This window comes from the organism of the source record quoted next, unplaced genomic scaffold (assembly GCF_019419815.1).
Source record: "Pyrus x bretschneideri cultivar Hongxiangsu unplaced genomic scaffold, Pyrus_bretschneideri_v1 Contig77, whole genome shotgun sequence".
Classification (NCBI taxonomy): Eukaryota; Viridiplantae; Streptophyta; class Magnoliopsida; order Rosales; family Rosaceae; genus Pyrus; species Pyrus x bretschneideri.
In genome coordinates, this window is record NW_025999817.1 from 54612 (window position 1) to 126054 (window position 71443).

Here is a 71443-nt window from a genome sequence, read left to right on the forward strand (position 1 = left end):
TGTTGGTTAAAGATGCATGTGGATGAATTATATAATGGGAAAGTATGTGATTGACAACTAGGATGGATGGTGGCTGCAATGATGAAGTGTGATGGTTGAAAATGGCAAGGGAAATGAATGTGTTTGGACGGCAAGGATGGTGTTTTGTGCATGTGGCTGCAATGGTGTGTAATGATGGAGGAATAAGTGCATGTGGTTGAATTGGTGGTGAATGTGCATGACAAAGAATGGATTTGGCTGCAATGATGTGTAATTGGGCTAGGGTTTAAGTGCATGAAATGGACCCAAATTGCTCCCCCTTGCATGGCAAGGAATGGTGTTTGTGTTGAGCCCATGGCAATGTGATTGTAATTGGGTTAGGGCCATTGTTTTGTGTCCTCAAGTGCATACAAGGCCTTCCATTTTATCCATCACTTGGGCTCCAAGAATAAGCTATCCATCCTTAGCCCCATAGTGCTCCAAAAAGGGCCCAAAACACTCCACAATGCATCCTTTCGTCAAACACGTCTTATAATCCTGAAAACACACAAAAGAAGCATAAAGAACTAAAATAACTAAAGAAACATAACGTAAATGCACGAGAACAAGCCATTTAAGTTGCATGAATATGCTCCTATCAAATACCCCCATACTTATCTTTTGCTAGTCCTCGAGCAAAACAAAAAGAAAAACAAAGCAAAACGAAACGAACAAAACAAGTAAACACAACCTAAACCTTCCAACAACTGTCTTAGGGATTTCCAATGCACATGACACGTTAAAAATCATCATTCCCACAGATTTTAGTCATCTTCATACTTAAGTACATTCTTAATCATAGTCACCATATACTAGTTCACAATTAAGCGTTTAAAACCATGTTTTGAATGTAGTAACATGCCTTAGAGAATTTGCTCAATTCCTTACAAGATATGCACTCGATTTTCACTCCGATTTTCTAACTACACACCCTAATCTAGTCATATGTGAGAAGATTGATGTAAACATGAAAACGAACACTCACATATATGTATCACAAAGAACGCAATTTCTGGAGTTAATAAGCATGTTTAGATATGATCTCATGAATGGAATGCTACTACTTAGACACGAGAACCAGTGACACCATATGCTCATACCAAATTCAAACTCCACATTTGAAATGCACAACACTCAAGATAGAAGTCAAGGGTTGCAACGGGGCTTGGGGTTTTGGCTAACAAGGGAAGGTAAGGAATAACAAACGTTCTTCAAGCAATAATAAGTAAAGTAATGAAATTAAGATCTAGAATTCCCTTAGAATGCAGAAATCAACTTTTAAACAAATAGGGGGGATTCAAACAACTCTTAGGGCCTAATTCATTGTTTTGGGCCCTTACTTCAACAACCAATACTTTTCAACTATTTTCAACTCTTTTTCCATTTTTTTTTTTTTTTTTTTTATTTTTTTTTTTTTGACGTGCCTATGGCACAAAAACTCACATGAATACACTTTCCCCCACACTTATTTTCTGCACACATTAATCAAAGGGAATTCATTCATGCTTACTATGCTTCAAGAACAAGGGTACGAATGTTCCTAATCTAGGCTAGGTGAAGATAATGTGGGTTAACAAAGAAAGTAGGCTACACAAGGCTCAACGGGGTTAAATCCTATAAAACAAATGAAAAGGGAAATATGGCAATTTGGCTTTGGTGTTCACTACACAACTTCATCTTGAATACGTGTTATGCAAATCAATGACATGCTTTGAATGAAATGGGCATGAGTTCTAGCATTTGGAACTAAGTGATGAAACGCCTTCTAAGTAGCAACCAAGCAAAGAATAATGAGATCATGCAACGACTTTAGAAAACAAAGAATGCACAGATTTTAACTCTCCAAATAAACGTTTAAGCTCAATTCTCACAGGGATGTAGTGTTAGTTTGAGCTCATTCCTTCAAGCATGTTGCATAACTAATTTTTTTTTTCTTTTATGATTGCATGTGAAGTCATACATTATAACGATAACCAAGCATATACCAAGAGTAAATCAAACGTCCATCCATGTTTGTAACTTTCTTTAACCGTCATGCAATTAAAAACCAAATCCTCATCATTGTGTTGGAAGGTAACCTACGACACAAACACACAAAAACAACTCTTTTTGGGTTTTTCAAAACAATTTTTTTCAAATTTTTATGTGATTTTTGAATTTTTAAGTCAAAACACACTAAACACACTTTAAAAACAGCAAGAAACAACATTTGAAGTTATGGTGAATAAAACCCTACGAATTTGCATTAAACACTTTAGTAACTAATACCCCCACACTTAAATCAAACATTGTCCTCAATGTTAAAAACCATATTAAACACAAACATATAAACAACAATTAATCATACTAAACATGGTAGAATGTATCTAACAAAGAGAAGAGTTTAGAAATGCAAATCTGGTTGTGGAGTGTTCGTTCCATCTTCTCCTTGGTCATTGCAGTGAGGCTTGGATCTTTGTGATTCCACAGGCTTACTCTTGAACTGCGCTGCTCCCATCGTTGATTTTCCTTTGTGCTACTCTTGAACTGGGCAGCAGGCTTCCTTTGGTCTCCCCCGAAGGTCTGAGCTTCCTCCTCTTATCTGTTTCTTTGTTCAATCTCTCCAATTCGTATTGAAGAGGGTTAGAGGATAGCTCGGCAAAGCTAGGTAAGCAACCAGGGAATAGAGTCCATATAGACTCCAAGTGCCGGCTGATTGCTTCTTTCACTTTGCCATGCAAATAATATCAAGGACAAAGGAAAAGACAGGGAAAGAGCATGATATGAGATACCTTTGCTTTTGCCCTTGATGATATGAGATACCTTTGCTTTTGAAGAAGCGGTGAATGAATCAGCACATGTATTTGTTGTGCTGCTTCCTCCTGGATCATCTGTTCTCCAGGCATCTGGTATCATCTTTGGGGAAGAAGAGAGAATGGAGTATCTCGAAAGGCTTTGCTGGGAGTGCACCCTCAGAGGTGAGAAAGAGTTGGGCATTTTCTTCAGTTCTGTCTTGCCAAAAAAAATGAAGGTCGACATATATAGGGAATTCAATAGCAAGTGGTGATACTGTGCTTTTACCGTTGTCGACAGACATTGTGATCCCGCAAATCCGGCTTTTTGGAATAGTGGCGACTCTTCGATATTTGAAGACGCCTCTTCGATAAAGCTGCACGCGTTTTCTGAAAAGCAGATAAAGCGTCGCCGAACTTTGCGCTTGTCGGCTAAAGACGTGTAGTTGCGATGATGGCCTCCACGTGTTGAACGCGATTTCTGAAAAGCAAAGGCTTTTTGAATTGGTGGACGCGTTGCCTTGGCTTTTTATAGAGCTATCGATCACCGCCAACTCACACACTCTGAAGATTTTCCATTCTTGAAACTTGTCTCCGGCCCTTTGAAAATCTACTCCGTCCACCCCTTCTCTTTTAACTTCGTGAACAATGGCTAGCTCATCCAACCCATCGAACCTTTGCTTAGATTTGAGTCTAAGCAGTGATCCGGTCACGTCTCATCAGGGTAAGGTATGGTGCCCGTGTTTCTTATCTTCCCATGGCCCTCTTACAGATGAGGACTCTGTGATGACGGATCCCACAACAGCTACGATAGTGGCTCGGAACCTCCTCACTCCCAAAGACAGTCAGCTGCTTTCAGGACGGTCCGATGAGTTGGCCGTTCAAGAATCCCTGGCTCTGAGTGTTCAGTGTACTGGCTCTGTGTCCAATATGGGCCAACGCCTTCTTGCTCGCTCTCGACAGGTTGAATCCTTGATGGCGGAGGTGGAGAGTCTTAAGCAGGAGATCAAACAGCTTAAGTACGAGAACCGAAGTTTGCACGTGCTTGCCAACAATTATTCAACAGGCATGAAGAGGAAGCTTGATGAGCTTGATGACCGTCAACGGCTTGCAGCTTTCTTCCAGAGGCATCTCTTTCCTGGGTCATCCAGCGTTCCACCAAGGTTTGGGACCTTGAATGATCTATCTTTGGTGCCTCCCGCTCCTATGCCTTCTTCTCCGATGCCTCTTGCTCCGAGACCTCCTGTTCCAATGCCTCTTGCTCCGAGACCTCCTGTTCCGAGAGTGTTGCCACGTAGTGGGGCCTCAAGTACACAACCTTTGTGAAGACTCCATCTTTCTGCCATGTTTTTATACAATTGTAATTTCTCAAAAATTAATGAACAAGCTTTTTTTTTTTTTTTTTTTTTTTTTTTTTTTTTTTTTTCGGAAATCAATAAACAAGCTTTATTCACTATATTGGGTTGCCTCCCAAGTAGCGCTTTCTTTTACGTCTTGCAGCCGGACGAAGAATCCATTTACTCCAAATTGGAGCCCACGGTACCCAAGGGGGTGTCATCCACGGTGTGCTCCACAAAGTTCTCATAATAGGCCTTCAGACGATGCCCGTTCACCTTGAACTCTTGACCTGTTTTGAAGCTACGAACTTGGACTGCACCATGAGGAAAAACGTTAGTAACAACAAACGGGCCAATCCATTTAGAACGCAACTTACCAGGAAACAAACGTAGGCGAGAGTTGAAAAGCAACACTTTCTGCCCAACTGTGAAGGTCTTGGTTCGGATCATTTTATCATGGAATGCTTTGGTCTTGGTTTTGTACATCCGGGCATTCTCATAGGCTTCATTCCGAATCTCCTCAAGTTCATTCAATTGGAGCTTCCTATGAACTCCCGCTGCATCTATGTCCATGTTGAAAGTCTTCACGGCCCAATGTGCCTTGTGCTCTAACTCTACGGGCAAATGACATGGCTTACCATAGACGAGCCGAAAAGGTGACATCCCAATGGGTGTTTTGTACGCCGTACGATATGCCCACAGTGCATCATCTAAACGTAAGCTCCAATCCCTCCTTGTTGGTCCAACGGTCTTCTCCAAAATTTGTTTGATTTCTCGGTTAGACACCTCGGCTTGGCCATTTGTTTGAGGATGGTAAGGTGTGGAGACCTTATGGTTGACATGGTACTTTCTTAGCAACGCCTCAATGGTCCGATTGCAAAAGTGAGACCCTCCATCACTTATGATTACTCTCGGCATTCCAAACCTAGCAAAAATGTTAGTTTTCACGAAATCTGCAACCACCTTAGAATCGTTAGTACGGGTGGCTTTTGCTTCCACCCATTTAGAAACATAATCAACGGCTAGCAAGATATAAGTGAAACCATAAGATGGAGGGAAAGGGCCCATGAAATCAATGCCCCAAACATCAAAAATTTCAACATTAAAGACAGGGGTTTGTGGCATTTGGTCCTTGGTACCTATGTTACCCATTCGTTGGCAACGATCACAAGACATACAAAAGGTTCTAGCATCCCTAAATATAGTCGGCCAATAAAAACCACATTCTAGAACCTTGAGGGCAGTGCGTTGTGTGCCAAAATGACCACCACATGCATATGTGTGACAAAAGCTTAGAATTGAGTGAAATTCAGAATCATGCACACATCTACGTACAACTTGATCTGAACAATACTTCCACAAATAAGGGTCATCCCAAACATAGAAACGTGCATCATTTTTAAGCTTATCACGTTGGTGCTTGTTTAGTTCATTTGGAAATTGTTTAACCACCAAGTAATTCACTAAATCTGCATACCATGGTTCACTTACCTCAATGGATAGCAGCTGCTCATCGGGGAATGTCTCTGCAATGGGTAGGGACTCCTCATTATGCACCATTCGGCTTAGGTGGTCAGCCACCACGTTTTCACTTCCCTTCTTGTCACGAATCTCGATGTCGAACTCTTGAAGTAACAACATCCACCGAATTAGCAGGGGCTTGGCCTCCTTTTTGGTGAGCAAGTACTTTAGAGCTGCATGATCAGTGAAAACAATTACTTTAGTACCAATTAGATATGATCGAAATTTATCTAAAGCAAAGACAACGGCAAGAAGTTCTTTCTCCGTAGTGGAGTAGTTCAACTGGGCATCGTTCAACGTCCGTGAGGCATAGTAGATGACATGCGGCCTCTTGTCCTTTCTTTGTCCCAAAACAGCCCCTAAAGCATAATCGGACGCATCACACATAAGCTCGAACGGGAGGCTCCATTCCGGGGGAACAATAATGGGTGCCGTGGTCAACAACTCCTTGAGTTGGTTGAATGATGCCGTGCACTCCTTAGTGAATTCAAATGCCACGTCTTTTTGTAGGAGGCGGCAAAGAGGTTGTGCAACTTTTGAGAAATCTTTGATAAATCGCCTATAGAATCCTGCATGGCCAAGAAAAGAACGGACCTCTCTAACCGAAATAGGAGAGGGTAAGTGACGTACAAGATCTATTTTAGACTTATCAACTTCAATCCCTTTTTCTGAGATGATATGACCCAAAACTATACCTTGTTTAACCATAAAATGACATTTTTCCCAATTCAAAACAAGGTTAGTTTCCATGCATCTTTTCAAGATTAAAGTGAGATGATGCAAACAAGCATCAAATGAGTCTCCAAACACACTAAAATCGTCCATAAATACTTCAATTATCTTTTCAACATAATCAGAGAAGATACTAATCATGCATCGTTGGAAAGTGGCAGGTGCATTGCATAAACCAAATGGCATGCGACGATAAGCAAATGTTCCAAAGGGACATGTGAATGTGGTCTTCTCTTGATCATCCGGGGTTATTACAATTTGGTTATATCCAGAGTATCCATCAAGAAAACAGTAAAAAGCATGACCGGCTAACCTTTCGAGCATCTGGTCGATGAATGGCAAAGGAAAGTGATCTTTCCTAGTCATGGCATTTAGCTTCCGGTAATCGATACATACTCGCCATCCAGTCTGAATGCGTGTAGGCACGAGCTCATTCTCATCATTCTTGATAACAGTTACTCCGGACTTCTTTGGAACAACCTGCACAGGTGACACCCAACGACTATCAGAAATAGGATATATAACACCACAATCAAGTAATTTTATAACCTCCTTTTTCACTACTTCCATCATAGGTGGATTAAGGCGACGTTGAGCTTCACGAGATGGCTTGGCTTCCTCCTCCAAAAGGATGCGATGCATGCACGTGGTGGGACTAATGCCTTTGATATCCGCCAAAGTCCATCCAATAGCAGATTTGTGCTCTTTTAACACCCTTATCAACTTGTCTTCTTCTTGAGCCGTGATTAAGTTTGAAATGATGACGGGTAGCGTTTGATTTTGGCCTAAGAACACATACTTCAAGTGACTAGGTAATGGCTTTAACTCAAGTGTAGGTGGCTGCTCAGTTGATGGAAGTAACTTATTAGTCAAAACTGAATCTAAAAGTGAGATTGGAGACTTACCAGAGTGGAAGGGCAATGACTCGAGGGCAGCGACCATTTCAAGTACTTCATCACAAGGGGGTACGGCAATATGGTCAGATTGCATGCCATGGGTTAAGGCTACCTCAAGTGCATCTTCGTTCATTTGATCCAAATGCACCTGTGCCAAAGAATCAATAATATCAATAGCAAAACAAGAATGGTCCTCAATTGGATGTTTAATGGTTTCAGAAAGATTAAAATGAATAATGTCCCCATCAAACTCCATGGTCAATGTTCCCGTGTACACATCAATCTTTGTTCTTGCTGTTTTCATGAAGGGACGGCCTAGCAAGATTGGCAATGATGGAGCATGGCTTGAATCCTCCATGTCTAAAACATAGAAATCTGCGGGAAAAATAAGGTGATTGACCTGCACTAAAACATCCTCAAGGACTCCCTTGGGATAAGCGTTAGAACGATCGGCCAATTGAATTATAACTCCATCTTGTTTTAACTCACCAAGGTTCATTGATGCATAAATGGAATAAGGCATGACATTTATGGATGCACCTAAATCAAGCATGGCATGTTCAAAACGATTATGTCCAATCAAACAAGGAATCGTGAAACTACCGGGGTCTTTGCACTTGGTAGGTAGTTTACGTTGCAAAACAGCAGACACATTCTCGCTTACCTTAACTACCTCTTTGTTTGCCCTTCTTCTCTTTGTATTGCATAGGTCCTTGAGGAATTTAGCATACTTTGGAACCTGTTTGATTGCATCGAGAAGCGGTATGTTTACTTGCACCTTCCGGAACGTTTCAAGAATGTCCTTCTCGCTTTCTTCCTTTTTTTCTTGCATGAACCTGCGAGGAAAAGGTACATTGGGCAGATTAGGACGTGAAGTACATGAATTTGAACTTAAATTACCTGATTTGGCCGAGTTAGGGTGATTGGGGGCCTGCGGCATTGGGTTTTTCTCTCTTTCCGTGGGTGAGCTAGACACTTCCTTAGGTTGTGTCGTCTCTTCATCTACTTCCTGGGTAGATTTGGGATTGTTTGGCTCGGTCCCAACTTCTTTTCCACTCCTTAGGGTGATGGCCTTGGCGGATTCGAATCCTCCCTTTGGATTGACTGTGGTTGAGCTAGGAAGCTTTCCTTTATCTCTAATTTGTCCAAGGAACTCAGAAATCTGCCCCATTTGTTTCTTCATATCCATCATCTCCTTCTCGTTATTTTCGATCCGGTTGTTTTGATTTTGCAACCCCTGCGAAATAGAGGTTAGTAATTGCATAGCTTGATTACTTTCCAAGGACGTACCTGAATGAGATGATGTCGAAGGTTGTTGGGATTGTTGGGGTGCATACGGCTTGGAATAAAAACCAGGGGGGTTTGGCCTAAATCCTCCTTGTTGGGCAGCTTGTTGTGGTTCCCTCCATTTGAAGTTTGGATGGTCCCTCCATCCGGCATTGTAAGTGTTCGAGTATGGGTTGTTGTGATTTTGTCCTTGGAAACCAATTGCATTGGCAGATTCCCACCCACCATTCTCGATTAGTTGAGGGCACTTGTCGGATGGATGCCCTTGAATTGAGCACACGCCACAAACTTGGTGTTCTTGTGCTTTTGGACCAATCACAACCTGAGAAACAAGAGAAGTAAGATTAGCAAGTTGTGATTGAATTTCAGAAATAGCACTCACCTCATTTACACTTTGTTGCCGTGGGGCTTCCCTTTGGCCCACTCCTTCATATTGTTGAGCGTTGAGCGCTCGGTTGGCTATGAGAATCTTTGCATCCCTTGGTGTTTTGTCCACCAATGCTCCTCCCGCTGATGCATCAAGCATTTGACGTTCGATAGGAAGGAGGCCCTCATAGAAATATTGAAGGAGAAGTTCCTCCTTCATTTGATGTTGAGGACATGAAGCTACAAGGCCCTTGAAGCGCTCATGATAAGCCGGGAATGTCTCACCATAATTCTGTTGAATACCACTAATTTTCTTCCGTAGGAGAATCACTCTTGAAGTAGGGAAGAATTTCTCCAAGAAAGCACGCTTCATACTCTCCCACGAAGTCACCGTTCCTGGGGCTAATTCGTAGAGCCAATCTTTGGCCTTGTCCATAAGTGAAAATGGAAAAGCCTTCATCTTCAATATACTCCCATCCACAGTGACGGGGGTCATGCTCGAACAAACCACCTCGAACTCCTTCAAGTGTTTGTTGGGGTCTTCCATAGACAAGCCATGGAACTTCGGAATATGGTGTAACAAACTGGATTTGAGTTCAAACACCTCAGTCGTCCCCTCTGCAGCCGTGGGGTATTGGATACAAAGAGGCAATGCATTATCCAAACCCGAGGCCGAAAGCTCCTTGATGGTTCTATTATCTGCTGCCATGGCTTGTTCTTCTTCAAAAATTTGATCAGTGGGCTTTCCTTCTACACCTACTTCGTCCTCTTCAAGCCCAGGTTGTGGTGGAGGTTGTGGTGGCTCTTGTTGACTCCTCGTTCTCCTCAAAGTGCGTTCAAAATCACCGTCAAAGTCGGAGATGTTCTCTATAATCGGCCGAGAGCTACGAGTCATACACAGTACCTAAAAAACAAGAAAACAAACAAACTAAGAATCTGAAATAAGAATGCACGAAAAACAAAAAAAATAAAAAAAAAATAAAAATAAAAATAAAGACAAGGGACTAGCAAAGTTGCTAATCCCCGGCAACGGCGCCAAAATTTGATACGAGATTTATACGCGTACAAATTAAACCCTCTTTTTGACAATTGTAGTATGGATGTAAGTAGGGATCGTTCTGGACCGGGGATTAGGAGGGCTTGCTAAAACCTTCTAAATTGACTTGAGAACGTAAAAACAATATAAAACACTAAACTAGACTCAAAGAATGTAAAACTAAAATTTAAAACATTAAGACAAACCAAAAGACTCAAAACTAATTTTGGACGAATTTAAGATTATGGCTTGATTCAAACTACTTTAAAAACACAAACTAAACAGATTCTAAGCACTAAAGAACAAGAAAGTAAAGGGGGGGGGAAAGTTTTGATTTGACGAAAATTGAAATAACAAAACAAGTTAATAAACTGAGCGGAATGTAAATATGAAATTGTGATGGAATGAATGGAATGAAGGCTAGCTAAGGGGTTCTTCTCCACACATGTTATACTTGCATACAAGATTGATTCTCAGTTGGTCTTTCGATAAATTATGAAACTCAACACTCCGGATTAATTTGGTCCGCTTAAATTAACCGTCAAGTTTTCCTTAAGTTAATGAATTGGATGGGTTTGCGCAACGCAATTCACAACATTCTCCAAAAGTCCTTTACGTGAACGGCACAATAAAGATACAATCAAAGATCATTAAGCATTATGAAAACTATAAGTGTTGACGAGGCATTCGTTACTATGATGAGCATGAAACTCGTGCCAAGAATATGTTTAACACGATTGTTTATAAGCAACCTCCACTACTTGTGAATATAAGTTCATAACGATTAGGTGAAATTCACTTATATTCTAGCGTCATATTTATGCATGAAAATTAAGCGCGCATTCTTAATAAACATTCATAAATAAGCTATCAATCAAACGGTTAAACGAATTGAATCCACAACTTATGAAATTCCAACGAAAGTTAATCAATTCATATTGCAAATATAAACATAGTTTCGAATCACCCCCTACCTAAAGGGGGTTTAGTTCCTCATAACTTTGAAATCAAAGAAACACCTAAACATTCCAACAACTCAAAGCTTGAATTGTATGAACGTTTAAGCACTCTTCTCTTCCATACATACAAAACAAAGAGAATTAAAATGAAACTTTGAAATCAAAGAAACACCTAAACATTCCAACAACTCAAGCTTGAATTGTATGAACGTTTAAGCACTCTTCTCTTCCTCGTTGTAGCACAAGGTTTAAGGATAGGTTGTGTGATGGTATGAAGTGTTTTGGAGGGATGGGAAGTGGTTGGATAGTGGCTGCAATGGAGGAGAAAAACTGCACAGAAAATGGGAGGTTATGCACGGCAATGGATGTGTGTTTGTGTTGTGTGTTGTATTGTGAATGGAATGGAAAATGAATGAATGAATGCAAGGGTATTTATAGGAGTAATGGAGGGAACATGACAGCTAGGAGGTGGGTGGAAATGTGGCTGAATGTTTGGTGAATGATTATGAATGAATGCATGTGACTTGGCTAGGTTAGAAAGCTGGAAATCTGAAAATGCAAATGGGAATCTGAAATGCAAAGGTGGCCACGGTTTTGAGTGTATTTTGTGTTGGAAATGCATGTGAATGTTGTTTGTGTGAAGTGTATGTGAAATAAAGGGTGAATGGTGGCTGAAATAATGATGGAAAACAGCTAGGAAAAGTATGGAATGCATGTGAATTGTAAAGGGAAAAGCTGGAATTGGCTAGGAAGTCACGGCATGGGATGTTTTGGTGCATTGTGGCTGATTTGTTTGTTGGTTAAAGATGCATGTGGATGAATTATATAATGGGAAAGTATGTGATTGACAACTAGGATGGATGGTGGCTGCAATGATGAAGTGTGATGGTTGAAAATGGCAAGGGAAATGAATGTGTTTGGACGGCAAGGAATGGTGTTTGTGTTGAGCCCATGGCAATGTGATTGTAATTGGGTTAGGGCCATTGTTTTGTGTCCTCAAGTGCATACAAGGCCTTCCATTTTATCCATCACTTGGGCTCCAAGAATAAGCTATCCATCCTTAGCCCCATAGTGCTCCAAAAAGGGCCCAAAACACTCCACAATGCATCCTTTCGTCAAACACGTCTTATAATCCTGAAAACACACAAAAGAAGCATAAAGAACTAAAATAACTAAAGAAACATAACGTAAATGCACGAGAACAAGCCATTTAAGTTGCATGAATATGCTCCTATCACGTCCCTTTTTTAAACGTGTTCGACAAACTTATAACGAAATTACGTTAACTTTTAATTGTACGGCGTCGGTTACATTTTTTTCTTCAAGTTGTTATGACCAAATAATGATGATATGTTTTAATACATTGGTCCAAAACGAAGATGAACAACATCTACATACAAAAACATAAAGTTACTTGTAATGTGAAATATCGGTACCAAATCATGGTATCTTTAATCACGGATGCTAATTTTCAAACACAACGAATTTCCTTCTTAATTGAAAACCCAAATCTGCTTAAAATAAAACAAAATGACATCACAGGCCATGAGAAGATAGAAATGACTTCAAAAGTTTGAGCTACACCACTCCACCTATTCCTCTTCCGTTGGGGAAGCCCTGAATTGGAGTTATTTGGTAGTTCTTTTCTTTCTTTTTCTTGGGTTTCTTTTATTCTTTTTAAACACAAAATGCTTATCTACTGGCTGTTTTGATTATTTCATACTTGCTAAAACATTTTCTTTTTTCACCTACAAACCGAATTATAATTTTTGGAAAAATGAATCAGGCCTCACCAAAAGAGGAAAGTGTAAACATAATGTAGAGAAAAAAAAAAGGAAAGAAGAGCGGAAGAGAAGTTATACTCGAGAAAAAGCGTAACCTTGTCTGCTGGGATGAAACTACTATACTTTACAGTTTCGCTAATCTGAACAGTAGCAACTTAACGAATTCCCTAGTATACAAACAACATACAAATCAAAAGGCTAAAAACTAAATGTCAACAAATATACAATGTTAAAAAATCGAACCTCTGAATGCTTAGAATCCATGTCAGAATCAATTATATTGACAATAAGAAAATCGAAAATTTAATATGTGAGAGAACCGAAAATTCAAACAATCAAGAGAATTAATTTGTCAAGATGATTGTTTTGACAAAGCTTTGCGGAGTCGAAGATAGAGCAAACCTACATCAAATTAGACAAATAATACAATAAAAATTAGTTCAAGTACACACTCTTATAAACAAAGTAGCAAAAGCTTGATGATAGGCAAGCGTTCATGGTTGCGATGGTTATAGTTGCTAGAGCTGGTGATAGTATTGAATCATATTTCTCCATAGTTGCTTGAGATGGTCCTCCTACATCTGCTAGCTCACTTTGAGGAAAGCTTCAAACCAAAAGTTCATGAACCATGTTTCAATGCTCACACTCATGCTCTTCATCAAGTTCGTGAAGAATCATGATGCACAACAAATACACATGTTGATTCATCCACATTAAAGTCGAAGACCACTAGCCACATGCCACTACTCGTGGTCCCGATTTTTTCAAGATCAAGCATCAACGACCCTTAAAGAAACCACAAGTCTGATTCAAGATCATGTATACACCATCCTTGAATCAAATTTGTCTCTAGAGAAAAGAAGTAAATCCAAACGTTTGGAGGAAACCATGAAGCAAACACCAAACACTTGTGTTCTTCATCAAGCTCGTGGAGACTTAACAAGTGCAATAAACACGTGCCGATTCATCTACCACCAAAGCCGAAGATCACCCACCATGTGAAACCATTTGTGATCCTGACAACCCTTGAAGAAACTTCCAGCTTAATTCAAGATTTAGTGTTCATCACCCTCGAATCGAGTTCTATGCATAGGAACCTCAAAGCACAGTGGTTAGAGTACATTCATTGTGCGAAGGGACTTCAAAACGCACCCTCTAAACGTGACAAGCACATGTATACATCGTGCCTTGAAGTGGAGGCATTTGTAGATACAGAATTTGGTGAGTAAATGTTCATCAACATATTAAATTTCAACATGTCATGGTTTACGTCATATGCACCGTGTATCTCACAATTTATACATAGGACATGTGACTCATTAAAGCCGGACGAGTCATCAAGAGTGACACATATCAATATTTGGTGGATTAACTATAGAAGTAACTTTATTAATTCTTTGATTATTTTTAATTCAAATCAAACAAATTAATTGATCAAATTTAAAATGTGATTAATTGTTTGATTTATTTGATGAAGTCGAATCACGCAACAAGCCCAAAATCAAGTCTTGATTCTTTCGTCAATTAAACAAGTCCACAATTAAGGCCAGATCCAGCCATAGGCAAGACTTGGTGAGCCTATAAACATGATGCTTCAAGACAAAGAAATGAGTGAGAAATTCATCCTCACACCTAGACGCTCAAACTCTCAAGCCCTAAACACTCTCAAACACTCAAAAGACTCATAAAGCTCTCTGCATTCTTCGTCACACCTATGAAGAATCATCAAGCACCACTACACGTGCCGATTCTTCCATCCTCACAAGCCGAACCTTGTGGCATCTATTCATCCGAGATCAAGTCATCATGACCCTTGAATCGACGATCATAGACATACATCCTACAAACATGGAGATTGAATCAGAGGATTGAAACTTCATAAACAGAGAATGTAAACCCCAATATTTCTTTAATACAAAATCATTTATTTTGTACACGTGTTCTTGTGTTATTAGTCGCAGGAATTTTGCATTTACAATGATATATGATATAGTTTGATATTATTCATTAAAATATAAATTTCACATATCAATAGTTATGGTTGGAGCTCTGTTGACCCCAAAGATGGCCTTATCCAATAAAAACTTGCCACATGACAAGTCTTAAATATAATATTTTATCATTATTTTTCTATATTTAAAACTCTCATAAGATTTATCTAATGATCCTTTTTTTTTTCTCTCTTTTCCTCTCTCTCCTTTTTCTATATATACAAAGGGATCACACCAAAATGATGAAACTTTTAATATCCCCAAAATACCCTTCTCTTTTAAAATAGAACAATTTAATTTATATAAAAAATATAAATTAAACATACATAAAATTATAAAGAATGGTCATTTTGGTTCTATTCCCTAGTCAACATAATTGTTAGAATGAAACCTTATTTATTTAAATAATTTGATCGAGTTCATTAGCATTATTTCCTACAAATTATGAAATTTAAACAAATTCAAAGAATATTTTTATAATAAAACAATTACTATGATAGGGTAATATTGTTATTCACATAGTTCTAGCAAAAAAATAATGATATATTTTAAAACATAAAATAAGTACGGGCACATTCACAAAAATATATATATGGGTACAGATACAAATTAAATAAAAAATATGGGTAAATATTAAAATTCAAAACTATGGGTACAAATTATATAAATTAAAAAAAAGATACAAATTATAAATAGAAATATATGGAGAAAAAAATAAAAATATATATTGGGAAATGATTAATAAGTTTTTCTTTTTTTTTAAATTGACATATGATTACTTGTAAGTAATTTAACATTCAAATAATGACAAGGAGAGAAGTTAAGGGACATTGATAAAAAAATGAAAAATAAAAAAAGTTTCAAAGTGAGGGATGAGAACCTAATTCATCCTATAAAGAATAAGATGTAAACGAGCAAAGTGCTTAAAATCCAAATTAAACATAAATAATAATTACAAATAAATAATAAGGAATAAGATGTAAACGAGCAAATTGTCACACGCTTATGTTAGTAAATTTGGGAAGAAAGAGGAGAGGGATGTGAAGTGGAAAAAAAAAATGAACCATTTGATTAATCTCATGGTATATATTAATTAGTAGAAAAGTTTTTATTAGATTATATGTCAGTCAGCAAAGTTTAATGACAAGCAAAGTCCTACATAGGTTTTCCTCCAAAAAAGGGGGGGTTGAGGAGGGGCAAGCTCGGTCAGCCCCGTGCTTTTTTGGCATGATGGGCTATATATTTTTTTATTTATGAACAAACGATAAGTAATTAAAATTCGTCTTTAGTGAGAATCGAACGTGAATTATAAGACAACAAAGGAGTATACTGCTAAATCGTAAGGTGGTTCAAAAAAAACTGAAAACTGAAAAAAAATAATAATAATAAATGGAACCGAAAAAAGAAAAAACTGAACTGAACCAAACTTTATTGGTTCGGTTTCAATTTTGGAGGTTCCTCCTCTCTTCTTCTTCACCGGCTTGTTCATCTCCACCCTCCTCTCCCATGCCTCCGTCTCTCTCTTCCTCTCCGGCTCTCGACCCGTCTCCAGAACGCTGGAATCGGAAGACGACGAAGATCACGGTCCAATACTGCAGGGTGACACCGGAGACAGCTTTATCCCGTCGATTCCATTCCAGGTGATCAGTAATATCTTTTTTTTGCTTAATTCGATCGATTGGGTTTCTTGTGACTTGTTGGATCGGGCAGGTTTTGAGTTGGACACCGCGCGTTCTTTATTTTCCGAGATTTGCAACTGCGGAGCAGTGCGAAAGGGTGATTGAGATGGCAAAGATGAAGCTCCGGCCGTCCACATTGGCATTGCGAAAGGGAGAGACTGCCGAGAGCACAAAGGGGACTCGAACAAGGTATCTTTTTCTTTCGTTTTTCGAGTTGTTTATCGTCTCAACACGGTGAGCACTTGAATAGGTATAATGATTGAGAATTTTAGGTGGGGAAAAAGAAAGGGAGGGACCAATTCAAGGTGTTGGATGAGTTACTATTTGGTAATCACAAGACTGTGGGGAAGAATAACTTTCTCTTTAATTATTTCTCCATTGCTCCACAATCCTTGAACATCTTTACCATTAAAAAAATTATAATCTGTAGATTTGAGTATCTGGGAGCTCATGATGTGTGTTGACAAAAACAATTTTGCCCCGATAACCGGGGCGGTCCCATTGACTCTAAAGTTATAATTGATGGAGAGGAATGGTTGAAAGAATGTCTACTTAATTCATTTTCCTCCATATGAGTTTGTCATGCTAGAATTTTAAAAACACAGTTGATCCCTGATCCAAATTATGTACAAGAAAGTGATATCATACCTACGGTAATATGATGGGGTCGTCATAGTGCTGTGAGATGCTCTAGATAATACATTATTATGATTATTTTCTTCGGACTGAACCTTCGTTTTTTAGTGTACTTGACAAGTTGAGACTCTTATTCTCCTATGAGTCAGGGCATGTTGTGTTCTGTGACTTGCAAAGTGAACTACAATATCATTTGAGTTCATGTTTTATGTTTCTGCAAACTACCAGTAAAAATTTCTAGAATTCTGCTATACTAGCTTATTTAAGTGCCTTCATCTTTGTAAAGTTTGTAAAACTATCAGTTTAATGTTTCCTGAAACCCGTTGACAAGAAAAAAAATTGGCAGGGATGTCATGGAAGATGATTTCTGAAAGGTCCTTGCCACTTCACCTTCTGTATCATAACACTCTCATACCTTCTTTTATCAAGTTATGTGTTGGATGTTGCATTGGTTTTATCTCATAGAACACAACAAATCGCCATTGGTTGGACTTTTTGGTGATGATCAACGTTGCATATGCTAGTTTTAAGGTACTTTACAGAGAACTTTTCTCAGCTCGTTACATTAACTGTCAGTTTATACTTGATTATATTTCAGGCACATTTATTAGCGCATCAGAAGACGATAGTGGAGTCCTGGATATTATTGAGGAAAAGAAAGCCAGGGCAACAATGTTACCAAGAACCCATGGCGAGGTATTTTTTTATTAACTATGCATTCTTTGGGGTAATGCATAGGAATGAATTGGAATTTCAAAGCCATTAAGCAAATGGTTTTCATTGTTCATGTAGGTTTGAATGCTACTTTTAGCATTTTTTTTAATAGAAAAAACAATTATTTTCTTTTTTGCAAAGAGAAAATGGTGTATCTAATAATGTTTCTACTTTCACAAACTTTGTATAATGTTAACCTTTCATCACAGGGCAAGTCTAAATTAATATGAGTAATGTGGCGGTATCATCATATTGCAGGCATTCAATGTTTTGCGGTATGAGATTGGCCAGAAGTACGATTCTCATTATGATGCATTCAATCCAATGGAATATGGCCAACAGAAAAGCCAAAGAGTACATACTTAACGAGCATCTCCTTAATGTTTTCGGTTATGATCTGTATCATATTCCACCCTGTTTTTTGTTGGTTCCTGCCAATTAGAAGATCCCTGGTATTTTGATATGATAGTTTGCTTGTTTATGCACCTAAAAATGGCCCCCACCAGCCAAAAAAATAAAATAAATGAATATATGAAAAAAGAACCAAGTGATTTGTCATCAGAATTGTGAACCTGGACAGTAATCTCTATAGTAGCATACCGATAAGCAATCTTCATGAATTTACTTGAACGTTATGTCATGTTCATAACATGAGTTTTTATTGGCAATAATGGGTAACCATTTTACTTCCGAAGAAATCAGTTTTGCTTGTCAACTTATGGCTTTTTTGTATTTCATCTTCTGCAATACATATTTTAAAATGAGGCTTGTTTTGTTTCACTTGAGGTGATGAACAAACTTGTAATGACGGATTATCAAATGGTATTTCCATTGGAAACTTTTCTAGTTATGCCATTGGAGTATATTTGTTGCGTCACACCAAATTGTTTGAAACAAATATATGATTATAGTTTAGGCAGAATTTCCATTTTTTTAGCTCGTGATTTCGCCTTTCTGTAGATATTGATGTTGCTTCTTTCTTAAACCACTGACACTTAATTGTTGCACCATCACACTCAATTTTGCAGTTTGCTTCCTTCTTGTTGTATCTGTCTAATGTTGAAGAAGGTGGAGAAACCATGTTCCCTTTTGAGGTTGGTTAATTTTAACACTTACTATTATTTTCAAATGTAAGTGGTATATTTCCAGGTACTCATCCTACCACTGTTATTCGCCGAATGGTGCAGAGATGGGTATGAGCTATGATTACAAGAAATGCATCGGTTTAAAAATTATGCCGAAGCAAGGGGATGGACTTTTATTTTATTCGGTGTTTCGAAATGGCACAATAGATCTGGTAAATTACTTATCTTAAATCAAATCTCTGATGCTTTTTTCCATTTGTGAATTATGTGAATGATGTGAAGTGGGATGGGAAACATGTTTCCATTTCCTTTGGCATACATATTATTTGAGGAAGTTGTCCGTATACAGAGGATCAACAACTATTGAGGGCTTGAAAATTGGAACGGTCATTTTGGTTCTCTTTCTTTCTCACGCTCTTACCGGTGATTAAACAAAGAGTCTTGTGGTGCTTATCTTTCGTGGTTTATTCTCCTCATCTCGAATGTGTAAACAAATTGCAGACATCTCTTCACGGAAGCTGTCCTGTAAGCAAAGGGTAAAAGTGGGTTGCAACAAAGTGGATTAGAAACCAAGAAGATATGGATTAAGAGTTGTTTCCGGAACTGGTGATTACGTCAGTCCATAGTGTAGTCAGTGCTGGACAATGAACCAGGTTCTTGCAGTAGCACTACAATTGGTCTTGGATGTACAGGTCGATGATCGGGTGCTGCTTGAACTGCCGGATGCCTTGAAAACCATGTCACTTGTAGAAGGATTTTTGTGTAGCTTTACAGCTAAATAATGAAAAGGCCAAAATGTAAAATGGTACTTTGAATCGTGAGTTCTTGGTGAAAAATCGAAATTTTGAGTTTCCTTATAAATATTGGCAAGACATAGGAATCATGTTCATGTTCCATCATCCCACCCAAAAAAACCACAAAGGTAGATGTTTATACTTTTAAACACTATAATTTGATCCTTTATATTTAAAAAATACAACGTAGCACTCTTTTAAAACTATAAGATGTTGAGATTAGAGTGATTTCCCGCGTATCCTCCACTCAACGGCACAAATAAGGCAACTTCATATTAAAAGGACCGTTGGCCCCTAGACTGTAACGGCCACTTCCCCCTTTGAAAAACAATAAACCCCTCTCCTCTCTCTCTCTCTCTGCAAAATTGCATCTGAAGCAAAATCTTCCCCATTTCTAATCGCATTCTTCTTTCAAATTCTACAATTCCCTATCGAAATTCTCGTCGGTTTGGAGTCCGAGTCTTGATCCCCGTTCGTCTCCTCGGAGATTATTGGCCATGGACCTCGGCTGCTTGGACTTGGGCTGCATCACCGTGTCGCACAAGCACGGCTCCAACGAGGCCGTGCTTGATACAGACAACAAAGAAAACGCCGGCGGCGAGCCAGTCCCCCCAGCCCCAAGGTCGGAAAGGTGTAATTCTTTCGACTTTCCGTTCAGATTCAAGACTCTTGGATATGATCCATTTTCTTGGAACCAATTCTTTGTTTCGGTTTATCGAATTCTCTGTTTGTTTTTGCAATTGGATTGGCTTGGATTTGAAACCCTAGGACCTCTCCTGCAAGCAATATTATTGTTTGGTTTTGATTTGGTACTTTAATTTCTGGTTTTCACTGATCTAGAGCCCTAAACCCTTTGTTTTTTATCTTCATTGTTGGGATTGAAGCCAATTGAATTTCCAAAAGCCCTAGAAATTGCTGTTTGTTTGAATTTTAGTGAATCCAAAATTTAATCCCCGGCCAGTTATTTTTTGTTAATTTCTGAGACTCTGAGTGTGTGTCTACTATTTACTTGTTTTTTTTCCTCAGTGAAAACAAATAAATTATTCATTTACGGGTTATGTGTCTACGATTAGCTTAGCCAGGATAATTCACTAAATTCATTTAATCTTTAGTGAAGAAACGGATGTGCACTTGCAAATTTTGTTCAGGTGAAGGTTGGATTGGCCATGAAGAAAACTTCTCTGTCCTAATCCTACCTTTGTGTGGGGATTGGGAGGGATATGATTTCTTCATGGATAATCCATCTTCTACCTTCGCTCGGACAAGACATGCAAGTTGGCATCCCTTTTTCATTCAACATTTATGGAATCTATCCGAGCCATTCCTAGACACCAAACGAGGCGTCCAGTTTTAGCTTTATTTTTATTTTGACTCAAAGGTCTAACCATCATTTGCTTAATTTCATATGGCTTGCACTTGGTAAGATATCTTTATCATTACAATCATACAATGGATGTTGTAAAGAAAGAGGTAAATATTTATTTGGCTGAAGAGTGAAGAGATGAAATGATTTACCGTGCAGGTAAATCCCTCTACATTGTTGTGATGCTGAACGTGTTTATTTGTTTATTTAACTTGACATTTGAGTATGTAGGCCTTACAAATTGGTGTTTGTGTGTATATTTCGATGTTCTTATGTCTTTTTTCCGATACCAAATGGCGATCTTGTTCCAAGTCCTGTTGTTTAGCTTTACATCCCTCTTTTCTTCATTTTTTTCAAAACTGCAGATTAGAAGTTTGAAAGAGGCTAGCCTATCAACCCTGAATTCTGTTAACAAATCCACATCACAAATCAAGAAGCCTTCTCATCGTAGAACCTCTCCGCTGAACTGGTTCCCGAGAAGAAAAGCGGACTCCTACCTCAACAGGAAGATCAAAATGCTGCAGGTTTTGCTTCTCTCTTGAACAAACACTCGCATTTTATCTGGATTAACTTCCATGTTAATCAGATTACTAATTATTGGCTTTTCACAGGAAGTAGATGTGATGAATTTAACTCTCGACGAGACTCTAAGCGATTCTAATCCACATTACTCAAAAGTCCTAAGGGAGAAAATGGCAGCAAAAGAAGCTGCACGAAAAGCAGCGTTGGTGGAAGCATCTTGGTGTCGAATACTTAAGGCAGCAAGGTGATAGTTGGGTGGACTGTAGACATGAATATTTGAACTTTTAAGAGGTAATTTCGTACTTACAACTTTTTGTGTTTTTCATTTCAGGATCCAAAGCAAAGAAGCTGAAGCGCAGCTGTTGGAAGTAGATAAAGCTGAAGCTGAAGCTTTTGAAGAGGCAACTGCCATGGGAGTTATCATGTATGACAAGCCAAATTGTCCTCAGAAGCCCTGTAAAATAGAAACATCCATTGTTAATGGCGGAGGGTCTACTACTCACACGGTCACAGCATCTTTTGAGGCTGCATTTCAGGTTGATAAAGAAGTAGCTGCAGCAGTAAAGATTGCACTAGTACGGCTCGGAAACTGCCCATCTTTTGATAAAGATGAATTTAAAGAACTGCTTAAGAAGATTAGCGAGAACCCTGATACCGATACAGTTGAAAATAATCATGAATCGTCTGAGTTTACTTCAGAATGTGAATCAGAATCTGGATCAGAACTTAAAAGCAGTGTCTCAGAAAGATAATACCATTTCCAATGATTTGAATCAGAAAAAAATGGCAGATTTAGAGGCGAGACAGAGGAAAAACAGAAGGCAGTCTTTTGGTAAACTTAATATGGCAAAGATAGTGGACATGATGCTTGAGAGACTTCAATGTTTGCAAGAAGATGAACTCTCTTCTCTTGCCACTATAATTGCTACTTGTGGTTTAAATGCTGCCTTAGCGGAAAGCAAGCTGCATGATTCAGGCTCTACTGCTGAGACCCTTCCACAAAGAATAGCAGTGGTTAAGTCTGAGATTCGAAAGAAGCAACCTGCATCAGAACTCCCAAGTCTAGACAAGTTTTTGGTTAAGCACACGACTAAATTTGAATGAGAAGTGCAAGAAGCCAAGGATAAAAGGAATAAGTCAACGGAAGGAGCTGCAGAAAATTCTGACAGAACTGTTGATGAGAAGGCCAGTTCAGAAACCATTCCGGGCTTGGGAAGCATCCTTCTGAAGCATGGTTCAAAGTTTGAGAGAGAGATCGAAGAGGCAAAGAAAAATTCAAGAGGAGATTTTGAGATGCTTCAAAAGAATTCACAGGGACACAAAGTATCATCTGAGGCCATCCCTGACTTGAAAAGTACGCTGATTAAACATTCTTCAAAGCTTGAAAGGGAAGTTGAGGAGACCAAGATGAACTTTGTGGAAACATCTGCTTTGAATCACAAAAAAGAGAATGACTCAGAACCCCCCGGCCTTGATAAGTTCTTAGTGAAACTTGTCTCGAGACTTGAGAAGGAAGTCCGGGAAGCAAAGAACAGAAGGCAAGCTGACACACATGAAGGAGTTAGGTTCCCGTAGTTGAAGAAGAAAGTTGAATCATCTGCTTCGGTTGCACAACCAAAAGAAAACGCTAGTTCTTGTTCTGACGAAGGATCTGTGGGGAAACAAAATATCGATTTAAATAAGGATGTTGAAGAGAATTCTAGGATGGAGCAAAATGGAACTGGATCTTCATTGCAGGTTGGAGAAGTGAAATCTAGTGCAGTGGAAACAAACTCACTTCACAATTTGACGTCTGAAGCTAAAGAGACTGAAGATGGCTTAGACAAGATCTTTGTCAAACCAATGCACAGGTTGGAAGGGGAGAAAATGAAAGCCTCGGAAATGGGAAACAATTATGAATATCGTACACTCAAAAAGAAAAAGGGGGGAAACAGTGATTCACAGTGCGAGGGATTGGACAAAGTTGTGGTAAAACATGTTTCCAGACTGGAGAACGGGAAGATAAAGTTCTGTGCAGAGGAACAAGCAAGTGAAGTGAAGAGAAGTTACGCAAAATTGCATTCACGTGCAGACGAAGCATGTGGTTTGGACCAAATTCTAGTTAAACACAAATCAAGGCTCGAAAGAGAAAAGGATGGTGCTGGTCAGCAACCAGAAGATCCAATTAGATAGTCGGTAAATCGCAAAGAAACAAGGAGAGAGAACTGCAAGAACAATGGGGAGGTTTAAGCTTAGGAAACTCCATGAGACCAAGAGAGAAGGCGGCTGCTGCTCAGCAACCAGAAGACCAAATTAAATTCTCTGTGACTCGTAAAGATTCAAAGGCCCGAGAACTGCAAGAACAATGGGGTGGTTTAAGCTTAGGAAACTCCATGAGGCCACATGTTTCGAAACTAGAACTTGATAAGGTAAGTTCTCCAACTCTTGTACTTATTGTATTGTTTGCAATGCAATGCTTTCTTCCTGCAAAAATAGAGTTTAATTCTGATTGTTCTGTTGGCATTTTCATTTTCTGTTCATTGAAAGCCCTTGAACTTTATAAGAAGCAAAGCACGAACCATTGGCAACAAAATGGGTTGTAGAATCAACATTTTTAATCTTTACTGATCTTAGTTTGTACACGATAGAGTTGAATTGCACAGGATGTTTAAAAAGAACACAGAGAATCTTTACGGATGCTACAAATTGATCAACCAACAAACGGAATCCCGTAGATTACTATAATTGTATTGCTCAAGTAACTAAACCCTCTCAAGCTCAGTGTTATGCTTGTCCAATTGGTCTTTCAGCTCCTTTTTCCACCCTTGGATCAAACTTTCATGCTTCTTGATGATCTCGGTCTTTATCCTCAACTCCTCTTCCATTGCATCAATCTCCTGCAAAAATGAAAATGCACCAACATTAAGGAAACAGTGATTAGTGGTCCAAGGACAAGCTAAACAACACAGCCTTCAGATGACCTTTCTTAGCTGTTCAGCCTTCGTTGGCTGATCCTCACGTTGCAGACTGATAAAGTACAGTTGAAGCTTTTTGGCAGCTTCCATAAAGTCTCTGGCATGCCGCTCCACATCAACTGGAGCAGTAGCAAAATAAACGCCATTAGACGAAATGCAAAAGAGAAGGTAATAACATTGGTGCACGGTGTGCAAGCCAGGATCAGAGAAGATGCTTCACCTTCGTTCACTAATTTAGAGAGAGTGACAGTCATAAGGATCGATAAAATGATTGAATAAAAAAACTCTGCTTATGCATGTGACTACTTGCATCTCAAGCATCAGGTCACGTCAACCCTGTTACAAAGGTAAGATTAAAGATCCATGGAACTTTGTAGCCAATGAAAAAGATGACTTTTTCAGGTGGGTATACAAGATTAAAGGAACAGAATGTTTCATCGAAGAGAAGGATCTCATGTACAGACAGTATTCTTGAACCTAATTCTTCCATCATAAGATATGCACAACAGACAGAATTGAAGCTCTCATGGTACTCATGAGTGAATTTTATTCCGGGCAGAGTTATATTATGTTATCTTCAAGTTATATCGGTATTTAGAACTAAAGAGCGAAGGCTAACACTCAGTTATCTGAGAGTGATTTCACCTATGGTTGTTAAACAAAATGAGAGTTTTCAAATACCAAACAATTGGAAATCCTGCATCACAATTATTTGAATAAACCATCCACCCTTCTCTTCCAATCACCCAACTCCTATGTTTCGGTATAACTCAAACGCTCCCATGCCAAAGCTGAAGCAAGATACTCCAAAACCGAGTGAGCCAACCAGTTTAATACATACGATATTCTCCCCCAGGGCCAACACAAGATACTCCAATTCTAAATCGTTACACAGCTATCTTACAAGGTTCATTTTCTCCAAGTTGATCAATGTAGAAATCAACAAACAAAAATTAGCCGAAACGAACATGAATGCACCCATAAAGATAACATTTCATCAACACAGCTTTAAAAAAAAATAAAAAAAATCCTCAGAAAACTTGTAGAGCTAGGTATTGGTACTGACTCTGATGAGACGGGTTGGGAGAGCGGTCAATCGCTTGAAGCTCTCTGGCAGGCAAGCATGGAAGCAAAGCCGCCTCCAGCGCCATTACACACGAAACCATGTCTCCCCTCGGAGCCATTTGAGATTGCATCTGTGCATCACTTTGGTGCTGTTGATCTACCACTTGTCTCTCAGCCATGTCAAATTACAAAACAAAAAATACCCAAAACCTGCATCATACCCACAAACCAAAACAGCAAAAGAAACGAAATTTAAGCCTGAATTAGATATGTAAATAAGTACTTTGAGTAAAAAACCCAGGAAATAAAAATCAAATGCAAAACAATTAGAGATGATTTGGTGGGAAAATAAGTACTTTGAGTAAAAGTGTGCGCCTTTTTCGAATCAATTAATCATACAACTAAGCAATGGTGAATTGAATTATATAATAGAAGAAATTTAGAAGGAAAAAAAAAAACCCAAAATGCGTAATTCTCAATTTCAATTTCAGACAAATTATTCGAAATTTCTACCTGTCGACTTGTGTGAGACTGAAAGCTTCAATCAGAACTCGATTCGACGAAACAGTCTCTCGTTCAGTGTAGAAACTGAGCCTTTCACGTCTTCTTCCTTCTATCAATTTTGAAAAAAATTGGAGCAATATCCTTAATTTTAATTCAATTGTAATTATAATCATTTTCGTTAATAAATTTTATCAAAATGAGTTATGTTAGAAGAATTAATGTTACAACTGGGTTAAAGTTGAGAGACATTTACTCCAATTTGGTTAAAATTGAGGGAGTTGAATTAAAGTTGAGCGATCGTAGCTATAATTTTTCTCATTTGGTTTTTTATATTTATCCCTCAATTCAGTCTTACGTGCGTGACAAATTACTTATTTTGATAAAAGTTATAACTGAATTAACGAAAAATATCATAACTGAACATTTTAAAAAATTAAAAAACTTATGCAAATAAATTTTTAGTTAAAAAACCATTACTTTAATTTAGTTAAAATTCAGAACCATTACCATAATTTTCCCATTAAATTTTGTTCATTTATTGGTTTCACTCCTATTTTCCTCTCTTCTACCCTGTTTTACTTTTGGGTCAAAAGCGTAATTACAGTCTAGGACTACAGATTCAGCAAGACCAGCCCAAAAGGGGAAACAGCGCAATGCTAACAAGAAGCCCAGCACACCAACAGTCAAACATCAACCAATCCCTTCAAAACAATTGGTTACATGAGGCTGTTGAGTTTGGTATTAGACCCTATAATTCGACTGTAACATGACAAGTTTGTTAAACCCTTTCTCAGAATGATCACTATATAAGGAGGTCAATGAGAGAAGGTGTGCACACCAATCATAGCCAAAAATCCCATTCCGTAACTCATACTTCTTTGAAATCCAAGTGACGATGAGATCATAATTGTCAGATCTTGATTTCGACATGCATTCAAGGTACTGAATTGAAATCAGACGAACATCATCACTTCACTATATTTTGAGGGAATTTTAATATGCACCAAGGTATAATACACCAAAATATTTAACCGTTAAGATTTTTATTCATTAAATCTTTAACCAAACGAACATCAAATCATCCATTACATTGATTAATCCGGTGTATAGTAGAATTTTTGTAATTTAAGTTAGCACATTAAATAACGCTAGGGGTGGTAATGGGGAGGGACGGAGACGGGGGTGCGACCTTCATCCCCCGGCTCCATTGGTGATTTTTTTTTTTCTCCATAACCGCATGCATAATCAGTTCTTTTAAACGGGGAATCCTCATCCCCACCTCCACGGGGAAAGGTACCTTCAAACCTGCACCACCAACTTGCCTATTATGAAAGAGAGTGCGATACTAATATATAAGTATTAAGCAGCTTAAGTTGGATACCTATAATACTATTGCCAGACTAATGTGTGTTTAATTTATTGTATCAGATTCGTGAGTTTAATATATTGGACTCATGAGTTTAAAACATTGATATCACACTTACATTTCTTTGACTTACCATGTAAAGTCTTGTATCTGAGTGTGATTATTTCAAATTTTGAACTTTCTGATCAATTGGGTTTTCCTTTTTTGTTGATGTTTCATTGTGGAAGCCAGCTGGAGGCCAACAAGAAAGCGATGAACATCCAGGTAGTCTCTTTGCAATCCTTGTCTTTGAATTGTTTTAATTTAGATGGATTTTTCTGCTTTATTTATTATTTCAGCTACATTGTTTTGATGCTTAAATTTCGTTTGGAACAAGGATTTCATTGAAATTGTGTTTTAGTTTTACGCCATTTGGTTAAGAGTAATGAATAGTTTCATGGGATGAATTAGATTTAATCATTTAAGATTTAATGTGTGTGCTTAATCAAATTTACTTTTCTGGATGTGCGATACGCAACCTAAATGATATATCAATGCTTTGTAGTTTGAGATGAGTTTTTAAACTCAATTACAAAGTTTGTGACTTAGTTTGCTCTTGATATATTTTGTCGTTGGTGTTATCACGCAACAACGATACATTTTGGCGAATGCAGTGCAAGGTGTGCATGTAGACATTTATATGTACCACATCAGAGGTGAAGTGCCGGGAACATGCCAAAGCAAAGCACCCTAAGGCTGATGTTACGCCTGTTTTCCACATCTGAAAAAGTGATCCTAGAAGCTGAAGAAGTTGCAGATTGGGACCGGTTGGAGATTGTGTTTCATATCGTGTGTATTTTGTTACCCTGTTGATGAACTTCTTAGTTAATGAAGTTGTTTATTCAAGCACCCAATATGCCAAAAGAAAATAATGTTACTGATGACTAAGAAAATGGAGTTGATTTCTGACTGATGAATTGTACTCTTTGAAGAACCCATTTTGGCGTCAGTCACGCGTATTGACGGCTGTGTGTTTGTGATGCGCTCACTCGTAACTGACGCTAGCTCCCGTGATCCTTGTGGAAAGTTTGTGGGACGTCATCGTGACTGAATGCACTTATTGCATTAGAGCTAGCCTTTGAAGCCAAGTCTTGTACTACTGGTCAGGCAAATTTGTTGGAAATATACTTAAACCAAAGGACAGTACCAAATCAAATAAAGAATAAACTGGGCAAGGATTGTTTGCCCTCCCACTTCCGATGCCCTCTCATGCCTTTCTGTTTGTGTGTGGTCACGGTTAAATCACGTCAATATTTTATATTACTATTCATTTTTTTCTTATTATCTCTAACAAAAACAATATAAAATGTTGACATGGCTTAACCGTGACCACATAAAACAAGAGGGCACGAGAGAGCCCCGGAAGTGGGAGGGCAAACAATCCTTGTCCGAATAAATTTCCAACTTCACTCAAGTAGCCTTTTACCATAGTTATGAAAAGGTATTGAGCTCTTACATCTGGGTGTGGATTCGAAATCTATCTGTGAAGCCAAAAATAATCCCAAAAGTTCTAGAGGCGACACGTGGACTTTTGCTCAAGAAATACAAGATTGCCCTCATTAAATGGGCAGGCTCCTAGATACTCCCACACGCAGCTCACACCCCTGAAGGTCTCAGCAGCTGAATACGATTACCCACACCTCACCTGCCCTTAGCAATGAAAAATCAAAGCATTAAAGATAAGGAGTAATTACCAAAATCTTATCTTTAATACATTCTCAAATGAAGATTGACTCCAATCAAGTAAGTACTCTCAATTTAAATCAATTAGGGATAATTACTCTATTATCTCAAAATATTATTTCCTATTTAATATCTTGAGAATATTTCTCTATAAACATTAGTCAATAGGATGCCGCCATGTGTACCCTAACACTATGGCCAGCCCTATCTCCTATAAATACCTCATATTCTACCAAATTTCAGAAGCTTTTGCCATTCCTAAAAAGCCTTAGACACTTTACTCTCTCAAAGAAACTGACTTAGACATCGGAGATTCATTAGCCTAACCCCCCTCCCCACCTCGTGGGTGTGTGAGGCTTAGGTCCTTGATCAAAAGTGTTAATTGTTTTGCAGGTGCATTTTCGTTGAGACTGAAGACGGCAAAAATTTGCATCAACACCATCGGTGACTAATCTAACATCTTATCTATTTTTTGAACCAAAAAAAAAGGTTTTTGAATGAAAAGGCGCTTGATACTAGTCGCTACACCAACATGCCCTTTTAAATTAGAGGTATTTGTTGATTTGCCCCCTAAACTTGTATGCAGCGGCCAATTTTCCCCTAGACTTTAATTTTAGCCGATAACCCCCTTGAACTTTTTTAATTAGCCAATTTCCCCCCTTGAACTTGAATTTTAGCCAATTACCCCCTTGAACTTTTATAAATAGCCAATTCCCCCCTAACGTTAGATTTTAAAAAAAAATTCATTCAGTTTTTCATCCATCCAATTTTTCATCATTTTTGCCCTCATACAATTGTCATGTGTTGTTTCCGTGATCAAGATGGATGGACAATTGGATGAAAATTTTTAAAACCTAACACCAGGGGAAATTGGCTATTTATAAAAGTTCAAGGGGGTGATCGGCTAAAATTATAGTTCAAGGGGGAAATTGGCAACTTCATACAAGTTCAGGGGGTAAATCAACAAATATGCCTTTAAATTATGATAGTTAAAGACGCTCAAGACGTATTTAATGTAATGAGAAACATAGTTGTGTCCATCCCATTGATCATGTAATGGAGACAACCACATACTGATACAATCTGATGTGAAATTTGACATGAAAGTTATATTTTACACAGAGATTAAATAGACGTAAGATGGAAAATATCATAAAAACTGGGTTATGTGATGCGTTTAGAAAATATATAGCATTGTTGAAAGGAATATACTTGGCATCTTTCTTTGGAAGTAGCCAGTCTTACTTACCTACAAATCACAAGTTGAAATTGCATAAGTTTATAATTTTTTTCGTATAAATTATTTTTTCATAGGTATCAAATTGTGTGAAAATTATCATATGCTTAGGTTTATAGCATACACCAAAGTAATGGATGGTTGGATGTGCGGTCAATAATCTAGTAGGAATTCAACAACCAAGAATCCTAGTGTGTACCAATGCGTGCTAGGATATTCCAAAACTGTGATTTACATGGTACGCACAACTACCATGACAGTATATGCGTGCAATATATATGGTCATCATCTTCAAATAGGGCACTTATAAGTAGGGGTGTGTTCAGTTCATTTCGGTTTGATTTTTAGCCAAAACAAAAAGCCAAACTGACATCACGATTCTATTTGGTTTTTGCACTTTGTAAAGGGAAACTTGAATTATTTTGGTTGGGTTTTTCAGGGTGATTTTTTTTTAATTTTTAATTTTAATTTATTAAACTTAAAAATTGGAGCGAAAATGAAGAAAAATTAAGTTAATAGTTGTTTTGGAATTGAGCTTGAAAAATGAATAACCAAACATAAATAAATAAAAAATATTAATTATATCTAATTCAGTTTGGTTTAGTTTTCAACCACCAAAATCGGAACTAAACCAGTAGTTTTGGTTTTGGTTTGAGTTTTTTAGTTTCGGTTCCATTTTTTTATCGAATCAAGATCCTCTTTGTGAGGATTCCGGAGATCCGTGAATCATATATGTTCATCGTACATCGTGCGATAAAAAATTATTTTAATTTTTTTTTTTAAATTAAATACAAATAGTACATGACAAAAACTTCCAAGAGATACCAAGAAGTATAGCATGTAATCTTTGAATCCTTTAGAGATACCAAGAAGTACAGCATGCAACTCCACTGTGTGAAACCTCCCCCCAGGCAATTCACTATGCTATGCACCCAGTGAACAGTAACTGCCCTAATGAACAGTAATCGCCTTTTGCATCTCCACCGTTGCATCAATAGCCCTGACAATATGCAATAAAATATTAGTATTTTTTATTTATAAAATAATACAAAATAATTTTAATTGTAATTTTGGATAAAATTTTTAATCGTTCTTGTTGCGCCACATGTCATTATCGAAAAAATTATTAAATAATACAAAATAATTTTATTTGTAATTTCGGATAAGATTTTTAATCGTTCTCGTTGCCCCACCTGCATCAGTAGTCATTTTGTTGAAAAAAATTGGATTGAAACTTTGAGAGAAAGATAGGAATGAGATTGAAAGTAGTTGAGAAAATATGAAATTGTGGTGTAAAGTAGATGATAATGAGAAGGTTTTATAGAAAAGTAAAAACAATTTTTTTAAAAAAAAATTCAGATTTTTTACAATTTTTTAAAAAATTTTATTCTACTAATTAATATCCACCATTGGATATAAAAAAAATTTGAATTCCAACACTCCAGATTGTGCCAGGTGTTACAACAGTAACTTTTCTTAATTTTAAAACTATTTTTTCTTTTATTTATTTATTTATAAAGCATATTAATATCGACCGTTGATCTCAGATCGAACGGTTGATATTAAATAAGATTTTTTTTATTTTTTTTACTGTTGAGATCAAATGGTCCAAGTTAAAGAGCCGTTGAGATCGAATAGACCGTGGGAAGCCATGTGGCTTCCCAACGGTAACATTTCAATCTAAAAAGTTGGTTGCTTTTTCTGAAATTATGTCGGGCGACGCACCCCCACGCGCGAGTGGGGTGCACATGCCTGATAGAAAAAAATAAAAAAAAGGGTCTGATGCCGGGCTGACGTTAGCCCTGGCGTCACATCCACTCGGGCTGGCAATTCTTCACAGGCCTGAAGCTCGGACCTCCACCTCTACTCGGGCTCCTTCACGCTGGAGCGAATCCACAGGACCTCAGGCCCTTTTCTCTGGCCTGTCCCCCGAGCAATCGACCACGATGGAGTTGCTCTCAGGCATGCCGAACATGGCTAGACATTATAGGTCCATCCCCTAACTTTCTCACTATATCCACCCACGATTCCTTCTCCCTCTAATTTCTCTTTTCTTTCCTCTTTTACCACAATAACATTATCTCACCCAATTTCCTAGATTCCCATCATGTGGGCCCCACTCAACCCTGCAAGTCAGACTCCCCCAGTCCGCAAGTCAGCCATGACCATTGCATGAGTTTCGCACTTGTTTCCAATTGCCCTTCACTTCACGTCCCCACTTTGTTTAGTATGGACAGGTGTAACTAAAGTCTTAACTAAAGATTAAGTAACTATGAATCTGGATTTATGTTATGGACCCCATCTATTTCAATATTTTTGCATATTTTGTAGCAAATTATCAAAGAAACGAGTCAAAAATCCAATGCCAACAATACCGATCTTATTTTTAATTTGATAATTATCACCTGCACAATTAATACTAATTGGAATGAGATTGCGCTATTTAAATTTTTTTTTTTTTTTTTTCGAGATACGATTGATGTGGAATCTTTCAACATTCAAAACACTTAGGAGTCACAAGACTAGAAATGCTATTGCGTCGTTCAAACCAATGGCGTATCATTATATGTTGTAATTATTTGCCTACAGTGTATGAATAATTATTTTGAAACTTGTTAAAAACTACAAGCAAAATAGCATTAGTGGTTGCATGAAAGTCCAACCGGAGCCTCTCTGTTCCCAGTCTGAAGTCAGTAAAATATAATATTCAAAGCCCACACCACAAAGGCACAAATCATATTTGACTTGACTAAACTTTGAACCAAAACCACTTCCACTTGATCTTCTCTCTCTTTTGTTTCTTTGATTTTTTAAACTTTAATTTTAACCGATTACTCTCTCCAACATTTTTAATTAACCAATTTTCCCCTTGAACTTGAATTTTAGCCCATTGTCCCCTTAAGCATATATAAATAGCCAATTCCCGCCTAACGTTAGATTTTAAAAAAATTTCATTCAGTTTTTCATCCATCCAAATTTTCACCATTTTTGCCCTCATACGGTTGTCATGTGTTGTTTCTATGATCAAGATGGATGAAAATTTGGATGAAAATTTTTAAAATTTAACACCAAGGGAAATTGGCTATTTATAAAAGTTCAAGATGGTAATCGGCTAAAATTATAGTTCAAGGGATAATTGGCTAAAATTAAAGTTTGGGGGGGGGGGAATTGGCAGCTCCATACAAGTTCAGGGGGTAAATCAACAAATATGCCTTTAAATTATGATAGTTAAAGACGTTCAAGACGTATGTAATGTAATGATAAACACAGTTGTGTCCATTCCATTGATCATGTAATGGAGACAACCACATACTGATACAATTTGATGTGAAATTTGACATGAAAATTATATTTTACACAGTGATTAAACCGACGTGAGATGGAAAATATCATAAAAACTGGGTTATGTGATGCGTTTAGAAAATATATAGCATTGTTGAAAGGAATAAACTTGGCATCTTTCTTTGGAAGTAGCCAGTCTTACTTACTTACGAATCAAAGTTGAAATTGCATAAGTTTTTAATTTTTTTCGTATAAATTATTTTTTTCATATGTATCAAATTGTGTGAAAATTATCATATGCTTAGGTTTTAGCATACACCAGAGTAATGGATGGTTGGATGTGCGGTCAACAATCTAGTAGGAATTCAACGACCAAGAATCCTAGTGTGTACCAATGCATGCTAGGATATTCCAAAACTGTGATTTACATGGTACGAACAGCTACCATGACAATATATGCGTGCAATATATATGGTCATCATCTTCAAATAGGGCACTTATAAGTAGGGGTGTGTTCGGTTCATTTCTGTTTGATTTTTAGCCAAAACAAAAACCAAATCGAAATTACTATTCTGTTTGGTTTTTGCAATTTGTAAAGGGAAAATTGAATTCTTTTGGTTGGGTTTTTCAAGGTGATTTCCCTTTCTTTTTTTTAATTTTAATTTATTAAACTTAAAAATTGGAGAGAAAATGAAGAAAAATTAAGTTAATGGTTGATTTGGAATTGAGCTTGAAAAATGAATACCCAAACATAAATAAATAAAAAAATATTAATTATATCTAATTAAGTTTGGTTCAGTTTTCAACCACCAAAATTGGAACTAAACCAGTAGTTTTGGTTTTGGTTTGAGTTTTTGAGTTTCGGTTCCATTTTTTTATCGAATCCGGATTCTTTTTGTGAAGATTTCAGAGATCCATGGATCATATATGTTCATCGTACATCGTACGGTTAGAAGTTATTTTAATTTTTTTTTAAAATTAAAAATAAATAGTATCTGACAAAAATTTTCTAAGAAAAATACCAAGAAGTACAGGATCTGTAATCTTTGAATCCTTTAGACATGATTGGGTCCGTCTCTCAGGCATGCCAAACATGGCTGGACATTATAGGTCCATCACCCAACTTTCTCACTGTATCCACCCACGATTCCTTCTCCTTCTAATTTCTCTTTTCTTCTCTTTGTCACTTACGGTTACAATTAAACTACAATAACATCATCTCACCCAATTTCCTAGATTCCCATCATGTGGGCCCCACTCAACCCCGCAAGTCAGACTCCCCCAATCCGCAAGTCAGCCATGACCAGTGCATGAGTTTCGCACTTGTTTCCAATTGCCCTTCACTTCACGTCCCCACTTTGTCTAGTATGGACAGGTGTAACTAAAGTCTTAACTAAAGATTAAGTAACTATGAATCTGGATTTATGTTATGGACCCATCTATTTCAAAATTTTTGCATATTTTGTGTCGAATTTTCAGAGAAATAGGCTAAAGGTACAATGTCAACAATACCGATTTCATTTCTAACTTGATAATTACTACTTGCACAATCAATACTAGTTGAAATAGGATTGCAATATTTAAACTCTTTTTTTTCTCGAAATACGATTGATGTGGGTTATTTCAACATTCAAAACAGTCTCACGAGTCACAAGACTAGAAATGCTATTGCGCCATTCAAACCAATGGCGTGTCATTATATATTGTAATTATTTGCCTACAGTGTATGAATAATTATTTTGAAACTTGTTAAAAACTACAAGCAAAATAGCATTAGTGGTTGCATGAAAGTCCAACCGGAGCCTCTCTGTTCCCAGTCTGAAGTCAGTAAAATATAACATTCAAAGCGCACACCACAAAGGCACAAATCATACTTGACTTGACTAAACTTTGAACCAAACCTACTTCCACTTCCTCTTCTCTCTCTTTGTTTTTGTTTCTTTGATTTTTCTCTACTCTTCTCAAAGTTCTTGGCATTTCCTCTGCTTATCATTTCTCTCCAATGGCTCCTCTCTCCTTACAAACTTTCTCTCTCACCTTCCTCTTCTTTCTCTCTCTTGCCCTCTCCACAAACTCCGAAGGTACTTCCTCCTCCGACCCATCTCGCAGAATCTTTTCTGGGTTTCAAATTTCCCCTCTTTTCCTCCACTGGGTCCATCTCCGTTTGGCTGCTGAGAAACCAGAGAGGAAAAAATCCGGGAAAATTCCCCCAAAACCCATATTGTATCAGTTTCGGCTTCCAATTTCTTTCCCTAATCTTTTTTTTTTTCTGATTTAATTTTCTTTCAGGAAATGCTTTGCATGCTCTGAGAAGCCGACTCGTCGATACCAACAACGTTCTGCAGAGCTGGGACCCAACGCTGGTCAATCCCTGCACCTGGTTCCACGTTACCTGTGATTCCAATAACCATGTGATCCGATTGTAAGATTATTATTTCCTTAATCTTTTTTTTTCTGGGTTTGTTTAAATTTTGATTTCATGAATTGGGTTTTTTTTTTTTTTTTTTTCAAATTGGCTCTATTAACTTTCTTGTTTTGGGTTTCAGGGATTTGGGTAACTCCAACATTTCTGGGAGTTTGGGGCCAGAGATCGGGCAGCTGAAGCACCTGCAGTACTTGTATGCTTCCTTTTCTCCTACCAAGTTTCTCTTATGATGTGTTTGGTTGCTCAGAAAATCCAGGAAATAAAAAGTTTCCATGTTTTTACTGTTTGAACTTTTAATTGTAAAAATTTGACTTAATTAGACCTAGTTAAGTGATTGTGGAGAAAGATGATCCAATTTTGACTTAATCAAAGTATTAGAGAAGTGATTGTTAATTTTTTTTGAATGAATTTCAGGGAACTTTACAGAAATGACATAAGTGGTAAAATCCCAGAGGAGTTGGGGAGCTTGAAAAACCTTGTTAGCATGGATTTGTATGGCAATAAATTTGAAGGGGAAATTCCAAAATCTTTCGCCAATTTGAAGTCACTCACATTTCTGTAAGTACTTTTAAATTGAGTTTCCAGAACTTTTCAACATTGACAATTCACAGATAGTAACTAATTTGCATTGAATATGGTTAAATTGATGAGGCAGGCGACTAAACAACAACAAACTAACAGGATCTATTCCGAGGGAACTCGTCGGCCTCTCTAACCTCAAAGTTTTGTAAGTCCTAATTTTCAGATAATTCGAAACGAATATCTGGAATCTGAGTTTAATGTTCAATCTAAGATACCCTGTTTTGTAGTTTACTGTTTTATTAGCAGTTTTGTATTGAAATTTTAATGTGGCAGTGATGTATCCAACAATGATCTGTGTGGAACAATTCCGGTTGATGGCCCATTTGGGACTTTCCCAATGGAAAGGTACCACTTCTATCACTCTCTTCCCTTTGTTCCCCTCACTCATATGCAGTATGCGTCGGGTCACCTAAACAAAGTGACTTATTACCACGTCTCTTACTAATTTATAGAAATCAATCGTTGACGGAAGATCAACAAAATGTTTGTAAATGAGTTTTGAGTTTCCTAGTTGGTATATAGGATAGGTTTAGCCGTCTGGGGACACACTTGTTTCAGCTTTCGGAGAACGTGGCCATTGGAAATGTGTTGTGTGTCTAATAGGTATTGTGCATTTTAGATGTTCTCCGAGAGAACCAAAGATACGCGAAACCCATGGCCATCTCATTCAGGTCCAACATTATAAGACAGGACTGATGGTAAACGTTTGCCCAGACACGGTCTTAATGAGTTTGGCCAATTTTAATGGCACACGAAAATTATCATAGTTGTGTATTTACATAGCTAATCAATGGTATGTCTTGGAGCGATTCTGGAGCGTGGGAGGCATGATGATTTGAATGAATACTCGTAAACTAACTCAAACTCTACTCGAGAGTCTAGATTATTTTACAAAAGTAGTTCCATGGTTCTTTTCAGAAACCAATTACTCATTTACGAATCTTGTGAGAATTTATATTGTGTGTAACAGTGATTTTCCATGTCCCCGAGTCTTTTAACAAACAGGTCCTCGAGTCTCATGCTCTATAAATCATTGTTTACCGCATTGCAAGTTCTAATGTGTTTGCGTCGTGATATTCTGTTTCAGTTTTGAAAACAACAGACTTAACGGCCCAGAGCTGAAAGGACTGGTATCCTACGACTTCGGGTGCTGAAGAAGAAGGGTTGATTTCGTCGATCATGCTTTAAAGATATAGTAAAGATTGTATGATAAAGAAGCAGAGCATTGTATCTCTAATTATGTTATGTATCTGAAAACAGCACACCCTTAATGTTATGGATATTAAAGTAATCACACTAGCCAGCAAAAATAAAATGATTCTGAGAGCAACTCCACCCCTATCTACTTTGCGCCAGCATCCAGCTCATTTATCCACTTAATTGAACAGTAATAGACCCAATGAACAGTAATACGCCAAAGCATCTTCATCCCAAAAAAAATGTGCTGGCACCTAGTCTAAAAATGCGCTGGCACAAACGATCCCTACCACTACAAAATGCGCTGGCACCCAGTCCATTTAAAATATTAAATAATTTTTTTATAAAATAATAAAAAAAAAATAGTTTTAATTTCGGATAGGATTTTTAACCAATCTCGTCACGCCACGTGTCATTATCCGAACGTACTATTTTTTGAATAGATTTCTGCTAAGATTTTCAATCAATCCCGACAACCCACGTGTCACTTCTTGTTTACAATAATTTAGGCAAGATTTCGATAAGATTTTTAACCAATCTCGTCACGCCACGTGTCATTATCCGAACATACTATTTTTTTAATAGATTTCCGCTAAGATTTTCAACCAATCACGTAGTGCCACGTGGCATTGTCCAGAACCTCATTTTCTTTTTTTTTGTCCATATAAACCCTACATCCCTACATCCATCCTCACACTAAATTCAATCCTTTTTTTTAGCTCAGAATTCTTTTTTATCGTTTTCAAATCTTGAGTTCTTACAATGTCTTCTTCAAGGAGAGCGTATAAACAGTTGCAAGAGCAGCAGAAAAGGTTCTTGGCACAACAGGAAGAATTGGTCAATCTTGACCAAGGTGGAGGTGGAGATGAGGCCTTCGCAATGGAGAAGGATGAAGATGATCACCATAGAAGGCGGAGGGCCTCACATTCTCGCCGTATCATGGAAGCTATGGGTCAGATAGCCAAAGCCGGACGTGCGGCAAACATCGATAGAAGAAGGGAAAGACGAGGTAAAGATCTCTTGGAAGATTATTTTATTCCCAACAGCGTTTTCCCTGATCATGTTTTTAGACGTCGTTTTAGAATGCAACGAAGTTTGTTCGCTAAAATCATGAGTGATGTTTGCAACCATGATCCATATTTTGTGCAAAAAGAGAATGCTTTTCATGTTCTATGTCTTCTTCCTGAGCAAAAAATTACGGCTGCCTTGCGAATGCTTGCATATAGAGCATCTGCAGATCAAGTGGATGAGATCGCAAGGATGGGAAAAACAACAGTTCTGGAGTCCATGATGTGGTTTTGCTCTGCAATTGAAGCCCTCTACACCAATGAGTACCTTCGGCAACCCACGACAAGGGACATGCGAAGGCTTCTGAGGAAGGGTGAGATGCGAGGCTTCCCTGGCATGATTGGAAGCATCGACTGCATGCACTGGACATGGAAAAATTGTCCAAGTGCATGACAAGGAGCTTATGGCGACAGAAAATGAGCCAAAAACATCATTCTGGAAGCGGTGGCTTCTTTTGATACATGGATTTGGCATGCTTTTTTTGGTGTTCCAGGAGCTCAGAATGACCTAAATGTCCTTGCCTAATCTCCAGTGGGGCCTGCAATCTTTGACAATTTGCCAACATTCCCATTTGTTGAATGATTTGTTATGGTTCTTTGCATTGTAGAATGCTTGTGCTTGTGGTGTCTATAAAAATATGGGATAAGATAGTATTAAAAAATACGGGTGTAACACAAATAAATAAATTAAAATATTGATGGACGTGGAATGCATATAAATTACATAAGAAATTACATAGAAATTACATAAAATATTGATGGGCATGGAATGCATATTACATAAAAATTACATAAGAAATTAAATAAATTAAAATATTGATGTGGGTGGAATGCATATAAATAAATAAAAATATTGTTACCTTATCCGCTAAACTTGTCCCACTCTGCAGATTACCAGAAGCATGAGAGAGGGCGTTTTTCCAACAAGTAAAGGATGCGTTGAGTTTTTTCCAACGACCTTGAAGACCTTGACTAGATCTGGCATCTTTTCCATGTACATCGTTGAACGATTTCGTAATTTTACTCCACATTTCTCGCTTATCCATCTCATTACCCGTAATCGGGTCATGAGTAGTGCGAACCCAACATTCACACAACGTAACATCTTCACTGAGCTTCCACGAAGTCATTTTTTTCTCTCAAAGTGTACAAAATATTCAAATGTAGAAAGTGTAGAAAGTGTAGAAAATATTGAAATGTGGTGTAAGGTGGAAGATGAGGGTTAGGTATTTATAGAAAAAAAAAATTAATTTTTTAAAATTTTTCTGTATTTTTTAAAAAAATTTTGACAATTTTTAATAAATTTTAATGTTGTAATTAATCTGGATCGTTGGATTTGAAAAATAATCAAATCCAACAGCCAACACGCTGCCACGTGGCCAACGGTCAAATTTTTGACCGTTGGGCCTTTTTTTTTTTTTTTTTTTAAATTTTTGGTAAAAAAACATGGACCGTTGATCTGTGATCGGACGATCCAATTTAAAAGTGAAATTTAAATTTTTTTTACCGTTGGAAATCCAACGGCCTACAAAAACTAGCCGTTGGAAATCCAACGGCTCTGAGGAGGGCCACGTAGCCCTTTGACAGACTGAGTCCACTTGCCCTGCACTGTGGGTCCCACTGCCTGCAGATGTTGTCGGCTACTCGCGATCTCCAATGCGTGTTGTGCACGCACCAAGAAACGGACCGGCCTCTGGGTCTGTCCATTTTGGGCTGGGCTCTTGACTGGCATGGGCTGGGTGCCAGTCACTTTTGCGGGCTGGAGCTCATTCACTGCGTGCCGGGCCATTTTCTTCACTTGGTGCCGGGCTGGACTTGCTCTGAGATTGGAACCTTGACTTTTATCCCTTGATTCTGATTTCCTTTGTATTAGGCAACGGTATATTTCTTTGGCCAGATTTTGTATAGCAAGGCAGCGGCTGAGGCTCCATATTACAAAAGCCAAAACTATTAAATCTATTTAAAAAGCGCGTTGGCAAGAGGCTTGTAGACTTGTAGTTCAGTTGATTAACAGATTTTTGCACATGAAGTCCAAAGTTTAAATCTCTCTTCCTTAATATCTCTTGTACCATGGTTTACCTTGCGAACCCATCATTCCTAGAGCAACAGAAGTTGGCATCAGCCCCAAAAAACATTAGAAGTAAGGATCACAAATGTGACATCCCGTCCCGGAATTATCGAAACGTGCATGTGATTTGACCGTTTTACCCCTAGTTTGTCTTGTTAGGTTATTTGGTTATTTTGTGTGTGTGTGGCATGTGTTGGACCACACCCACACCTGCACACACACTGTCTCACTTTCCCTCTTCCTCTGTCACTTTCCCTGTCTCTCTCTCTCTCCCCCCGAGTCCTTATTCTTCTTCTTCCTCTTCCTTAAACTGGTACGGACACACACACACCTACCATATTTCACACAGATCGAGGAAACCAAGGGTGTAGTTGTGATCGTGAGGTCGAGGGGAGCACTAACGTACCATTTTCAGGTAGGGACACCACCATTTTCACGTCGATTCGAGGTTTTCCGATTTATGCACTATTCATGCAAACTCATTCTTGCGTGTTTCTGTAAATTTTAAGCTTGTAGATGTCCTTGTGAGGTCCCAGGGAGCTTGGGAGTGTATCGTTGGACGGATTTGGACGTCGAAATCATGAACTGTAAGTTTAGCCGGATTTTCATATTTTTAGAAAGTTTGATTCCGTTGTTTTTAGGCTCTAAAACTAGTTCAACGTGGTAGATGAGGTTTAGGGCTTCATTTTGGTTTAAAATACGTGAAAAATGGATGAAAAATGACGGAGAATAGTGGGTTTAAACTTTCCCAGTTTTTCCGGTGGCCGGAGTCCGGCGAGGGTTGATCGGAGAAGAAGGGAGAATATTCCGTTAAGGTTTAACGGAATATTCCTAACGGCAGTGACGGCGTTAGTTAGGTTTAACGGAATATTCCGTTGGGTTAATGGAATATTCCTGACGGCGTCACGCCGTCAGTGTGCCTGGCACGTGGCCGCGCGTGGGGGCGCGTGGGTCCGTGCCTGTTTCGGCGCGTGGGAGGTCCAAAAATTATTTTAAAAATATGGGTGTGATCGTGAGGTTGTGTAGATCACGTTGGTATATTCATTTGTCCATTTTGAGCAATGTATGAGAAGTTATTTTGAACGGACGGTTATGTGCTTTAAAGTTAACGTTTTTATAGTTAATTCGCATATAGGTGACACGTATCCCGAGGACGAGCGTGCACACTAGAGGCAGGGGGGCTACGACCCTTCCACATACCAGTGAGTGGGCTTTTGTTTTCCGTATATACCTATATACATATTATTTCCCAGAAATTAGTATAAATGCTTCGTTTTATGCCATTCTTTTTATATGATTGATGGTTATGCAGGATTAGTGGCATATACGTTTAATTATATATTCGATTATGCATATGTCATATATATATTTGTTGGTGCTGTGGAGGCATAGGTAAGTGCCAGGTAAACGTTATTTAACGATTGCATTAAATAGCGGTTAGAGATGCTTAGAGAGCTCATAACATGCACCCCCGGTGTTAGTGCTCCCGCCCAGAGTAGGGCACAGTCCTTCACATGTTGTTCACCTCCCGCACCACACGCTCAGCTTGAATCCAAGTTAGGTGCATAGTCCTGTCGTACAGACCACTATCGGTGGTTCCGACTCGTAGGTGACCCGCGATTATTCGCACAGCCTTCACGTGATCGTAGCACTAGAGCGTTCATATGTATTACACCCAAGCCTGTCGTACAGACCACTATAGGTGGTTCCGACTCGTGGGCAGGTTTAGTGATTTAGTTGAGATTTGAGCTCTAGATTCAGCCGTACAGGTCACATAGGGGACTCCGGCTGCCAGTTTATTATGCTATTGATGTGATTTATACCTGAGCACATGCATGATATTATAAGGTTTTGTGATGGCATACTTGTGAGCATGATTGGCATACCCTTGAGCATGACTTGGCATATCTACGTATATGTGTTTATTTTCTGGGAAGTATACAGGTTTTACGGCGAGGGGTTAGAATGTATTTTATGAATTGGTTTTCAAAGAATTTGTTTTTGCCCACTCACGCTTTTGTTTTGCGCCCTTCCAGGTTCTAGTAGCTTAGCGGGTTTGGTGGTTTTCTCGGAGGACGTCCCGGCATTCTGACAGACACTCACCTATGTAGGGTCACCTTCGGGTGCACTATTGTTGTATCGTTTCTTTTGGACTGCTGTAGGCTTCAAGCTCTGAATTCAGCGTCTTACTTTCGCTAGCACATACTTCATCACATTATATTTGCTAGTTTTAAATTATTCGTACTTTTATATTACTGTTTTTAGCTTCCGCACTGTGCACATGGCTACGTCACTTCCACGTGACGGCCAGCATGCCCTGATCTTGGTTGGGGTGTGTCAACAAATCCTGCCTGGATATTTTCAACTTCAGCAACAAGTCAGATGAGCCCGAATGTGTTCGGATTTACCCATTTATACCCATGTCGTGTCCATCTTAACATGTTGATAGATCAACATGCAAAGCGACATAAAATAGTCATATAATAATACAATAATTTATGCAAGTGGTGGAATCACTTGGTGATTAGAACTTTCCTATTCAACTCATTGCATGTAATATCCATATTGTACATGAGAAAATTGAAAATCGTTATAATTTCATTGAATAATATTATTGATAGTATTAATTGTGTTCCAGTAATGTACACATAGAGTCATATACTCGTACGAATTTCAAATCATATAATATGTTGTATTCATAATGTCATATATCCATAACTAGACATCATGTGATGCTACGATACCTATGGTTAATGATATCAAAATATGTGCAAGCGTACCTGTTTGGGCCCAAAATAATATTGTTGGGCCGAGCAGCAGGATGTGCTCGGCCCAAGGCTATGCCAAATACTATGGGCCGAATGATAAATCCCGGGCCAATTGGCAGGGTCGGTCAAGTCCTATCCTAAGTTGTTCGGATAAATAGAAAAGGTCGAGGAAGTCCTGGTGCGACCAGGATTCCCGACCGGCAAAGAATAAAGCCTCGAAAAGAGGGAAAGTTCAGAATCCCGGCGGGACTAGGTTTGTTCGAGTTAGAGTTGAAACGGGACAAGGACTCCCAATCCAGATCAGGATGCAAATCGGTCTCAAGGAATGGGGTGCTATAAATACAAGAAATCATGCAACAGAAAAGGAGCTTCAATCCAGCATACAATTGTCCTGCGCAAAACCTCTCAAATACCTTGAGATTTTTTTCCTTTTCTTTTTCTGCCGACATACCTTCAGTTTGGATAAACAGCACTGTGGAGGCACCCCGGCAAGCACCTTCAGTTTGGATAAACAGCACTGCTGCCGCAGAATCAGTCGACCGAGAAGCACCTTCAGTTTAGATAAACAGCACTGCGTCGAAGCCGACCGATTAACTATCTAAGTCTCGGCCGAGGAGGGTTTTTGGATCCTTGTTGGTAGAGGTCACCTTGCTAGCCTTCTCGGCATAGTCAGGTGTTACGAATTGTGTTACTCGGCGTACTGGACGCCGAGTGATTTTATGATTGGATACTCGCAAGTAAGTTTCAGGGTTCGGCATTCCGACGGCCGAACTACATTTACCATCAAGACATACATCACATTTGAGTACCTGTGCCCATATAGTTTGGTCTCGATTCGACGTGCTTATACTCTCACGAATATAATCACAGTGACTGAATCGAGCGCCGACGATTTGTGAACTCCGCAGAGTTAGTAGCCTTGTCTTTAGGCTATAGAACCCAGAGACCGAGAGTGTTCCTTCCTCGGCCGCAATCGCAAGATAAAGAAGTCACCGACGCGCTCAACGCGACATCAACAAACTTTACTCCTCGGCCAAGCTCGGTCGACGAGTTGGCACGCCCCGCATTCAACCGAATGACGTAGTTAGCTTATTAGTTACTCGGCCTGCGCACCACGTAGGTTTTGTAATTTTTAGAGTCAACAGTACCATATGACATTGTACGATTAAAAAATGTTACAATCACAATATAAAACTCATTCGAGAGAGTTTGGTGGTCTTAAAAAGGGTTATGGTGGGGGGTTTCCTTAGGAATAAAAAAGACATATAGAATCAAATTCATATTCATACTAACAGAAGAGTGGATCCAATACCAGAAAAACGACTTCCTTCTCAAACGAAGAAGCTTATAGGAGAAGCTGCTACAAGCCATACTAAAGTGACTGAAATGAAAATAGGCAGATGTCCAAGGGCATCACTGCAAGAGTAAAGGCAACGGGTAGAATTTCCCGCACGTGGCAAGACATAGAAGGACGTGTCGGCAAGTCCGCGGAACACCTCAATTTCTCGAAATTGATCCTTTTACATTTTGGTGTTAGGGAAAGGAAACAGCCCTTCAACAATGTCGGCCACGTCTGTGACGTATGCGAGTGCGACGGTCTTCACCTAATCCCCGCGTTTCTGGGAAATGATAAACTCGCATTAACGTTGCTCCACGTGTTTCTCGCAGTCTCTCTTCCCTTTCGTTAAAACCCCCTCTCTCCCTAAAACCCCCACGTCACAGCCGCAGAGTCTCAGCGACCAAAGAAACCACAAACCGCCACCATGACGGCCACTTTCCGCCGGAGCACCATCCTCACCCGCCTGTTACACAAGAACTCTATCACCGACCCGATTGCGGCCCCGACACTGCTCCAAACCCAAACCCAAACCCAGACCCCCTCCAGAGCCTACCTCCGCTTCCCTCAAGTCTTCCGCAAAGCCAGAGACTACGACCTCTCCCCCTCCGTCTTCTCCTCCGCCTTCTCCTCCTCCAAGTCCTCCGTCGAAGCGCCGTCGGCTTCCAAGTTCGGGTTCGTGGGATGGTACCTGGGTATGATCCAGTGCCGCCCCATTTTGACCAAGAGTGTGACCGCGGCGCTCATTTACACCGCCGCCGATTTGTCCTCCCAGGTGGGTCGAACTGTAATTATATCGTCACTTTTGGGCATTTTGTAGTTACCCACTTGGTCAATTGGCTCTGGTTGTATCTAATGAAGTAATGATCTTTATCAGACATTAGCAAAATCATCCTTTTCCGAATCTTATGATCTTGTAAGGACAGCGCGCATGGCTGGCTATGGGATGCTGGTTTTGGGTCCGTCGCTGCATTTCTGGTTCAATTTCATGTCGAAAGCTTTACCGAAACGAGATGTGTTTTCGACATTGAAGAAAATGGCAATGGGGCAGCTGCTTTACGGACCTACAATGACGTGTGTTTTCTTCTCCTTGAATGCATGTCTACAAGGTATTCTTAATGACACATTGTTTACGATGAATGATGCTTGTATGTTCGATTTTGTCGAAATTTTGTATTTTGCTATTGTTTATGATGAATGATGTATAGTGTGTCAAATTTTTTTGTTATAATTTTGTTTGGGGAAGTTGTGAATTCACCAGGCACATTTTGAAGGTTCCCGTGTTGAATTAGGCGGAAATTAGGCTGGTTTGTCAATGTTTGTATATTAGGTTGCTTTAGATTTTGTTCGGTGACAAAATCGTGATTGAACCTGCTACGCTTCATAGTGGCAAGTCCCTTTGGTAATTGGCTCTCCGGTTCATATACTTGAGTATCACTTTGACGAAGAGTTCATCACAAGATGCCGAAACCGAAAGTACCGAACTTTTGTAAATATGTTGTACAAGTCCGGTAGTTCACCACAAAAAATGCTCTAGATGGATTGAGTTTCAATCTTAGAGATTTTCGACATTTGTATTGAACTTCTGGGACTCAACCCGTTTGTAGGCAAGACTTTGATGCATAATGAATAACTGTATAAACACATCTCTGTGTTAATTGATTCTTCAAGGAAAACATTTACTGCTGCATAAGAAATTTACCTGTTGTGAATTTTGAAAAATAGAGCGAACTTGCGTGTGCAGAGAGATGTGTGGATACTATATGGTGCTTCATATTAATTTCGTATGGTCTAACTAGTTATAGTTACCATGATTGCCAATTCCAGGTGAAAATGGTGAAGAAATTGTTGCCCGCCTACGGCGAGACTTGTTCCCTACATTGTTAAACGGTGTTATGTACTGGCCAGTATGTGATTTTATCACATTCCGATTCATTCCTGTCCATTTACAGGTATGTGGAAGGCTCTCTTTTATCTTGGTTTTTCTCAGTTTTATTTTGGATTTTGTAATTACGTGAAATTGGGATTGCTTGGGCTACTGAGTTTTGACAAAACACGGGTTAAGAGCCTAAAGTTTGGCTCTTGACAAGCGTAGGAAATTTCCGACTTGATCAGTTCACCTGCATATTTCACACGATCTGGAAACTAACTTGTTAACTTTGTTTTTGACGCTCTCATTTTGAACAGCCATTAGTGAGCAACGGATTTTCGTATCTGTGGACCATTTACATGACGTACATGGCAGGCTTGGAGAAAGCTGGCACAACGTCCTAGCTGATTGACTGTAGGCGCGTATTCTTTTTACTAGTCTCGTCTTTAAGATTTAGACGTGTCTCAACAACCCAGCTTGGAAGTTGCTCGTGATGCCCTTGCACGGTGAACCTTACGGATGCCTTGGCAGAAACGCTAGCATGACATCCACAGCCGAACTATGGTTGAAGCACAGGCTATGAATCTCGCTCTCATTGCGAATTTTACGAATTCGATTCATTGGTAATTACATTCAGATCATGTCTTTTTACCATTCGTGTAAAACATTCAGACATTATGTATTTATGCCGTTGGGACAACTTTGAGGCTTTTGTATAAAGCAATAGGTTGATGTTGTTTAAGACACCGGAAGTATCAGTTACAAGTTAGTTTGATCGGATACAAGCGCCTTTACATTGTTTTTCACAACTGACTGAGGAAGGATTCTTTCTTCTCTTTTTTCCTTCCCTGCCCTCCCCTCTTATTTGAATAGTTAAGATTTTGTGTTGACTTCTTTATAGAGAGAGAAGGACGAAGTGGAGATTGTGAGAGGAGAGGAGGGAAGGGGATGGAGATAGGAGGGGAGAGAATCCTAGTCTTGACCGTGGAAAGGATCTAGGGCAAGCAGTTCAAGGTTTTCAGAACAGGTTGACAGAATAAATTGTACTGTTCAAGGAGGAAACTCAACAAAATAAAAAATTCAGGGAGCAAATCGACAATGGGATACTAGTTTAGACGAGAAATTGAAAAATTATCTTAATTACTGCTACCGTCAACTTGGCTATGAATTATTTTAAACCAAGGCAGAACTTGCAAGAGATGTAATTTTACAGTCCACATAAAAATCTTTAGAACAATTACAACAGTAAAACGCCAACAATGAAATCGCTGACACTCCAGAAAATTTACACCAATGGTCTGGTTCATTAGGGTTGTCTTCAAATTTGAACTGATCGACGGCCATTGACAACAGTTACGCGCACATACAGAAGTGGAATGACCACCGGACATTGTATTAGTCGTCAGGGGCTAACTCGATACACATAAGATTCAGATAGTAGATGGATGCTCACCGGTATTTTTCGTCGGAAAGGTATTTGCATAGATCAGATCAATCATCCCTTCGAAGGGAAAGGTCCTCTAATCTGAGCTGGGAAGCATGTTTTACATACAAGGCAACGAATAATGAGCTCACAGTGATGTTACAGCTTACTTTGAACAATTTAGACGATTAACATTTCATAATCTCACCTGGAACAAAGCACAGAGAGCTTGCAACTGCCTTTCTATGAGCGTTTCCTCAATAAGAAGAAATTGAAGCAATCACTCAGTCAAAGCGATGCCACCGAAGAACCTTGCTAAATAAAAAGCCGAGGCACCTTATTGTTCAAGGACTGCACACCCCATTTATGTCAGCTGAGAGGAGTAATAACTATTTACCAGTGTCACCAAGCAGCAAATGGACATAGAGGCAAGAACTACGTAATCAAAGATAGAATTAACGCAAGCAAGAAAATTAAATTATGTAGTAAGTCACAGTCCAACTGCAATAATTTGAACACTGGATAATGCATTTTTCGCATAACTTGGTAACAATAAACAGGGGAGCAGAAACAATTTCCGTTGAAGGATAGTGCGAAGAATTCTTCACACCTCTGATGTCTTGCTTGTATTGAAAAGTTTACATACTATCGTATTAACATGCCCCTCCCCCCCCATAACAATTATCAAGCCTATATCGAAACGCAACATAAACCAAAACTTCTCACATAATCTACAACTTATTCCCTATTGCAATGCTTCAAAACTCCGTAAACAGGCAAAGGCTAAGAGTTGATCATGTTAAAGAACTGACTCAAAACGCTGAACGGTGAGCAAGTGAGGGTGCAATTTCATGTCTCGTGATCTCATCAATTGTTGATTATGTATAAGGTTTTGCTCACTCTTCAGATGCACGCAAGACAATCTTCTCGAGCTGTATGGGCCAATCTACACCAAGCATTTGGGGATTTAGCTCCACTGATGCAGAAAAATCTGACATGGTTGCAAAAGTAGATTTTGTTTCTCTTTGCATATGTCTTCCACGCAACATCCCATTTGACCCATCGTTGTACGGATATGAACCACTTAGTTGTTTTAAGTGATCATTGCCATGCCTTGTCCCGGCTAGCCGAATACAAGGTTCCATTAACCTCTTCAGATAAGCATCCAATCCATTATTCAAGAGGTTAACACAGTCTATAGAGACATTAATACCCTCCTTCTCCAACTTCCGCTCCAAACGATTTCTTAAGGATCTTGTATCAGGCAGCTCACCACTGTTTTGACAGGTCACAGGGTGGTAAGCACCACTTACTGATACATTAGGAAGAGATTTACGCGATCCACCCAAATATATACCGAGTGGAGCAGTTACTGGGCTTCTACTTTGAATAGCTGGGCTTCCTGCATCCTGTTCGACCTCTTCTCCATCTTCTACAGAGGCAACTTCAACAGGCGGCCTGCTTCCAAGAGAAAGCAATTCAGTAGCACTTTGCTGCTCTTGTGCTTTTGAAAAATGTTGGGACTTTCCATTTGGCCCCAAAGGACTTGGGCGGTCCTGAAACTTGCGTTCTCGATCGACTGGAGACAGGATCCTGTGAGGGGATGGAGAAACTGCATCTGCATTAATCGAGTGAAGACCACCCTTCTGATAACCATTTGCTACTTTAACATTAAGGGTGCGTCCCCTTTTCTGAACACCGGTCAAGGGCGGAAGTTTTGCAAGGCAGGCGTTCTGGAGGATGGATTTAATAAGCCGGTTATGAAGACAGACATTTTCCCTCCCAATAATCCGATTGCAAAACTTGTCGAATTCGCACTTGCTAATCTTTGAACTAAACAATCTTCTGATCAGATCAAAGTATTTATCAGCTCTCTGATGCCCAATCTTTCGCACAATTAGAGCTTTCAGCTCCAAAGTGTCGATACGAGAAAAGCTCTGATTGAGCACCATTTTCCCCCAACTCCACTTCCCAGAATTCACCAAAACCAGATCCTCATCGAAGCCTCGAATTCTCCAGCAAAACCCAGATCACAGAAGACATGATCTTCAATCCAAAACCTAAAACCCTAATTTTCAGACAATGCTTTCACCTGTATGTTCACCAAAATTACAGCAACAGAAGCAAATTTCTCAATTTCTCAATCCAAACGAAAGAGGGTAGTCAAAGTTTGCTCAAATTACTAAAATTAGAAAGACAGAAATCATTGGGAACTAAACGTTGACCATATCAAGAGCTCACAGACACAGAGATCAAAATATCTTTCCTGAAATTCAAAAAGTAGAAGGAAAGAGTTGCGGAAGCAAAAAACGCAAAAAAATTTGACAGATTTCGGCAACAATTTACAGAAATGAAAGAAATCCAGTTGAGATTTGGGCGTGAATTGAAAGCCAATCAAGCAAATTGACCAAAGAACGATGAGAGAGAGAGAGAGAGAGGGAGAGAGAGAGAGAGAGAGAGAAGCACCTGAGTCGAAGGTGGCCGAGGTTAAATTGACCCCCTTCAGAGTTGTGTATTTTTTCCTCTCTATTTTGGTGCGTTTGGTTTGTGTGTTTAATTTGAGAGATATTTCTGTTTTTTATTTTTTAATGTTTTTTTAATTTTTTTGTGGGGATAACCATGTCTGGTCTTGTTATAACAAGGACAGACCAAACGGGGCTAATAAGTAAAGGGCTTTTGTGCGCTTTCAGAACCTTCTTATCTGAAATACACGTGCGTTTTTGTGAGTTTGGGAAACTCGGGTGTGAAGACTTGTTAATGGCGTGTTTGATTGCGTTCATTTTTTGATTTGGTAATAAGTTGCTAACCGGCTCGCCGACAGCAGCGGCACGTCCACGGGCGACCAACCGGGCCATGGCGGCGGTGACCGTCCACACAGCAGACCACATACCTACTTTTAAGGTTATTCAACGTCTCGAATCACGTGATGTATTCTGTTTTAACTAATTTGAGGTCGTTTATCACGTTTGAATTAGAAAACTTTAAAATTTACTAAGATGAGTACTGAAGGAATCTTTTTTAGGTGTAAGCTTGAGTAACCTAGATAAAAATCAAGACGTCTATTGAAGAGACACGCTCAAAATTTCTATGAACGGATCCCTTCAAACTATTTTTCATTAAATTTTTTTATAAAACTTAATTGTTTTATTGTAGTCATGGATGAGGCTAAGATAGTGAATGGTTAGATGACCATTTAATTGATTTATTTATTGTTGGCAACTTATTTTAACTACATGGTCTCTTATATATCAAGTATAGCTATTTGTGGCTGTAGGATATTTGCAAGTGATTATATAGCTCTAGTATGGGCTAGATGCACTTGCATGCTGTACTTATACCTTGATGATAGTATTATGTATTGAATTGCTTAATTATGATTTTTGATTGATTACTGGATGTGATTTTCTTAGCTATATATTGTAGTAGATACTTATCTAGACCACTCAATGAAATCGGTTATATGCTAAATTTAGCAAATGTCAGCTCTGGTTCAATCAAATTAGTTTCTTGCTGTTGGAGTTGTGCTCTAAAAGCCAATTTCGTAATATTGGATATTATGTAACAACTCCATATTAAGTAATTAATAAAAGGGTTGTTTAGATATAGACCCTTACAACTCTTATTTTCTAGACAAAAACCCACCTAGTTATAAACATGTAAACAAAACCCAAATTTAAAAATGACTACCAAGTATAGAAGTAATTGACCTATTATTACAAAATATTTACAATTTGTACCACAATATTCAAAATAAAATCAATAAATGTTATTACTCACCTTAATTACAATAAAAAATACAATTATTGCACATATTATTACCCCTAACACACACATATATACTTCAAATGTATATATTACTACCATAAGCTTAATATATATATATATATATATATATATATATATATGTACACATATATAGTTTACCTATATGAACGTATAGTATTAGTATTATATATATATATATATATATATATATATACACACACGCGCACACACACACATATACATGCATAGTACTACATATATGATCAAACATATTAAACTAATTAATCTACCTATATTTAAATTTATGATGAGCAAATAACATATATTTTGTAGGTAATTTATTTTTCATGTATTATACATATATTTGGCACATTTTATTGTTATAAGATATATGTACAAATAATAGGTAAATTAATCTTGAATAAAATACAATTGCTTTATTTTGCAAGAAAATTAATTTTGAATCAAATAACATTTCTTCATTATGTAGGTATGTTATTTTGTATGTATCATCATATATATTGAGCACATTTTATTATTATATGTACAAATAATAGATAAACTAGTATTGAATAAAATAATAACATTTTTTTTTATGTAGGTATATTATTCTGCATATATTTGGGTTTGCTTTTATTATGTAGGTAAATTATTTTGCATGAATTTTTATGTATATCATGCACGTTTTTTGTTGTTGTTATATATATGTGTGTGTGTGTGAAATAATTTACCTACATTTATATGTAAAATATAATTTTTATTGACTTAACTAAGCATGTATTACTACATTTATTAGGCATATTTTATTGTTATTATATATTATGCAATGAATTTGTTATTTTTTTAGTTTTTTAAAATCATTAATTCTCCCTTACAATTTGTATGGAATTAATTGTGTAAATAAAACATTCAAATAGGGGTGTTTTGGGCATTGAAAATTTTTAAATGTGTAAAGTCAAATATAATTAATGAATTTGTTGATGTGGAATCTAATCAATGGGTTTTATTCCAGTAAAAAACTTATGTCGGGTTTTATGTGGAGAAAAATAAGTTTCATGGACTCAAGTCATATTTTCAGTTAATAAAAGGGCAAGTTTTATTCATTCATGGGTTTGGCTTTATATTATAGTGATAATATGCTACGAATGAGTCCATTGGATTTAAGGTATGGAAGCAATGTCCTGAATGATGTTAGGGCATGGAGATTTGTATTCCATAGTTACTTAGTCTTTAAATAAAATTCCTAGCAATTTGAAAGTCAACTGGACATTGACTTTGGAAAGGCCGGTATATAACGCATTAAGGTTAGTATGGTCCTGTGCTACCAAGGTTCTAAAAGACACTAGGCGCTAATCGGGCGGCGGACTGGGGCCTAATCCCGTCTAGTCGTCTAGACGGACTAGGTAGATTTAAGTAAATTTATTATATATTGTATCAATAAGTGCCTATTTATACTTAAAAAATACAAAATTGTATTGGGATACATAAATTGCATAATAAAATGACATATAGATCAAAAGTTTTAGAACATATTGAAAACATTTGGAACAAGTGTATAATGAATGTTTATCCAATTATTCAACAAGTCTATTACATTTTATTGAAAAAATAAAATACAAAATGAAAGCTATCGATTTTTTGTCTAAGTGAGAGTCATGACCTAGGTGGGCTAGGCATGCACCTAGGAGGACTAGGCAGATGCTTAAGTGGGTCTAGGCACCCTATCTTCATTTTCAAATGCTTAGAGACTAATCAGTAAGGTGGCTAGACGCTTATCGCCTAGACAGGACCTAGGCGGCGCTAGCCATAGATTTTGAGAATAGCGCTTACTACGCATGTCATGATGAATATATTGGTGCGTAAATTTTCCTTGTACTGTGGCATTCCCTATAGCGGTATGTCTTGTTCTTGGATTTTTTTTATTTTTTATCTGCGTATGTTTTCAGATGCTTTGGTATTTGTCTTTACATTTTTTGATTAGATTGGCAACATTTGTGATAATTATCTTATTTGTGCATGAAACGGTAAATTATGTACCTTTTTGCGAGGAGAGTAATGAAACCCAAATGTGCATATGGGTGAAAAAAAAAAATCGTTCTGAAATTGAGTCCTTTTGAGTTTTCGGAAAGAGATTGAAAAAGGGCTCATATTTTTGATCTTGAATGATAATGTGATATTTATCATTTGGACCGCTCGTTACATAATCAAATTTGTGATTCTCATTATTCCTAAGCTATGTATTGGCTGTAAAATTCTTTAGATAACTTGTCGGCGGACTACGAAAAAAAGGTATCTGGCACTCGACCCACAATGGAAGCTCACCTGAATAGTTCTCAGGTACAAATGTGTATATACAATGTTGTAACTTATAGGTACTCTGTGGAATGAGATAAATGGAGTGAAGTTTCTTAGAGCTTGCTAATGTTTATACTTGAAATATAAAAGTCCCACATAAGGTATTTCGAGCCTTACCTGAAATATAAGTAGGTCTTACTCATGATATTTAGTTTTCTATCTTTTGTATTAGTATCCTAACAGTACTTAATAAACAAAGTTAATGAAATGATTAAAAGCGTGTTAATATTTTGGGAAGTTTCATAGTCTAATTTTCAAAAGAAAGAAAAAGAAGGAACATTATACATGTATGAGTTTGGATGTGTTTGGACTTTGGATCATATCCATTACGCAACATTTGATGCTTTCTTTTTTCTCAAACTAGTGTGTTATTTGAATTATGGCCTTTTTTTTTTCTCTCTCATGGCTCGTCAAATCGGAAAGATGTTGAACGGGAAAGAACCAATGGTTTGGAGTTTGATCCACCTTTTCTTTAATAATCAAATTTCTGAGAGTTGCAATTCTCTTAGGACTAAGAATTTGTTCTATTCATTTGAATGATTACTTTTCTATGTTTTAGTCGTAATATCAAATAAGACTTAACCAATTGACGACACATGAAACTGAGATGAAATTAAGAACCATGTATTCATTATCACAATGTTGTATTCTTATTTTTCATAACAGGCTTAGTAATGAATCAATTAAGTTCTGCCAGCTGTAAACATTGAACCATGCAAATTTATCACATTATTTTGATGCTATACATTATTTTAAGGTTCCAAAGCTACTTGAGCATGTTTGCATGATTTTGGATATGCAACTTATCCTTATATAAGTTAGTTGTTATCAGCATTGGTGATTGATGAGATTTCTGTTTTTGTGAACTATGCTAGATTGTTAATGGCCCTGAAGTTTTGGGCAAGTTTGTTGGTAAAACCGAGAAAAATGTTGGGGATCTATTTGCTGATGATGAGAATGATCAAATGGTTCATGGGAAGGGGAATATATATGTCAAGTGCACTTAGGTTGGGTTTTCAATAATTGTTAATGTCATTATGTCCTTAATTCCTTGGGAGACCAGAGTGGCTTGCATGTGGTAATCTTGATGAAATGGATGCTATTCGTAACGTATAAATATTTCTTACTCTATGCTTTTTACTAAGATTCCTTATAGACAAGAAGAGAATGGGGTTAAGTTACATTGCATGAAGAATTTGGGTCCAACGATTGCAGTAGGGGAGGATAGGATTTTGAAGAAGGGCTTGGTTGTAAATTTGTGGGATTTGTTGTAATTAACTAAAATACATGTATATTGTGGGATTGGTTGATTTTATGAAAATTTAGAATTTTTTTGTTTTGCTTCAAATTTTTATTTTTTTTAAATAGAACCTATTGGGCACGATTTGAAAACTGTGTGCATGATTGTTTGTCATCTGACATGCTTGTTAGAATTAAGGCACAAATAGGTTGTTATTTGTGCTTTCTCTAGGAGCACAAAAGCACTCTATTGTGCCTTATTACCAAAGGGCATGCCTATAGAGGCCACAAACAATATTATAGTTGCCGCACTGTTGCTATTGGTTTATGGGCACATATGTGGGTGCTCTTTGGCCTCAAAGGGCAAAAATAATTTATTGTGTGCAGTGCCCATATTTTTTGTAATGATATTACCACTGTACTTTAAAAAAAAAATCATTAAAAAAATTAGGGCCTGTTTTGTATCCTATTTGAAATTTTTTATCATTTCTCAAAACATTTCTTAAGAACATTTCTTGAAAACAATTTTCTTTAAGACTCAAAAACTTGATTGGTTTGCGATTTAAAAATTTTAAATCTTACGACTTAAACTAGACAAAGAGATCTAAAAAAAGGGAATCATAGGAGAGGGAGAAAGAGAAGAGAGTAGGAAAGAAAGTAAGAGATTATTGAAGGAAAGAGAAAGAAGGGAAAGGATCAGACGAGATAGAGAGGAAGATGAGTGAGAGAAAGAACCAAAATATTGAAGAGGATTGGAGGAGAGACGAAAAAGGTATAAAAAAAAAAAGGAAAGAGAAAGAATAAAAGAGAGAGATAGATTTGGAGTGAGAAGGGAGGATGGAGAGAAAAGAAATGAATGAGTCTAAGTTTAAAAACTCTAAAAACTCATTTTTTATGTTTTTAGAGAATATACTATATTTTTTAGTTAGTTTTAAGTTCAGTTTTTGAAAATAGTCCTACCAAACAAGTTTTTAAGGCCTAAAACTTGAAAATTGTTTTTGAATTTAAAAAGTTGGATTCAAGTAGAATACCAAAAAAGTCCTTAGCATTCTAAGTTAGTTTAGTATATGTTTAAAAAAAATGAAAAAAAAAATCGTAATCCACGAAAGCTCTAGCCAAAAGATAGGTTAGCGTATGTTTAATTTAGCTCCCCTGATTTTCCTTTTTAACTTATATTTTGTTTGTTTGGTTGGGTGATGCACTTTGATCAGATTTGGTTGAATTGATAGTCCCTGAAGCAACAAGAAGGAACTGACTGCTGGGATTTCTTTAGCAAGTAATAATTCTTAATGAGTAATGCTAGGAGACTAAATTTATAGATTAAATTTTGTAAATTAAATGACATAGAATTTGATGATTGGATTATTACATAAACGTTGATAAACGTGCTCATTTCCTATTGGTGACACATCATTTAGTTTGTAAATATAGTCTATAAATTTAGTCTCCCTAGCATTACTCATTCTTAATTACTTAATGTTTTCATTTTATAATTTTATTTAGACAAACTTGTGCCCAAGGTGAGGCTGAAATGCCTCTATGAGTTTTCCCGGCCCCTAGGCTTCAATCATCGACCCGATAAGGGCTTTTTTTTTTTTTTCGTGAACTCTTTCTGAGTTTCCCTCCTAGCGAACAGGGAAAGCTTATCCCTCACTTGCCGGAAGGGGTGGATAACTGTGACTTGCCACCAGTTGTCTCCCTTTTTGAAAAAAAAAAAAAAAAAGAGCTACACAATTCTTGGACCATTGATATGTTAATGACTGTAAATAGTATGCGTTCTAAGTATGTTAGCTAATTTATGTTGGGACAATCACTTTGCAGAAACAAATTGCAATAGCATATACATGTGACGTAGTACTCCTCTTATTACAAATTGTTGATATTTCAAATGCTAAAAATGCAATCCATATATACTTCAATTATAGGCACTCATTTCATATATCAGTGATGAGCTTAAGACCTTTTGATTTGATGAAACCATATGGCATGTTACAGCTTCTTTCAATTTACTCTTAATTTATAATTGTGCTAATTTATGTGTATTTTTTAAAGATCTCTCCTTTTTCTCATTCAAATATGCACCACTAATGCTTTGTTATTGTTTGGGCCCAAAATGACAATTTGGGCCGAGACTCTTGGTCCAGTGGTCATGGGCCGGCTAGGTACCAATAGTTGCCTAGTCGGTTTTGGCTGAGTCCTTTTGCGAGAATGATTGTTTTTGGATAAAGACGAAGGTTGAATCTTGATACCATAAAGCGTCTTAAAGCTGAAGGCGCTGAGAGTTAGGGAATGAATCCGGTTCATTATAGAGTTTAGTTTAGAAACCCATTGGAACTAGGACTAGCCAAGTCATAATCAGATTGGGATAAGAAGTTCTAGTCTGAGTACGTCTCTGATTTGGCCAGGAATAGGTTCATTGCTATAAATAGAGGATGAAGTGCATCATTCAAGGCTTTCTCCAATTCAACACACAAAACTGCCTTGCGCAAACTCTCGCTCTACGCGAAACCTCTCAACAACCTTGAGGTTTTCATTTTCTTTTTCCGCCAACACATCTTTAGTTTGGATAAACAGTACTGTGAAGGCAACCGGTGACATCTTCAGTTTGGATAAACAACACTGTTGACGTAGAATCAGCCGACTGCGGAGCACTTTCAGTTTGGATAAACAGCACTGCGTCGAGGTCGACTGGTTATCTATCCAAGTCTCGGTCGAGAAGAATTTTCGAATCCTTATTGGCAGAGGTCATCTCATTAGCCTTCTTGGCGAAGTAAGGTGTTACAGATTACTAGGCTTGGCGCATTGAACGCTGAGTTGTTTTATGATTGGATATTCACTAGTAAGTTTTAGAGTTCGCCATTCTGACGGCCAAACCACATTTACCATTAAGACATACATCTCTTTTGAGTACTTGTGTCCGTATAGTTTGGTGCCAGTTCGGCGTGCTCATACTCTTACGAATATAATCACTGTGACCGAACCCAATGCCGACGATCCGTGAACTTCGCAAGACTAGCAGCCTTGTCTTCAGGCTCTAGAACCAGAATGCTGAGACGTGTTCCTTCCTCGGCCACAGTCACAAGATCAAGAAGTCAGTAGCGCTCAACGCAACATCAACACATTTTACTCCTCGGCCGAGCTCTGTAGACAAGTTGGCACGCCCTGCACATAACCGAATGACACAGTTAGCTTATTGATTACTCGGCTTGCGTGCCACGTAGGCTTGGTGGTTTTTAGGGTCAACATTTTGGCACGCCCAGTGAGACCCAGTGCTACAGCGATGAAGTTTATGACCATTGAGACAAGGTCAGTAAAAAAGAAAATAGGGATGGATAAATCAGCGACTAACCTTCCACCTATGGTCTAAAACCTAGATCATGATGGCCTATCACAAGAACAAAATCCTTATGTTGCTGTCACACCTGAAGCCACAAGTGTAACACGTCGAGAAAAGGAAGTTAGTCTCGGCGGACAGGCTCGTGATGCGGAGATCACCACCAAAGCGACAAAGGAATTTTTGTCGAATGAATAATAGAGGATTATGACGAAGATGGTGATGAAGCATCTGATCCACCAACTAGGTCATTTTAGATGACATGAGGAGCAATCTTGGCAGTTTGAGCAAACGTTTAGCCGAGAAATAAAAGGGATACTTGAAGAAGTACGTGGTTATAGCGCCGTGCATACTAGATTGCTCGAGGTCCTGGTTAGCAATACTCGGAATATTGGGCATGCCGATCGATCCAGACAGCCTATTCCATATAACAATCCAATACCAGCATTATCAGCCGAGACATGATCTGCTCGGCTTAAAATGATTGATCTGAAAAAAAAAGGGTGGATCAAGTAGCAAGACGGATGAATTCGACCAAGGAGCAGAACCGGTATCCGTCGATATGGTTGAGGTTCAAAGAATGATTGATTCAACCGAAGTTCCCGAAATTCATCCATCCATACCCAGCTTATGTAGAAAAGTTCAAATATCCTAAAGGCTTTAAGATCCCAGATTTCAGCTTTTTTGCTGGAGAATCGTCCCTATCCTAGAACATGTAGCTCGGTTCACTGCGTAATGCGGAGATGTTAATAGTGACTTCCATAAATTGCGACTATTTAACTTCTTGTTGACAAGCTCGGCATTCGCGTGGTACATCAACCTCTTACCTAACTCCATCCAAAGTTGGGAGGAACTGGTTGAAAAATTCCATGAGCAATTCTATCAGCCGGGGATGGAAATGTTAGTTTCTTCATTAGCCAGGATGGCTCAAGCATTTGATGAGTCACCAATGGATTATCTTACAAGGTTTAAATCGGCCAGAAATTGGTGCTGAGTACCTCTCCCTGAAGTCGAATTTGTTAGGCTCGCTTTGAATGGGCTGGACATGGAGTATAAAAAGAAATTCCTGGGGGCAAACTTCTGTGACATGTATGAACTAGCCCAACATGTCGATTAATATGATTATTTACTCCAAGAAGAGAAGGCTTCGAAGTCCTTGCCCAGAGGAACAGTTTACAAAAACTCCACGGTCAGTTATACGTTGGCCGGAGCTGAAGAATATGCTAGTATAGACGCGGTCGAGATAATAATCGACAAACCATGTATATGCAAGGCGTTGGCTCATGCCAATCCCAAAGATGCCAAGACTCGCTCGGCCCCTTAAGAGCCTTCCGTTAAAACAGTGAAAATTTATACTTTCGACATTACTAAGGCCGACGCCATCTTCGATCAACTGTTGCTTGCCAAAATTATCAAACTTTAGCTTGGGCATAATATCCCCAAGGCCGAAGAATTGAAAGGAAAGACGTATTGCAAGTACCATAACTCGAACAAGCACACGACAAACAACTGCGTCCTATTTTGAGACACCATCCAAAGCTAGATTGACAATGGTAAACTCAAGTTTCCAGAAAAGAAAATGGGCGTTGACATCGACCGATTTCCTACGATGACAATAAACATGGTAAATGCTCGTCTGCCTAAAGACAAAGGAAAATGAAAGGCCGAGTTCATTCCAATGCAACACGTCCCAAAACAAAACTCTTGACCATGGCTCAAGATTGATTTATTTTCAAATGAGCCGCCTAGAGATTTTTTAGGACCAGCTGTCATCGAGCCCATGTTAGACTCTAGTGCAGAGGAAGCAGATGGGCCATCGATTTTATTTAGTCGGTGTAAGGCAAACGTCATCTTCATTGAGCTAAATGAGAAACCACCTCAGCCTACAATACAACGGCCGCCTCCTATAGCCACAATGATACCTTAAAAGGTGCTCGATGCAGGCCACATCAAAGAGTTTTCGATAGGCTCGGCCCACAAATGTGGATCGATAAGCCGCCTTCAGCCAAACTACACCTTGATTTCAGCACACTGTTTTATAACAAGGACTATTATACGCGTAACTTTAGCAGCTCGAGTTCTTTCGTGAGCCAAAAGACTTTCAAGCCGCCTGAGCCACACGACCAACGGTGCTATACTTACAATTCTCTTACTGGCGTGTATACCGCACTCTTTAAATAACAGAAACGCCGACGCGAGCGAATAGACTGTATGGCCCGTCGACAAGCAGCTCAAGCTACCTTGACTACCAAATGACAGCTGCAAGAAATAACAGATAACGAAGATGATCGACAACCCCCAACAATCATGGCTGAATTACTTTAGGGGAAGAAGGCGATTCATCACGATTTTGAGACCATAATAGAAGAATTTGAGAAGCGCATCAAACTCCTTCTTCAACCTTGGGAGATGAAGGCTCATTTCAAACATTTCAGGAAGAAAGCGGAAAGGAAACTTCCTACATTGCCTTTACAAGAGCCATTAATAAAAGTCCGATGAAATCTACACCCCCATTTCTCGACGAAGCCTTAGAGTACATGCAGGAGTTTCACAAGAAATATTCCGCTAATGACCTGTATGGCCTACCACAGGCATGTCAAGAGGCTTTCGACCTCGCACTAACTTGCCCTGATGCCGAGCAGATTATTCAAAAGACCACTGATTCGGGGATGAAGGCAAGATTCCAGCATATACGTGAAGCTCGAGTTCTCGGCTTCGAGGTCAATCCATATACTGATATAGATACCACCAAGCTTTATTTCTCCATTAAAAACCTCTAATATTTACGACACCATTTTGAAGTTTTCTCAGCTGTGTCTCTTTTCAGCCTGACGGCCGATGAGAAATAGCACGTGGCACTGCTAGATGCTTACCTAGACACGAGGGATGCTCGAATTGCTTATCAGAAGCGTGCTTATAAGGAGTCGCAAGGTCAAGATCGGTCTTCAACGTCGAGCAAGCTCGGGGATAGCAATCAGAATGAAATAGGCCCGTTAGATGCGCCACAGGAACAATTACTTGAAAAGAAAAATGATCAGGTCGAGGACATTCCAAAACATAATACTTTGCTTGATAGTCTAGAAGACGACGGCTATAACCCAATGGGCCATTCGGCTCTCGATAACATAGAAATTAGCAAGGTCCATGTTTTACCGACTGAATTTTAGCCAACCATGTCCTAACCAAATTTCTTGGATGGTGATGTGGTTGCCGAAGAAGCAACGCAAGTCGACTTCATCATCATGGAGGAAGACGAGCAAGTATGCAAAGAAGACAAACTCAAAACAGCTCTTACTGAGCTGTTTCCTTATTCTTCCTCAGCTAATCTCCATTATTTAAAGCCGTTGTATGTTACAGCTCATATTGAAGGATATCCAATTTCCAAAATCTTCGTCGATTGCGGAGCAACGGTCAATATTATGCCCATTTCCATCATGAAAGCACTACGTCGCTCTAACGACAAACTTATTCCATCAAGGGTCACCATGAGTAGCTTCGTCGGAGACAAATCCCATACCAAGAGGGTACTTCCATTAGAAGTCAATATCGCAGATCGCAATCACATGACTACATTCTTTATAGTCGACTGAAAGATCGAATATAATGCATTGCTCGGTGGGGATTAGATCCATCAAACAAGCTGTATTCCTTCATCGTTGTATCAAGTCCTCATCTTTTGGGACGGCAAATCGATCGTGGTTCATCCGGCCGACAATCAGTCGTTCAAAGCTAACATGATCCAAGCACGTTACTACAAGTGACCACGTCGGCTACATCACCTTGCACGGTCTCAACGAAAAACAACGGCCGACTCAAATTTCGGTTCAAAAAGCTATCGAGGTAGGTGCCGAGACTGTTCACTAGGATACGGTGAGACTTAGGTTAGCTGACATTATTACCGATCCCGATGTTTGATACCAAACACGTCGAACGCCATGCTACAGTTTTATCAACTATGGAACGACTGCTGACCCACTGGTATATTATTTCCAAACAACCAAATTTGGGCGTAAACCTCGTGGAGTTTCTCACCGAAGGGGATAATGGTCCCGTCCTTTCCCTGGATAAAGTCCAAGCTGCCCTGACCGAGCTTGAAAGCAGTCAACCCCAAGTCAAAGACCCATTAGAGGAAATAAATGTTGGAACCACGTCGAACGCCATTCTGTAGTTTTATCAACTATGGAACGACTGCTGACCCACTGGTATACTATTTCCAAACAACTAAATTTGGGCGTAAACCTCGTGGAGTTTCTCGCCGAAGGGGATAATGGTCCCGTCCTTTCCTTGGACAAAGTCCAAGCTGCCCTGGCCGAGCTCGAAGGCAGTCAGCCCCAAGTCAAAGACCCATTAGAGGAAATAAATGTTGGAACGGCCGTTGACCCTCGACCGTTATTTATTAGTACGCTGTTACCCTATTCCATGAAAACCAAACTTTGTAAATTACTTAACGAGTTTAAAGATTGTTTTGCTTGGAGTTACCATGAGATGCTTGGTCTAGATCGAACCCTTGTCGAGCATGAATTACACATCAAATCTGGTTGTACGCCTTTCCGCCAACCCCCTCGGCGATTCTCGACCGAAGTACAGCTCGGCATAAAAGAAGAACTAGTTCAGCTTTTAAAAGCTGGGTTTATTCAGAAAACTCGATACGTCGAAACGTTGGTGAATATCGTACCAATGTTAAAGAAAAGTGACGCTTTACGCATTTGCATCGATTTTCGTAATTTGAATTTTTCAACGGCCAAAGATGAATATCCGATGCCAATCTCAAATTTGTTAATTGATGCCACAACCAATCATTAAATGTGGTTCTTCATAGACGGCTATGCTAGCTACAACCAGATCTTTATAGTTGAAGCCGATGTTTACAAAACTGCCTTTCGTTGCCCAGGGGCACTCGGGACCAACGAGTGGGTTGTCATGCCATTCGGCCTTAAAAATGATGATGCCACATACCAATGTGCTATGAATACCATTTTTCATGACCTGATTAGTACGGTTATAGAAGTATATATCGACGATGTGGTATTTAAATCGAAGGACCGCCGAACGCATCTAGATGATCTTTGGCAAGCTTTCCTATGTATGCGTCAACATAATCTCAAAATGAACCCGGCCAAGTGCGTTTTCGATGTATCAGTCGGTAACTTCTTAGGTTTTCTTGTACACCATCATGGTATCAAGGTGGACACAAATAAGGCTCGCGCAATCATCAACATTCTACCCCCGAAGACCAAAAAGCAACTCCAGTCTTTACTTGGCAAAGATAAATTTTCTCCGCCGTTTCATAGCTAATTCGGTAGGAAAAATGAAGGCGTTCTCTACGTTTTTGAAACTCAGGGATTCGGACAATTTCGAGTGGCACGAAGAACATTAAGCCGCTTTCACGCAAATCAAGGTTTCCCTTACAACCCCACCCGTCCTTGTACCGTCTCGGCATGGTAAACTTCTTAAGCTTTACATTTCGACGCCCAAAGAGTCCATCGATTGCCTCCTTGCACAAGACAACAATGTCGGGCGTGAACAGGCTATCTTCTATCTCAACCGGAATCTGAATTCGCCTGAGATCAATTATTCACCCGTCGTGAAGCTTTGCTTGGCTTTATTTTTCACCGTGTCAAAACTTCAACATTACATGCTCCTATCGGTTACACAGGTCATTGCCCAGACAGATGTCATTCGTTACATGCTCACTCGGCCTATAGTAAAAGGCTGAATTGGGAAATGGACAATGGCATTGTCCGAGTTTAGTTTGCAATACGTGCCCTAAAAAGCTGTCAAAGGGCAAGCACTAGCCGATTTTTTAGCCCAACAACCATCTCCATATTGTTTCAAGGGCAATGAAATCGAAATCGGCATGGTCGAAACACGTGATAATTATTGGACGATGTACTTTGATGGTTCTAGTACCTCTTTAGAAGGGATTCTCAAGTACCAACAAGGCATTCATGTCAGAGTTCTAGAAGTGATTACGAATTACAATCATGCAAGAGTTTTGGAAACTCTGAGGTAGCTACACCACTTCGAAAGAAAACACCTTGTTCTAGGATTTCATTGCAAAATCAATCGAAGCACTTGAGTCCTTGCATGGATAAATTACCTTATGTAATGATGAAAAAGAAATTGAAAAAGTCTCAGCAACCTAAAGATGATGAAACAATTGCAAGTCCTTCCAAGAAGTTAAAAGGTGGACACTCAAAAGGCTCTTTATCGTTTGAAAGTTCACCTCCCGCACTACACGCTCACCTTAGATGCAAGTTTGGTGCCAGCCTTGTCATACGTACCACAATAGGTGGTTCCGACTCGTAGGTGACTCGCGATTATTCACACAGCCTTCACGTGATCGTAGCACTTGAACATACATATTTACACCCAGCCTTGTCGTACAAACCACAATAGGTGGCTCTAACTCGTGTGCTAGCATATACTGATGAGCTATGGGTCTAGTCGTACAGGTCATATTAGGTGACTCCGACTGGCATACTACTTTATATTGATTTCACCTAGCTTACATCTTTTAGTGCGAAAATGTTATGACATGGCATACTTCGTTTTTTTTTTCGGGCCCTATGCATTGGTATTCGTATGTATATACGTAGTATTATTTTCTGGAAACTATATGAGTTTTACAGTGAGGGGTTATTATGTTTAGAAAAGATAAATGTGTTTTCAAATGTTTTGTTTTTGCCTACTCACCCTTCTGTTTTGCGCCCCTCCAGGTCCTAGGTAGCTATACATCTTGGTGGCTCATGAGGACTTCTCGGTAGTTCTGACGATCTACTAAATAAGGGTAGGAATCTTCTCCTTGTTTTGTATAATTAGCACTTAGTTGGTTTCACTGCATTGTGGATTGCCTCTCTGAATACTTGTATTTGGTACTTGATCACTTTCACGGACTTATTTATTATCACTAGTTAAATTAGCTTAGGTTGGTTTTTATTTATTCACATTTACCTATTACCATCATCACTTTTGTTGCGCACTTGGCTACGTCACCCTCACTTGACGACCAGCACGTCTCGACTTCGGTCGGGGTGTGTCATTTATGATCAGAACCATTCATGTTATAAATTACTCTATAACGATCATCTCCGCAAAAAATAATTAAAACTAAGATCGTTTAGTAATCTAATTGTATAAAAACAAAAGAACGGAATTGGGAAAAGCATTACGAATTGTTTATATATTTGCTACAATAGATCGACTAAAAGATCTTACTATTATTTTATTTTTTGTATAAATGATCTTTACAACGTGATTCATAATATGAAGGATTCTGATCAGAAGCACAAATCTCTATGATTCGAACTAGAAGAGTTTTGAGTAAGAGTTCCTACTCATTCTTGAGTAGCCAAGCATTGTACTTAATAAAATAGAAAATTTCGAACCCCTAATAAAATGGAAAATTCCACGGCAATCACTAAATACAAATCCACATTGTCTTTTGTCTTAACACATCAATTTTACGTGCAATATATATTAAGGCTCTAAAATGCGCTAAGCGCTAGCTGGACAGGAGTACGAGCTTAGCGCTTAGGGAGACCAATGGGGGCTAGGATATTTTTTTTCAATTTTTACTAAATTTAATATATAACATATAAATAAATGACTTATACTTAAAAAATATACATAATTGTATTCTAATATATTAAATTGCAAAATAAATTATATATAAATTATAAAGTACTAGAGCATATTGAAAACATTGGGAACAAACATATAATGAGTGTTCATTCAAGTATCCAACAAGGTTCTTAAAACTTAAAGTAAAATTCAAAATAAAAGTTATCTATTTTTTTTTTTTTTATGTGAGAGTCGTGATCTAGGCTGGTACCTAAGTAAGTCTAGACATCCTTTATTACTTTTTAATGTCTGAGAATTAATCGTGGCACCTAACGCCTAAGTAGCCCTTAAGAACAATAGAATTTGATAATTTCGCGGCGTTTGATAATTTCGTTTTTTAGTTTTTTTGAAAACTGAAATCTTGTATAGTAACTATCTTCAATTTTCCAAAAAAAAAAAAAAAAAAAAAATGAAAACTAAAAACCACTTCCTTGAGTTTTTACTTTTGGTTTTCAGTTTTCATTTTTCTAGAAAACTGAAAGTAGTTACTAAATAAGAATTCAGTTTTTAAAAAAAAAAAAAATTAAAACCTAAAACAAAAGAATTATCAAACGACTTTTATAAGTAATACATTCCGTCCCACTCTCTATTACATAAACATGGGTACGTTACATCCCTTCATAATTTAAATTACATGTAAATTAATTCATCATTTAGCTAGCAAGAAAGCTAGCTAATAAAAGGGGACGTTTTATTCTTTAAGATTACTTGTTCTTGTGGGATTGACGCTCATGGCGGGGTGGTGATGCCTGCAAATGAAAACAAAGGAGAAAGATTTATTAAGCACATAAAATAATTAATGTAGTTTAAATTAATTATCTAATATGGATCAGATAGAGATTAGATGTGGAGAGAACTCACTCCCACACTTGAAGTTGCGAGGGACACTTCTTCCACAACCTTCAATCTGCTTAATTGTACGTCCGACGGGGATCAAATTGGCCACCTTGGGGGTGACATAAGGGCAGACACATTCAACATGTGCAGCCCTAACAATCTGGCAGCAGAGCGCAGAAGGATTGCGTCCTGGAAGTATGGCGGTCCTGCATTCATCACGGAGACGGCCCACCTCCTGCTTGCACTGGCTCGGCGACGTGTCCGCCTTTGCCATCGGAACCACCTCCCAAACACCACACCATAACAAGCATATGATCACGGCCAATGAGCCTGCTGACCTCATGATTTTCCCTGATATTTTTCCTTTATTGTTTGAGTTCCTTCTTTGTTGCTCTTGTGCATTTTAGCAGTGGAGACTACCCCTTTTTATAGATGGGGTCATAAAGAGTTCATTCAATTATCCAACAAGTTTCTTACAACTTATTGAAAAAATAAAATGTAAAATGGAAGTTATCCATTTCCTGCCTATGTGAAAGTTGCCATCTAGGCAGGCTAGGTAGGTGCCTAGGTAAGTCTAGGCACCCTTTATTATTTTTTAAACGTCTAAGAATTAATCGTGTTAGTGGCCAATCACCTCTCACCTAGGCTGCCCTTGGCAGGAATTGACAGGTGCCTACTAGGTGTTCGACAAAATTGCCCAATAAAACTTTTTGAGTTGATATTATGACACCGTAATAATCATTTTTAAGTCTCAAATGTTAAAATTAATTGTTATATTGTCAATATTTGAATATTTAATGATTGTATTGGCGATATTTTATATTAATCAAAACTTAATTTCGAATCATTTTGGCCGGCAATGCGTGTACTGTGTACGCAAGACTATGATCTGTTCAATTGTTGTATTCATGTGGAAGAGAAAATGTGCGAGATGACTTCTTGTTCCTCTTATAGTTGCACATTCAGCAATGTGGAAAAAGAAAAAAAAATGACGGATAATAGGCTCCAAATTAAAATTGACGCGTCGTACACAAAATTGCCATGCAATGCGCCAAAGCGTTGAAGGCTTTTAATATTCATGCATGTCCTGGGTCCTATGAAGTTAACCTGGAGAGACTCTGCCATTGACTTCATCTAGCCGCCCTAAATGGTTTTACAAATTCTTGAGGGAAGACGAGGTACTGGGGGGTTAGGATTCTAGATGAAGAAATGTCACCGCTTGTAATATAAATGTGAACGTGTTCACCTCGTTGTAGAATTTTGCAATTTTATTCAAACCCTAATAAGATGGAAAATTTCAAACTCCAATAAAATGGAAAATTTCACGGTAATCATTAATTGCAAATCCACAATGTCTTTTATCTTAACACATCAATTTTACGTGAAATATATATTAAGGTTCTAAAATGCGTTAGGCGTTAGGCATTAGTCGGTCGGTGAGTAAGAACTCTTTAAGTATACTTATTCTTGTGGGATTGATGCTCATGGCAGGGTTGTGATGCCTGCAAAAGAAAAAAGGGAAAAAGATTTATTAAGCACATAAAATAATTAGCTAATATAGATCAGATAGAGATTAGATGTGGAGAACTCACTCCCACACTTAAAGTTGCGAGGGACACTTCTTCCACAACCTTCAATCTGCCTAATCGTACGTCGGACAGGGATAAAATTGGCCACCTTGGGGGTAACATAAGAGCAACTCCACTTCTAAAGACTTTGCGCTAGCACTCAACCCATTTATCCACTTCAGTGAACAGTAATAGACCCTAATGAACAGTAATAGGCCAAAGCATCTCCACCCCAAAAAAAATGTGCTGGCACCCAGTCTAAAAATGTGCTGGCACAAACGATCTCCACCCCTACAAAATGCGCTGGCACCCAGTCCATTTAAAATATTAAATAATTTTTTTATAAAATAATAAATAAAAAAAATGTTTTTAATTTCGGATAGGATTTTTAACCAATCTCGTCATGCCACGTGTCATTATCCGAACGTACTATTTTTTGAATAGATTTCCGCTAAGATTTTCAACCAATCTCGACAGCCCACGTGTCACTTCCTGTTTACAATAATTTAGGCAAGATTTCGATAAGATTTTTAACCAATCTTGTCACGCCACGTGTCATTATCCGAACGTACTATTTTGTAGATAGATTTCTGATAAGATTTTCAACCAATCCCGACACGTCACATGTCACTTCCTATTTACAATAATTTAGCCAAGATTTCGATAAGATTTTCAACCACTCACGTAGTGCCACGTGGCATTGTCCAGAACCTCATCTTTTTTTTTTTTTTGTCCATATAAACCCTACATCCCTACATCCATCCTCACACTAAACTCAATCCTTTTTTTTAGCTCAGAATTCTTCTTTATCGTTTTCAAATCTTGAGTTCTTACAATGTCTTCTTCAAGGAGAGCGTATAAACAGTTGCAAGAGCAGCAAAAAAGGTTGTTGGCACAACAGGAAGAATTGGTCGATCTTGACCAAGGTGGAGGTGGAGATGAGGCCTTCGCAATGGAGGAGGATAAGGATGATCACCATAGAAGGCGAAGGGCCTCACATTCCCGTCGTATCATGGAAGCTATGGGTCAGATAGCCAAACCCAGACGTGCAGCAAACATCGATAGAAGAAGAGAAAGACGAGGTAAAGATCTCTTGGAAGATTATTTTATTCCCAACAGTGTTTTCCCTGATCATGTTTTTAGACGTCGTTTTAGAATGCAACGAAGTTTGTTCGATAAAATCATGAGTGATGTTTGCAACCATGATCCATATTTTGTGCAAAAAGAGGATGCTTTTCATGTTCTAGGTCTTCTTCCTGAGCAAAAAATTACGGCTGCCTTGCGAATTTTTGCATATGGAGCATCTGCAGATCAAGTGGATGAGATCGCAAGGATGGCAAAAACAACAGTTTCGGAGTCCCTAATGCGGTTTTGCTCTGCAATTGAAGCCCTCTACACCAATGAGTACCTTCGGCAACCCACGCCAAGGGACATGCGAAGGCTTCTGAGGAAGGGTGAGATGCGAGGCTTGTTGGAAATGTGCCCTAAAACCAATCATATGATGATACTTTATGGACATTTCACATGTTAAACTAATCTAGTTTAATATTAAGGGCAAACATTATTGTTTGAGCCGTCTCATATAAATGTTATATGCTTAAACGATAAGTCCAATGAATATGTGATTGGAAGAATGCGATCTAAAGAAGTTAGATTCATGAGACCATTCTTTCGTTGACACATCCTAAACGTTCCTGATCATAGGATTGTCAATTGGGCATTGACAGTCCGTTAAGATCAGTACGTGCTATGTCTTCTCTCAGGGAGAGTGACTAGTCTCGAGTCATTGGTGTGTGTGACATCAAGACAAGTACGTAGGTGCTCAATAGAGAATGAGTTCACTGAACACGATCAACGAAGAGTTCTCATATTCATGTCACATGAGAACTCATGGTTGGGATAATGCAAATTAGTCTTTTGACCTGAGGCATCACAGTTGTCTTGTGGTTAGGTCCTTAATCTTTGATTATGTCAAAGTCACTCCATCAGGAGGGTGTCCATGGCATCGTTGGGGTTAAGCCACTTAGCCATGGAGGCAAGTGAATGCGCAACAAGGGATCTCTAACCTTCAAACTGTTTGAGGGAGAATACTCTATGATATGATTAAGAATCTTTGGCCAAAGTATGAATGAGATTTAGGAATGTGTTCCAAATCACATTCAAGGTAATCATATAAGCACAAGACTCACATTGGATAGTAGACATGAATAAACTATCAAACCAAACAATGTGGTCAAGAGTATTGTATTAGAGAAAGACCGTATTGCATTTGTAATCCTAAAACTGAATAGGTTCTCCACCTCTTCTGATTAGCTTGGGTAACCATGACATGCTGCTAGGCGTCAACCATGGTTTGTGGAAGCCC

At 38.4% G+C, this 71443-nt stretch overlaps 5 protein-coding genes and 3 pseudogenes across 6 annotated transcripts; 5 read left to right on the forward strand and 3 right to left on the reverse strand.

Annotated features, from left to right (window-relative positions):
* Nucleotides 1–16113: 16113 nt before the first annotated feature.
* Nucleotides 16114–19673, forward strand: LOC103930081 (annotated as a pseudogene).
* A 174-nt stretch (nucleotides 19674–19847) lies between these two features.
* LOC108865415 lies at nucleotides 19848–24074 on the forward strand (annotated as a pseudogene).
* On the reverse strand, nucleotides 24068–26160 carry LOC103939390 (mediator of RNA polymerase II transcription subunit 28-like). Of its 2 annotated transcripts, none has more exons than XM_009349473.2 (4): nucleotides 26024–26160; nucleotides 25512–25720; nucleotides 24452–24564; nucleotides 24068–24367 (listed from the first exon to the last, which is right to left on the reverse strand). In XM_009349473.2, the coding sequence occupies exons 2-4, from the start codon at nucleotides 25687–25689 to the stop codon at nucleotides 24233–24235; spliced, it is 426 nt and encodes a 141-aa protein (XP_009347748.2). In that variant the 5' UTR covers nucleotides 25690–25720; nucleotides 26024–26160; the 3' UTR covers nucleotides 24068–24232. The 2 variants fall into 2 exon arrangements, with proteins under 2 accessions (XP_009347748.2, XP_009347749.2); XM_009349474.3 differs by lacking the exon at nucleotides 26024–26160 and adding an exon at nucleotides 25867–26017.
* Nucleotides 26161–27590: 1430 nt separating this feature from the next.
* On the forward strand, nucleotides 27591–28152 carry LOC103939400 (annotated as a pseudogene).
* A 7389-nt stretch (nucleotides 28153–35541) lies between these two features.
* Nucleotides 35542–37919, forward strand: LOC103939394 (leucine-rich repeat protein 2-like). Its single transcript, XM_009349479.3, has 7 exons — nucleotides 35542–35702; nucleotides 35911–36043; nucleotides 36168–36239; nucleotides 36461–36604; nucleotides 36702–36773; nucleotides 36902–36973; nucleotides 37716–37919. Exons 1-7 carry the CDS (start codon nucleotides 35624–35626, stop codon nucleotides 37780–37782), a joined length of 639 nt encoding a protein of 212 aa, XP_009347754.2. The 5' UTR covers nucleotides 35542–35623; the 3' UTR covers nucleotides 37783–37919.
* A 7348-nt stretch (nucleotides 37920–45267) lies between these two features.
* LOC103939387 (protein SYM1) lies at nucleotides 45268–47714 on the forward strand. Its single transcript, XM_009349468.3, has 4 exons — nucleotides 45268–45839; nucleotides 45942–46173; nucleotides 46892–47016; nucleotides 47252–47714. The coding sequence occupies exons 1-4, from the start codon at nucleotides 45492–45494 to the stop codon at nucleotides 47336–47338; spliced, it is 792 nt and encodes a 263-aa protein (XP_009347743.2). The 5' UTR covers nucleotides 45268–45491; the 3' UTR covers nucleotides 47339–47714.
* A 1145-nt stretch (nucleotides 47715–48859) lies between these two features.
* Nucleotides 48860–50982, reverse strand: LOC103939395. Its single transcript, XM_009349482.3, has 2 exons — nucleotides 50824–50982; nucleotides 48860–50449 (listed from the first exon to the last, which is right to left on the reverse strand). The coding sequence occupies exon 2, from the start codon at nucleotides 50307–50309 to the stop codon at nucleotides 49254–49256; it is 1056 nt and encodes a 351-aa protein (XP_009347757.2). The 5' UTR covers nucleotides 50310–50449; nucleotides 50824–50982; the 3' UTR covers nucleotides 48860–49253.
* A 16144-nt stretch (nucleotides 50983–67126) lies between these two features.
* LOC125472943 lies at nucleotides 67127–67895 on the reverse strand. The gene is made up of 2 exons (XM_048575097.1): nucleotides 67535–67895; nucleotides 67127–67422 (listed from the first exon to the last, which is right to left on the reverse strand). Exons 1-2 carry the CDS (start codon nucleotides 67851–67853, stop codon nucleotides 67403–67405), a joined length of 339 nt encoding a protein of 112 aa, XP_048431054.1. The 5' UTR covers nucleotides 67854–67895; the 3' UTR covers nucleotides 67127–67402.
* Nucleotides 67896–71443: the final 3548 nt, after the last annotated feature.

What these genes read in the sequence shown, in the direction of transcription:
- LOC103939387 (XM_009349468.3), top strand. Translation starts at nt 45,492, where the DNA reads ATGACGGCCACTTTCCGCCGGAGCACCATCCTCACCCGCCTGTTACAC. An exon ending in CCGCCGATTTGTCCTCCCAG is followed by an intron (nt 45,840 to 45,941) that starts GTGGGTCGAACT and finishes GATCTTTATCAG; the next exon opens with ACATTAGCAAAATCATCCTT. An exon ending in TCATTCCTGTCCATTTACAG is followed by an intron (nt 47,017 to 47,251) that starts GTATGTGGAAGG and finishes CATTTTGAACAG; the next exon opens with CCATTAGTGAGCAACGGATT.
- LOC103939390 (XM_009349473.2), bottom strand. Translation starts at nt 25,689, where the DNA reads ATGGCTGAGAGACAAGTGGTAGATCAACAGCACCAAAGTGATGCACAG. An exon ending in TCCCAACCCGTCTCATCAGA is followed by an intron (nt 24,565 to 25,511) that starts GTCAGTACCAAT and finishes CTACTGCTCCAG; the next exon opens with TTGATGTGGAGCGGCATGCC. An exon ending in AGGCTGAACAGCTAAGAAAG is followed by an intron (nt 24,368 to 24,451) that starts GTCATCTGAAGG and finishes TCATTTTTGCAG; the next exon opens with GAGATTGATGCAATGGAAGA.
- LOC125472943 (XM_048575097.1), bottom strand. Translation starts at nt 67,853, where the DNA reads ATGAGGTCAGCAGGCTCATTGGCCGTGATCATATGCTTGTTATGGTGT. An exon ending in TCGCAACTTCAAGTGTGGGA is followed by an intron (nt 67,423 to 67,534) that starts GTGAGTTCTCTC and finishes TTTCATTTGCAG; the next exon opens with GCATCACCACCCCGCCATGA.
- LOC103939395 (XM_009349482.3), bottom strand. Translation starts at nt 50,309, where the DNA reads ATGGTGCTCAATCAGAGCTTTTCTCGTATCGACACTTTGGAGCTGAAA.
- LOC103939394 (XM_009349479.3), top strand. Translation starts at nt 35,624, where the DNA reads ATGGCTCCTCTCTCCTTACAAACTTTCTCTCTCACCTTCCTCTTCTTT. An exon ending in TTGAAGTCACTCACATTTCT is followed by an intron (nt 36,605 to 36,701) that starts GTAAGTACTTTT and finishes TTGATGAGGCAG; the next exon opens with GCGACTAAACAACAACAAAC. An exon ending in GGGACTTTCCCAATGGAAAG is followed by an intron (nt 36,974 to 37,715) that starts GTACCACTTCTA and finishes ATTCTGTTTCAG; the next exon opens with TTTTGAAAACAACAGACTTA.